This window comes from Symphalangus syndactylus, chromosome X, assembly GCF_028878055.3.
Source record: "Symphalangus syndactylus isolate Jambi chromosome X, NHGRI_mSymSyn1-v2.1_pri, whole genome shotgun sequence".
NCBI lineage: Eukaryota > Metazoa > Chordata > Mammalia > Primates > Hylobatidae > Symphalangus > Symphalangus syndactylus.
The window spans coordinates 70,286,962-70,359,050 of record NC_072447.2 but is presented as its reverse complement, the minus strand read 5'-3'; the positions used below and the strand labels follow the sequence as shown (position 1 = coordinate 70,359,050).

At 38.8% G+C, this 72,089-nt stretch overlaps 1 protein-coding gene across 1 annotated transcript; it reads right to left on the bottom strand.

The window, feature by feature from the left end:
* Positions 1-45,271: 45,271 nt before the first annotated feature.
* On the bottom strand, positions 45,272-51,937 carry LOC129476443 (zinc finger X-linked protein ZXDB). Its single transcript, XM_055269425.2, has one exon. It carries the CDS (start codon positions 50,663-50,665, stop codon positions 48,266-48,268), a length of 2,400 nt encoding a protein of 799 aa, XP_055125400.1. The 5' UTR covers positions 50,666-51,937; the 3' UTR covers positions 45,272-48,265.
* Between the last annotated feature and the right edge of the window lie 20,152 nt (positions 51,938-72,089).

Genomic DNA, 72,089 nt, shown 5'->3' with positions numbered 1-72,089 from the left:
GCTCATAGTAGCCACTAATGATTCTTCAAAGTATCAGTCGTAATGTCTCCTTTTTCATCTCTAATTTGGTTTATTTGGTCTTTTTCTATTTTTCTTAGTCTAGCTAAAGTTCTGTCAATTTTTAATTTTTTTCAAAAAATCAACTTTTCAATACATTGATTTTTGTACAGCTTTTAAATTTCAATTTTTATTTATTCTGGTCTGATCTTTATTATTTCTTTTCTCCTACTAATTTTTGGTATGGTTTGTTCTTACTGTTTTACTTTTTAAAGATGCATCATTATGTTGTTTATTTGAACTTGTTGTTGTTGTTTTTATGTAGGAACATATAGCTATAAACTTGCCTCTTAGGAATGTTTTTCCTGTGTCACATAGATTTGGGTATGCTGTGTTTCTATTATATATTTCACAAAATTTTTCAATTTCCTTCTTAATTTTCTCATTGACTCACTGGTAATTCAGGAGCACCTTGTGTAATTTCCTTGTGTTCACACAATTTCCAAAATTTCTCTCATATTTGATTTCTAGTTTTATTCCACTGTGGTCAGAGAAAATGCTTGATGTTATTTAAATTTTTTAAATGTTTTAAGACTTAAATGTTTTGTGACCTAACTTGTGTTTTAAATGTTTTGTGACCTCACCTGTGATCTATGCTTGAGAATGATACATGTACTGAGGAAAAGAATGTGTACTTTGCAGTCTTCAGATAAAATGTTCTGTAAATATCTATTAGGTCCATTTGTTCTATAGCGCAGACTAAATCTGGTGTTTCATTGCTGACTTTCTGTCCAGAAGATGTGCTCAATGCTGAAAGTGGAGTGTTGAAATCTCCAACTATTACTGTGTTAAGATCTGGCTCTCTCTTTAGATCTAACAATATTTGCTTTATATAACTATGTGCTCCAGTGTTGGGTGCATATATATTTTAAATTGTTATATATTTTAAATAGATCCTCTTATTATTATATAGTAAACTTCTTTTTATCTTCTTATAGTTTTGTCTTGAAATCTATTTTTTTCTGATGTAAGTATAGCTACTCCTGCTTTTTTTGTTTCTTTTTATTGGCATGGAGTATCTTTTTCCATCCCTTTATATTTAGTTTATGTGTCTATTTACAGATGAAGTGCATATTTTATGAGCAACAAATCATTAAGTCTTATATTTTAATTATTCAGCCACTCTATGTCTTTTGGTTGAAAATTTTAGTCTAATTACATTCAAAGATTTTATTGATAAGTAAGGACTTACTCCTGCCATTTTGTTATCTTTTTTCTTGTTGTTTTGTGGTTTCTCTTTATTCTTTCCTCCCTTCCTGTCTTCCTCTTAGTGATGGTAATTTACTCTGGTGGTGTAATTTAATTTCTTACTTTTAGTTTTTGTTTATCTGTTGTATGCTTTTGATTTGAGATTATCATGAGACTCAGAGATACTATCTTATAATCTTTTTAAAAATTTTTATAATCTATTATTTTAAGCTGATATCAACTTAATACTTTTTGCAAAAACAAAATAAACCAGCAAAAAGAAAACTAATAAAAACTCTATATCTTTAACTACATTTCCCTGATGTAAAACTTTCTGTTGTTTTTATTTACATCTCATTGTACTATCTCTTGAAAAGTTGTTGTAGTTATTATTTTTGTTTGATTCATCTTCTAGCCTTTCTACTAAAGAGTAGTTTACACACCACAGATACAGTGTTATAACAAATTGTTTTTCTGTATACTTACTATTATCAGTGAGTTTTTTACCTTCAAATTATTTCTTATTGCTCACTAATGTGCGTTTCTTTCTGATTGAAGTACTCTAGCATTTTTTAAGGACAGGACTGGTATTGATGAAATTCCTCAGCTTTTGTTTGCCTGGGAAAGTTTTATTTCTTGCTCATATTTAAAGGGTATTCTTTTGTAAGATATACTATTATAGAGTAAAAGTTTTGTTTGTTTGTTTGTTTTGAAAAACGGCCTCACTCCAATTTCCCAGGCTGGAGTGCAATGGTACAATCATGGCTCACTACAGCCTCAATCTCCCAGGCTCAGGTGATTCTCCATCTCAGCTACCTGAGTAGGTGAAACTACAGGCACATGCCACCACCCCTGGCTACTTTTTAATATTTTCTGTAGGGATGAGGTTTAGCCATCTTGCTCAGGGTGGTCTTGAACTCCTGAAATCAAGCAATCTGCCCACTTCAGCCTCCCAAATGTTGGGATTACAGACATTAGCCACCACACCTGGCAGGGTAAAAACTGTTTTTTGTTTGTTTGTTTTGTTTTGTTTTTTCCTTCAGCACATTAAATATGACACGCCACTCTCTCCATGCCTATAAGATTTCCAGTGAAAACTTTGCTGCCAGATATATTAGAGATCCCTTTTATGTTATTTCTTTTCTCTTTCTATTTTTCGTATTTTTTTCTTTATCCTTGACCTTTGGGAGTGCGACTATTAAAATCTTTGAGCTAGACTTCTTTGGGTTAAATCTGCTTGAGATTCTATGATCTTCTTGTACTTAGATATTGATAGGTTTCTCTATGTTTAGGAGAAGTTCTCTGATATTATTCCTTTTGAATAAACTTTTTACACCTATCTCTTTCTACCTCCTCTTCAAGGTCAATATCTCTTAGATTTGTCCTTTTGGGAATATTTTCTAGATTTTGTAGGTGTGCTTCATGGTTTTATATTCTTTGTCTTCTCTGATAGTGTATTTTCAAATCACCCTTATTCAAGGTCAATTCTTTTTTCTGCTTGATCGGTTCTGCTATTGAGAGACTCTGACGCATTCTTCAGGATGTCAATCATATTTTTCAACTGTAGGATTTATTTTTGATTCTGTTTATTTCAATACCTTTGTTAAATTTATCTGATAGAATTCTAAATTTGTTTTCTGTGTTATCTTAAATTTCTTTGAGTTCCCTTAAAACAGCCATTTTGAATTATCTGTCTGAAAAATCACATATATCTATTCCTCCATGATTGGTTTCTGTTGCCTTATTTAGTTCATTTGAGAAATCATATTTTCCTGGATGGTCTTAATATTTGTGGATGTTCGTCTTTGTCTGGACATTGAAGAGTTAGGTATTTATCATAGTCTTTGCAGTCTGAGCTTGTTTGTACATGTCCTTATTGCAAAGAGTTTCCAGGTATTCAAAAAGACCTGGATTTTTTTTTAAATCTAGGTTGTATCTTCATTAAGGAGCACCTGAAGCCCAGTATTGATCTGGTTTTTGCATACTCATAGAGGTACTGTTCTGATGGTCTTGAATGATATCTGGAAGAATTCTCTGGGTTACCAGGGATAGACTCTGTATTAGTCCATTTTCACACTCCTGATAAAGACATGCCTGAGACTGGGCAACTTAAAAAAGAAAGAGGTTTAATTTGACTTATAATTCCATGTGGCTGGGGAAGCCTCACAATCATGGCAGAAGGCAAGGAGGAGCAAGTCCCATCTTACATGGATGGCAGCAGGCAAAGGGAAAATGAGGAGGATGCAAAAGCAGAAACCCCTGATAAAACCATGAGCTCTCATGAGACTTATTCACCACCACAAGAACAGTATGGGGGAGACTGCCCCATGATTCAATTACCTCCCATGGGGTCCTGCCCACAACATGTGGTAATTATGGGGGTACAATTCAAAATGAGATTTAGGTGGAGACACAGAGCCAAACCATATCATTCCACCCCTGGCCCCTGCCAAATCTCATGTCCTCACATTTCAAAACAAATCATATCTTCTCAACAGTCCCAGAAAGTCTTAACTCATTTCAGCATTAGCTCAAAAGTCCACAGTCCAAAGTCTCATCTGACACGAGGCAAATCCCTTCCACTTATGAGTCTGTAAAATCAAAAGCAAACAAGTTATTTCACAGATACAACGGGGGTAATGACATTAAGTAAATAAAACCATTCCAAATGGGAGAAATAGGCCAAAACAAAGGGGCTACAGGGCCCATGCAAGTTTGAAGTCTAGCGGGGCAGTCAAATCTTAAAGCTCCAAAATGATGTCCTTTGACTCCAGTCTCACACGCAGGTCACAGAGATGGGTTCCCATGGTCTTGGGCAGCTCCATCTCTGTGGCTTTGCAGGGTATAGCCTCCCTTCTGGCTGCTTTCATGGGCTGGTGTGGAGTGTCTGTGGCTTTTCCAGGCACACAGTGCAAACTGTTGGTGGATCTACCATCCTGGGGTCTGGAGGATGGCGGCCTCTTCTGACAGATCCACTAGGTGGTGCCCCAGTAAGAATTCTGTGTGGGGGCTCTGACCCCACATTTCCCTTCTGTACTTCCCTAGCAGAGATTCACCATGAGATCCCTGCCCCTGCTGCAAACTTCTGCCTGGGCGTTTCCATACATCTTCTGAAGTCTAGGCAGAGGTTACCAAATTTCAATTCTTGACTTCTGTGGACACACAGACTAAACACCACTTGGAAGTTGCCAAGGCTTGGGGCTTGCATCATCTGAAGCCATGGCCCAAGCTCCACATTGGCCGCTTTCAGCCACAGCTGGAGCAGCTGAGAGGAAGGGCAACAAGTCCCTAGGCTCTGCACAGCTCAGGCACTGTGGGTTTAGCCCACAAAATTATTTTTTCCTCCTAGGCATTTTGGCCTGTGATGGGAGAGGCTGCTGTGAAGACCTCTGACATGCCCTGGAGACATTTTACCTGTTGTCTTGGGGATTAACATTTGGCTCTTTGTTACTTATGCAAATTTCTATAGCTGGCTTGAATTTCTCCTCAAAAATGGGATTTTCTGTTCTATTGCATTGTCAGGCTGCAAATTTTTCAAACTTTTATGCTGTTTCCTTTTTAAAACTGAATGCTTTTAACAGCACACAAGTCAACTCTTGAATGCTTTGCTGCTTAGAAATTTTTTCTGCCAGATACCCTAAATCATCTCTCTGAAGTTCAAAGTTCCACAAATCTTTAGGGCAGGGGCAAAATCCCACCAGTCTTTTTGCTAAAACATAACAAGAGTTACCTTTGCCTCAGTTCCCAACAAGTTCCTCATCTCTATCTGAGACTACCTCATTCTGGACCTTATTGTCCATATCGCGATCAGCATTTTGGGCAAAGCCATTCAAAAAGTCTTAGGAAGTCCCAAACTTTCCCAAATCTTTCAGTCTTCTGATCCCTCCAAACTTTTCCAGTCTCTGCCTGTTTCCCAATTCCAAAGTTGCTTCCACGTTTTTGGGTAACTTTTCAGCAACACCTCATTCTACTGGTATTAATTTAGTGTATTAGTCCATTTTCACACTGCTGATAGAGACATACCAAGACTGTGCAATTTACGAAATAAAGAGGCTTAATTTGACTTACAGTTCCACATGTCTGGGGAAGCCTCACAATCATGGCAGAAGGCAAAGAGGAGTAAATCCTGTCTTACATGGATGGCAGCAGGCAAAGAGAGAATCAGGAAGATGCAAAAGCAGAAACCCCTGATAAAACTATCAGATATCATGAGTCTTATTCACTATCATAAGAACAGTATGGGGAAACTGCCCCTATGATTTAATTATCTCCCACTGGGTCCCTCCCACAACACGTGGGAATTATAGGACTAAGAGTCAAAATGAGATTTGGGTGGGGACACAGAGGCAAAACATATCAGACTCTTTTTTTCTTTTCTACTTTATTTCAGGCAGAGTCTCTGTCTCTATTCTGAGCTGTCTGGAGCTGAGCATGAGGTGACAAAGCAGTTTTGTGGTACTGTGCTTAGTCAGTCATAAAGCCAGCAAGGCACTCGCTCTCATTCAAGGCCCACTGTGACCACTACCTGGCTATCACCATTGTTTGTTTAAGGCTTTAGGCCTCTACAATGAGCAAGTGGTAAAATAAACCAGGCTTGTGTCTTGATTGGTTGGGAAAAAGTGTCTTCTCTAACAAGGAGCAAAGTCATATGGTTTTTGAAAGATCTGAATTATCACTGTGGCTATATGCAAAATTATTATTTTACAATGACCTGTGATCCTACTTTAATAAAGTGTTTTACACCTTTCATATTTGACATGCTTCTCAAAATTAAATTTCAAATTCTAAAATTCAGCCTTTTGAATCATGGAAGTTCAAGAGAGGCATATTAGGCTTATTTGGTATGTGAAAATTATGTAGGCAGCATTGTCAAATAAGAAACAGTGTTTAACTCTCTGAGTTATATCTGTATAAATGTGTTATCAACATGTATTCCAAAAGTTTACAAGATTTCTAAAATTCTGATAGCTTAGTGTATGTTATTACCAATAATTATGAGTTTTATGTTTTTTTTTAACTTTAAGTTCTGAGATATATGTGCAGAACATGCAGGTTTGTTACACAGGTATACATGTGCCATGGTGGTTTGCTGCAGCGATCAACTCATCATCTAGGTTATAAGCCTTGCATGCATTAGGTATTTGTCTGAATGCTCTTGCTCCCATTGCCCCCATCCCCAAAAAAGCCCCAGTGTGTGATGATCCCCTCCCTGTGTCCATGTGTTCTCATTGTTCAACTTCCAGTTATGAGTGAGAACATGCTGTGTTTGGTTTTCTGTTCCTGTGTTAGTTTGCTGAGAATTATGGTTTCCAGATTCATCCATGTCCCTGCAAAGGACATGAACTCATTATTTTTTATGACTGCATAGTATTCCACAGTGTATATGTGTTACATTTTCTTTATCCAGTCTAACATTGATGGACATTTGGGTTGGTTCCAAGTCTTTGCTATTTTAAATAGTGCTGCAATAAACATATGTGAGCATGTGTCTTTTTAGTTGAATGACTTATAATTCTTTGGGTATATACCCAGTAATGGGATTGCTGGGTCAAATGGTATTTCTTGTTTTAGATCCTTGAGAAATTTCCACACAGTCTTACACAATGGTTGAACCAATTGACACTCCCACAAACAGTGTAAAAGTTTTCCTATTTCTCCACAGCCTCATCAGCATCTACTTTTTCCGGACTTTTTAATGATCGCCATTCTAAATGGTGTGAGAAGATATCACATTGTGGTTTTCATTTGCATTTTTCTAATGACCAATGATTATGAGCTTTTTTTCAAATGTTTGTTGGCCACATACATGTCTTCTTTTGAGAAACGTCTGTTCATATCCTTTGCCCACTTTTTGATGGGGTTCTTTGTTTTTTTCGTGTAAATTTGTTTAAGTTCCTTATAGATTCTGGATATTCGCTCTTTGTCAGATGGATAAATTGCAAAACTTTTCTCCCATTCTGTAGGTTGCCTGCTCACTCTGATGATAGTTTCTTTTCCTGTGCAGAAGCTCTTTAGTTTAATTAGATCCTATTTATCAATTTCAGCTTTTGTTGCAGTTGCTTTTGGTGTTCTAGTCATGAAGTCTTTGCCCATGCCTATGTCCTGCATGGTATTGCCTGTGTTTTCTTCTAGAGTTTTTAGGGTTTTAGGTTTTATATTTAAGTCTTTAATCCATCTTGAGCTAATTTTTGTATAAGATGTAAGAAAAGGGTCCAGTTTCTGTTTTCTGCATATGGCTAGCCAATTTCCCCAGCACCATTTTTTAAATAAGGAATTATTTACTCATTGCTTGTTTTTGTCAGGTTGGTGGAAGATCAGATGATTGTAGATGTGTGGTGTTATTTCTGAGGCCTCTGTTCTATTCCCTTGGTCTATATATCTGTTTTGGTATCAGTACCATGCTGTCTTGGTTACTGTAACCTTATAGTATAGTTTGAAGTCAGGTAACGTGTTGTCTCCAGCTTTGTTCTATTGCTTAGGATTGTCTTGGCTATATGGGCTCTTCTTTGGTTCCATATAAAATTTAAAGTACATTTTTCTAATTCTGTGAAGAAAGTCAATGGTAGCCTGATGGGAATAGCATTGAATCTGTAAATTACTTTGGGCAGTATGACCATTTTCATGATATTGATTCTTCCTATCCATGAGCATGAAATTTATTTCCATTTGTTTGTGTCTTCTCTTATTTGCTTGAACAGTGATTTGTAGTTCTCCTTGAAGAGGTCCTTCATGTCCTTTGTAAGTTGTATTCCTAGATATTTTATTCTCTTTGTAGCAATTGTGAATGGGTATTCACTCATGGTTTGGTTCTCTGTTTGTCTGTTATTGGCATATAGGAATGCTTGTGATTTTTGCACATTGATTTTGTATGCTGAGACTTTGCTGAAGTTGCTTATCAGTTTAATGAGTTTTGGGGAAGAGACAATGGGGTTTTCTAAATATAAAATTACATCATCTACAAACAGAGACAATTTGACTTCCTCTCTTCCTATTCGAATACCCTTTATTTCCTGCTCTTGCCTCATTGCCCTGGCCAGAACTTCCAATACTATGTTGAATAGGAGTGGTGAGAGAGGGCATCCCTGTCTTGTGCCAGTTTTCAAAGAGAATGTTTCCAGCTTTTGCCCATTCAATATGATATTGGCTATGGGATTGTCATAAATACCTCATTATTTTGAGTTGTGTTCCATCAATACCTAGTTTATTGAGAGTTTTTCGCATGAAGGGGAGTTGAATTTTATCGAAGGTCTTTTCTGTATCTGTTGAGATAATCATTTTTTTTGTCTTTGGTTCTGTTTATGTGGTGGATTATGTTTATTGATTTGTGTATGTTGAACAAGCATTGCATCCCAGTGATGAAGCTCACTTGATCATGGTGGATAAGCTTTTGGATGTGCTGCTGGATTTGGTCTGCCAGTGTTTTATTGAGGATTTTTGCATTGATGTTCAACAGAGTAATTGGCCTGAAATTTTCTTGTTTTGTTGTGTCTCTGATAGGTTTTTGTATCAGGTTGATGGTGGCCTCACAAAATGAGTTAGGGAAGAGTCCCTCCTATTTGATTCTTTGGAGTAGTTTCAGAAGAAATGGTACCAGCTTCTCTTGGTACCTCTGGTCAAATTCAGCTGTGAATCCATCTGGTCCCAGCCTTTTTCTTTTGGTTGGTAGGCTATTAATTACTGCCTCAATTTCAGAACATGTTACTGTTATTTCAGAACTTGTTATTCTAGGATTGGACTTCTTCCTGGTTTAGTCTTGGAAGGGTCTATGTGTCCAGGAGTGTACTCATTTCTTCTAGATTTTCTAGTTTATTTGTGTAGAGGTGTTTATAATATTCTCTAGTTTGTATTTTTGGGGGATCAATGGTGATATCTCTATCATTTTTTATTCTGTCTATTTAATTCTTCTATCTTTTCTTCTTTATTAATATGCCTAGTGGTCTATCTATTGTTAATTTGTTAATCTTTTCAAAAAACCAGCTCCTCAATTCATTGATTTTTTTAACGGTTTTCTGTGTCTCTATCTCCTTCAGTTATGATCTGATCTTAGTTATTTCTTGTCTTCTGCTAGCTTTTGAATTTCTTTGCTCTTGCTTCTCTAGTTTTTTTTTTTAATTATTATATTAGGGTGTTGATGTTAGATATTTCCCACTTTCTGATGTGGGTATTTAGTGCTATAAATTTCTCTCTTAACACTGCTTTGTGTCTCAGAGATTCTAATATGTTGTCTCTTTGTTGTCCTTGGTTTCCAAAAACTTCTTTATTACTGTCTTAATTTCAGTATTTACCCAGTAGTCATTCAGGAGCAAGTTGTTCAATTTCCATGTTGTTGTGCAGTTTGAGTGTGTTTTTTAATTCTGAGTTCTAATTTGATTATGCTGTTGTCTGAGAGACTGTTTGTTATGATTTCCATTCTTTTGCATTTGCTGAGGGGTGTTTTACTGCAAATTATGTAGTCAATTTTAGAATATGTTCTATGCAGTGCTGAGAAGGATGTATATTCTACTGATTTGGGGTGGAGAGTTTTGTAGATGTCTGTTAGGTTCACTTGGTCCAGAGCCCAAATCAAGTACTAAATATTCTTGTTAATTTTCTGTCTCTTTGATCTGTCTATTATTGACAGTGGGGTGTTAAGTCTCCCACTATTATTGTGTGGGAGCCTACATCTCTCTGTAGGTCTCTAAGAATTTGTTTTATGAATCTGGGTGCTCCTGTATTGGATGCATATATATTTAGCATAGTTAGCTCTTCTTGCTGCATTGATTCCTTTACTATTTTGTAGTGCCCTACTTTGTCTTTTTAATCTTTCTTGGTTTAATGTCTGTTTTATCATAGACTAGTATTGCAAACCCTGCTTTTCTTTGCTTTCCATTTGTTTGGTAAATATTCCTCCCTTCCTTTACTTTGAGCCATTGTGTGTCTTTGCACATGAGATGGGTCTCCTGAATACAGCACACTATGGGTCTTGCCTATTTATCCAATTTGCCAGTCTGTGTCTTTTAATTAGGGCATTTAGCACATTTACACTTAAAGTTAATATTGGGCATTTAGCCCCTTTACATTTAAGGTTAATATTGTTATGTGTGAGTTTGATCTTGTCATCATGATGCTAGCTGGTCATTTTTCACATTAGTTGATGCAGTTTCTATATAGTGTCATTGGTCTTTATATTTTGGTGTGTTTTTGCAGTGGCTGATACTGCTTTTTCATTTCCATATTTAGTGCTACCTTCAGGAGCTCTTGTAAGGCAGGCCTGGTGGTGAGAATATCCCTCAGCATTTGTTTGTCTGTAAATAATTTTATTTCTCCTTTGCTTATGAAGCTTAGTTTGGCTGGATATGAAATTCTGGGCTGAAAATTCTTTTCTTTAAGAATGTTGAATATTGGCCCCCACTCTCTTCTGGCTTGTAGGGTTTCTGCAGACAGATCTGCTGTTAGTCTTGGAGAATCTGATGATTGTGTATCTTGAGGTTTCTCTTCTCAAGGAGTGTCTTAGTGGTGTTCTCTGCATTTTCTGAATTTGAGTGTTGGTCTGTCTTGCTAGTTTGGGAAAGCTCTCCTGGGTAATATCCTGAAGTGTGTTTTCCAATTTGGTTCTACTCTCCCCGTCACTTTCAGGTACACCAATCATTCATAAGACTGGTCTTTTTACATAGTCCCATATTTCTTGGAGACTTTGTTCATTCCTTTTCATTCTTTTTTCTCTAATCTGGTCTTCACACCTTATTTCAGTAAGTTCTTATTCAATCTCTGATATCCTTTCTTCCATGTGATTGATTCGGCTATTGATACATGTGTATGCTTCATGAAGTTCTCATGCTGTGTTTTTTTAGATCCATCAGCTCATTTATGTTCTTCTCTAAACTGTGTATTCTAGTTAGCAGTTCCTGTAAACTTTAATCAAGGTTCTTAGCTTCTTTGCACTGAGTTAGATCATGCTCCTTTAGCTCAGAGGAGTTTGTTATTACCCATCTTCTGAAGCCTACTTCTCTCAATTTATCAAACTCAGTCTCCATCCAGTTCAGTGCCCTTGGTGGAAAGCAGTTGTGATCATTTGGAGGAGGAGGCATTCCAGTTTTTCAAATTTTCAGCACTTTTGCACTGGTTTTATCTCATCTTTGTGGATATATCTCCATTTGATCTTTGAGGCTGATGACTTTTGGATGGGTTTTTTGGTATGGGAATCCTTTTTGTTGAAGTTGATGTTATTGCTTTCTGTTTGTTACTTTTTCTTCTAACAGTCAGGCTCCTCTTCTGTATGACTGCTGGAGTTTGCTGGAAGTCCACTCTGGGCCCTGTTTGCCTGAGTATCACCAGTGGAGGCTGCAGAACAGCAAAGATTTCTGCCTGCTCCTTCTTCTGGAAGCTTTATCCCAGAGGGGAACCCACCTGATGCCAGCCAGAGGTCTCTTGTGTGAAGTGTCTGTCAAAACCTTGCTGGGAACTCTCTCCCAGTTAGGAGGCACAGGGGTCAGGGACCCACTTGAGGAGGCAGTCTGTCCCTTAGCAGAGCTCAAGCACTGTGCTGGGAAAAACCACCTTGTCAGAATCCACTGCTCACTTCAGAGCTAGCAGGCAGGAATGTTTAAGTCTGCTGAAGCTGTGCCCACAGCCACCCATTCCCCCAGGTGCTTTGTCCCAGGGAGATGGGAGTTTTTTTTAATAACCCCCTGGCTGGGGCTACTGCCTTTCTTTTAGAGATGTCCTGCACAGTGAGGAGGAATCTAGAGAGGCAGTCTGGCCACAGCTGCTTTGTCACACTGTGGTGAGATCTGCTCATTCTGAACTTCTCAGCCTCCTTAGCACTATCGGGGAAAACTACCTACTTAAGCCTCAGTAATGGCAGATGCCCCACCCCCAACCAAGCTGGATCATCGCAGGTCAACTTCAGACTGCTGTGCTGACAGCAAGAATTTCAAGCCATTGGTTCTTAGCTTTCTGGGCTCTGTGGGAGTGGGACCCGCTGAGCAAGACCCTTGGCTCCCTGGCTTCAGCCCCCTTTCCAGGGGAGTGAATGGTTTTGTCTCACTGAGGTTCTAGGCACCACTCAGTTTGAAATGCAGAAATCACCCACCTTCTGCGTTGGTTTTGCTGAGAGCTGTAGACCCAAGCCTTTCCTGTTCAGCCATTTTGCCAGATCCCTCAGCAATTTTTTTCCAGCTTCTAGAGCTGCCTGCCATTCCTTGGCTCATGGCTCTGCACACTCTAACCTTGGCTTCTGTTGTCCATCCCCTCTTGATTTTTATGTTAAACTGCTGTATTCCACAGAAATAATCAAATTTCCTTGTTAAGTGCATTTTTATTCATGGCTATTCTCAGCCTTTTGTCATCCACAGATTATTATTTTACCTTCATTCCTCTCAAGAAGTGGTTTATAATCACCTACAGCCCCAAATTTGCTGCTTCTTCAAGGGAAATTCATGAAAAGGACCTTTACAAGCACTCTTGAATACAGGTTTTCCTGATAATGTTGAAGATCATACTACTGGACTAAGTAAAATATTCCAAAACTCTAATTTAAAAGCTTATATATTCATGCAGATTGCTAACTCAACAAGTGGAAAAAAAGTTAATTACCTGGAACCACACTAATAGAGGGTTAAATTTATATGACATATTTGTTTAGAACATTGCCAATTCTTTTTATGTTTTATTTTCCAGAGTCAAGAAAAGTTTTTCTTTCTTTGGAGCTATTTATAGCTTAAATAAATAAGTTAAAACTAATACATAAAAACATAAAAAACATAACTTAAATATCCCCAAAGAGCAATATTTTATATTCTGTTTATTATATATAGTTTGTATTTTATATATTATATATATTTTATTTCTTCTAAAAACACGGGATACATGTGCAGAACGTAAATGTTTGTAACACAGGTATACATGTGCCATGGTGGTTTGCTGCACCTATCAGCCCATCCTCTAAGTTCTCTCCTCTCATCCCCATGCCCCAACAGGCCCTGGTGTGTGTTGTTCCCTTCTCTGTGTTCATGTGTTCTCATTGTTCAACTCCCACTTATGAGTGAGAACGTGGTATTTCTTTTTCTGTTCTGTGCTTGTTTGCTGAGGATAATGGCTGTAAGCTTCATCCATGTCCCTGCAAAGAACATGATCTCATTTCTTTTTATGGCTGCATAATATTCCATGTTGTATATGTACCACATTTTCCTTATTCAGTCTATCATAGATGAACATTTGGGCTGGTCCTATGTCTTTGCTGTTGTAAATAGTGCCGCAATAAAAATATGTGGGCCTGTGTCTTTATAGTAGAATGATTTATATTTCTTTCAGAATATACCCAGTAATGGGATTTCTGGATCAAATGGTATTTCTGGTTCTAGATCCTGGAGGAATGGCCATACTGTCCTCCACAATGTTTGAATTAATTTACATTCCTACCAACAGTATAAAAGCATTCCTATTTCTCCCCAGCTTCGCCAGCATCTATTCTTTCCTGACTCTTTAATAATTGCCATTCTGACTGGCATGAGATGATATCTCATCGTGGTTTTGATTTGCATTGCTCTGATGGCCAGTGATGTTTAGCTTTTCTTCATATGTTTCTTGGCCACATAAATGTCTTCTTTTGAGAAGTGTCTGTTCATATCCTTCTCCCAGTTTTTAGTGTTTTTTTTTTCTTTTAAATTTCTGTATGTTCCTTGTAAATTCTGGATATGAGACATTTGCCAGATGGGTAGACTGCAAAAATTTTCTCCCATTCTGTAGGTTGCCTGTTCACTGTGATGATAGTTTCTTTTACTGTGCAGAAGCTCTTTAATTAAATCCCATTTGTCAATTTGGCTTTTGTTGCAATTGCTTTTGGCATTTATGGCAGAAAGTCTTTGCCCATGCCTATGTCCTGAATGGTATTGCCTAGGTTTTTCTTCTGGGGTTTTTATGGTTTTGGGTTTTACATTTAAATCTTTAATCTATCTTGAGTTAATTTTTGTAGAAGGTGTAAGGAAGGGGTCCAGTTTTAATTTTCTGCATATGATAGCCATCTATTCCCAGCAACATTTACTGAATAGGAGATCATTTCCCCATTGCTTGTTTTTGTCAGGTTTGTCAAAGATCAGATGGTTGTAGATATGTGATGTTATATCTGAGGTCTCCTTTTTGCTCCATCGGTCTATACATCTGTTTTGGTACCAGTACTATGTTGTTTTGGTTACTGTAGTCTTTTAGTATAGTTCAAAGTCAGGTAGTGTGATGCCTCCAAGTTTGTTCTTTTTACTTAGGATTGTCTTTTCTATACGGGGTCTTGTTTGACTCCATATAAAATTTAAAATAGTTTTGTTTTTCTAATTCTGTGAAGAACGTCAGTGGTAGTTTGATGGGATTAGTATTGAATCTATAAATTACTTTGGGCAGTATGGCCATTTTCACAATATTGATTATTCCTATCCATGAGGATTGAATGTTTTTCCATTTTTTTGTGTCCTCTTTTATTTCCTTGAGGCATGGTTTGTGGTTCTTCTTGAAGAGGTTCTTCTTGAAGAGGTTCTTCACATCCCTTCTTAGCTGTATTCCTAGGTATTTTGTTCTCTGTGTAGTGATTTTGAATGGGAGTTCATACATGACTTGTCTCTCTCATTGTGTATTATTGGTGTGAAGGGATGATTGTGATTTTTGCAATTGATTTAGTATCCTGAGAATTTGCTGAAGTTGCTTACCAGTTTAACAAGTTTTGGGCTGACATGTGAGGGTTTTCTAAATATAAAATCATGTCATCTGCAAACAGAGAAAATTTGACTTTTTCTTTTCCTATTTGAATACCTTTTATTTCTTTCTCTTGCCTGATTGCCCTGGCCAGAACTTCCAATACTATGTTGAATAGGAGTGGCGGGAGAGGGCATCCTTGTCTTGTACCAGTTCTCAAAAGGAATGCTTCCAGCTTTTACCCATTCAGTATGATATTCTTGTGGGTTTGTCATTAATAGCTCTTATTATTTTAGATATGTTCCATCAATACCTAATTTACTGAGATTTTTTAACCTGAAGTGATGTTGAATTTTATCAAAGGCCTTTTCTGCGTTTGTTGAGATAATCATGTGGTTTTTGTCTTTGGTTCTGTTTATGTGACAGATTATGTTTATTGATTTGCATATATTGAGCCAGTCTTGCATCCCAAGGATGAAGGTGACTTCATGGTGGTGGATTAGTTTTTTGATATGTTTCTGGATTCAGTTTACCAATATTCAATTGAAGATTTTCACATTGATGTTCATCAGGGATATTGGCCTGAAGTTTTCTTTGTTTGTTGTGTTTCTTCCCATTTTTGGTATCGAGATGATGCTGACTTCATAAAATGAGTTAGGGAGGAGTCCCTCCTTTTCAATTGTTTGGAATCATTTCAGAAAAAAAGTGGTACTAGTTCCTCTCTGTATTTCTGGTAGAATTCAGCTGTCACTCTGTCTGGTCTTGGGCTTTTTTTTTTTTTTGGTTGGTAGGCTATTAATTACTGCCTCAATTTCAGAACTTGTTATTGGTCTACTCAGGGATTTGACTTCTTCTTGGTTTAGTCTTGAGAGGCTGTATGTATCCAGGAATTTATCCATTTCTTCTAGATTTTCTAGTTTATTTGTGTAAAGGTGTTTATAGTATTCTCTTATGGTAGATTGTATTTTTGTGGGGTCAGTGGTGATCTCTCCTTTGTCATTTTCTATTGTGTCTATTTGACTCTTCTCCCTTTTCTTCTTAATAGTCTAGCTAGCAGTCTAATTATTTTGTTAATTTTTTCAAAAACCCAGCTCCTGGATTCACTGATTTTTTGGAGGGTTTTTTGTGTCTCTATCTCCTTCAGTTCTGCTCTGATCTTAGTTATTTCTTGTCTTCTGCTAGCTTTTGGATTAGTTTGTTTTTGCCCCTCTAGCTCTTTTAACTGTGATGTTTGGGTGTCAATTTGAGGTATTTCAAGCTTTCTGATGTGGGCATTTAGTGCTGTAAATTTCCCTCTACACACTGCTTTATCTGTGTCCCAGGGATTCTGGTACATTGTCTTTCTGTTTTTTTTGGTTTCAAAGAAATTCTTCATTTCTGCCTTAATTTCATTATTTACCCAGGAGTCATTCAGGAGCAGGTTGTTCAATTTCCATGTAATTGTGTGGTTTTGAGTGAGTTTCTTAATCCTGATTTTTAATTTGATTGCACTGTGGTCTGAGAGACTGTTTGTTATTATTTCAGTATTTTTGCATTTGCTGAGGAGTGTTTTTCTCCCAATTATGTGGTTGACTTTAGAATAAGTGCCGTGTAGCACTGAGAAGAATGTATATTCTGTTGATTTTGGGTAGAGAGTTCTGTAGATGTCTACTGGGTCAAACTTGATCCAGAGCTGAGTTCAACTCCTGAATATCCTTGTTAATTTTCTGTCTTATAGATGTGTCTAATACTGACAGTTGGGTGTTAAAGTCTCCCACTATTACTGTGTGGGAGTCTAAATCTATTTGTAGGTCTCTAAAAACTTGTTTTATAAATCTGAGTCCTCCTGTATTGGGTGCATATATATTTAGAATAGTTAGCTCTTCTTGATGAATTGTTCTCTTTACTATTATGTAATGCCGTTCTTTGTCTTTTTTGATCTTTGTTGGTTTAAAGTCTGTTTTGTCAGAGACTAAAATTGCAACTCTTGCTCTTTTGTTTGTTTCTTTGTTGTTGTTGTGTTTTTTTCTTTTTTGCTTTCTATTTGCTTGGTAAATTTTTCTTCATCCCTTTATTTTGAACCCATGTGTGTCTTGGCACATGAGAAGGGTCTCCTGAATACAGCACATTGATTGGTCTCGACTCTTTAACCAATTTGCTAGTCTCTGTGTTTTAATTGGGGCATTTAGCCCATTTACATTTAAGGTTAGTATTGTTATGTGTGAATTTGATTCTGTCATCTTGCTGCCATTAGGTTATTTTGCACACCAGTTGATGCAGTTTCTTCATTGTTTCATTGTTACCTATATTTTGGTGTGTTTTTGCAGTGGCTGCCGCTGGATTTTCCTTTCCATATTTAGTGCTTCTTGCAGGAGCTCTTGCGAGGCAGGCCTGGTGGTAACGGTATCCCTCAGCATTTGCTTTTCTGGAAAGAATTTTATTTCTTCTTCAATTAGGAAGTTTAGTTTGGCTGGATATGAAATTATTGGTTGAAAAAAATTTTAATAATGTTGAATATTGACCCCAAATCTCTTTTGTCTTATAGTGTTGCTGCTGAGAGGCCCACTGTTTGTTAGTCTAATGATCTTCCTTTTGTAGGTGACCTGGCCTTTCTCTCTGACTGCCCTCACAATTTTTCCTTCATTTTGACCTTAGAGAATCTGATGATTATGTGTCTTTTGTATAAGGAATCTCAGATTTGATTTTTAAAAGCTTTGAGTGTAGGAAGCCAAGCCAAACATTTGCAACCAAAGTGTCTATAACACCTGTGTAAATTGGGTGAATTGCTCCCTTTTAAAGTCCCAAAATATCTTGGAATTCATAAGACTGTCAAAAAAGGGACATTTTTTACTTAACACAAGGCCAAAAACCTTGTAAGGGAACCATGTAGGCAAAGTATTAGGCCAGTTTTTCCAAAGAGCCTTTTATCAGCTCTATAAAGTAAACCTTAATTCTTCAAAACAGTGTGGTCATATCTTAAAACATGCCTTTCCAATAAAAGTCTTTGTAAATAACTGGTGAAAAAAGGAAAAGAGATTCTTATTGAACTTATATGAATTATTATTTTCCCAAGTTAAAAATAATTTTTAAATTTTGGAGAAATCAAATTAAGAGAAAAATAGAGGTTTCAATTTTGCTCACAAATGTAAAAAGTATAAAATATGAAAAGCATATAATAAATATAAAATACAAAAATATATGAAATATAAAAAATAGCATTTCAGGGCTATTTAAGTTACAATCTTTTATATTATATTATTTTTAACTTACTTATTTAAGTTATAAAGAGCTCCAAAGAAAGACTTTTCTTGACTCTGGAAAATAGAACATAAAAAGAATCAGCAATAATGCAAACAAAAATGTCATAAAAATTTGGTCCTCTATTAGCTTAGTTCCATGTAATTAACTTTTGTTTCACTTTACGTTGGATTAGCAATCTGCATGAATACATAAGCTTTCAAATGAGAGTTTTGGAAGATTTTACTTAGTCCAATGGTATCATCTCCAAAGTTATCAGAAAAACTTGTATTCAAGAGTACTTGTCAAGGACTTTTCCATGAATTTTCCTTGAAGAAGCAGCAAATTTTGGACTGTAGCTGATTATAAACCACTTCTTGAGAGAAGTCAAGGTAAAGTAATAATCTATGAATGACAAAAGGCTTAGAATAGCCATGATTAAAACTGCAATTGACTAGAAAATTTGATTACTTTTGTGCCATACAGCAGTTTAACATAAATATCACAATTATTGGTAATAACATAGACTAAGATATCAGAACTTACGAACCTCATACACTTTTGGAACACATGTTAATAACACATTTATACAAATATCACTCAGAGAGTTAAACATATTGAAAGGAAAACAAACAAAGCAACAACAACAGCATCAGTAACAAAAAATGTCCCCACAAAAACCCCATCTAAGGGTCAGCAGCCTCAAAGATCAAAACTAGACAAACTCATGAAGATGAGAAGGAATCAATGAAAAAAATGCTGAAAACCCAAAAGGCCAGAGTGCCTCTTCTCCTCCAAATGATTTCAAGGACTATCCAACAAGGGTGCAGAAGTAGAGAGAGGATGAGATGCATGATTTGACAGAAGTTGACTTCAGAAGATGGGTAATAAAAGAACTCCACTGAGTTTAAAAAAAATATGTTCTAACCCAACGCAAAGAAGCTAAGAACCTTGATAAAAGGTTAGAGTAATTGCTAACTAGAATATCCAGTTTGGAGAGGAACATAAATAACTTAATGGAGCTGAAAAACAGAGCATGAGAACTTCGTGAAGCATTACGCAAATATCAATAGCAGAATCAACCAAGTGGAAGAAAGGATATCAGAGTTTAAAGACCACCTTGCTGAAAAAAGGCATGCAGACAAGAATAGAGAAATAAGAATAAAAAGAAATGAACAAAGCCTCTAAGAAATATGGGACTTCATAAACAGACTGAACCTAAGATTGATTGGAGTACCAGAAGGAGATAGGGAAAATGGAAACTAGCATAAAAACACATTTCAGGATATTATCCAGAAGTTCCCCAACCTAGAAAGACAGGCCAATATTCAAATTCTGGATATACAGATAACACCATTGAGATAATCCATAAGGAAGTCAACCCCAAGACACATAATCATCAGATTCTCTAAGGTCAAAATGAAGGAAAAATTGTGACAGCAGCCAGAGAGAAAGGCCAGGTCACCTACAAAAGGAAGATCATTAGACTAACAGTGGACCTCTCAGCAGCAACACTATAAGACAAAAGAGATTTGGGGTCAATATTCAACATTATTAAAATTTTTTTCAACCAATAATTTCATATCCAGCCAAACTAAACTTCCTAATTGAAGAAGAAATAAAATTCTTTCCAGAAAAGCAAATGCTGAGGGATACCGTTACCACCAGGCCTGCCTCGCAAGAGCTCCTGCAAGAAGCACTAAATATGGAAAGGAAAATCCAGCGGCAGCCACTGCAAAAACACATCAAAATATAGGTAACAATGAAACAATGAAGAAACTGCATCAACTGGTGTGCAAAATAACCTAATGGCAGCAAGATGACAGAATCAAATTCACACATAATAATACTAACCTTAAATGTAAATGGGCTAAATGCCCCAATTAAAACAGAGACTAGCAAATTGGTTAAAGAGTCGAGACCAATCAATGTGCTGTATTCAAAAGACCCTTCTCATGTGCCAAGACACACATGGGTTCAAAATAAAGGGATGAAGAAAAATTTACCAAGCAAATGGAAAGCAAAAAAAAAAAAAAAAAAAAAAAACACAACAACAACAAAGAAACAAACAAAAGAGCAAGAGTTGCAATTTTAGTCTCTGACAAAACAGACTTTAAACCAACAAAGATCAAAAAAGACAAAGAACGGCATTACATAATAGTAAAGAGAACAATTCATCAAGAAGAGCTAACTATTCTAAATATATATGCACCCAATACAGGAGGACTCAGATTTATAAAACAAGTTTTTAGAGACCTACAAATAGATTTAGACTCCCACACAGTAATAGTGGGAGACTTTAACACCCAACTGTCAGTATTAGACACATCTATAAGACAGAAAATTAACAAGGATATTCAGGAGTTGAACTCAGCTCTGGATCAAGTTTGACCCAGTAGACATCTACAGAACTCTCTACCCAAAATCAACAGAATATACATTCTTCTCAGTGCTACACGGCACTTATTCTAAAGTCAACCACATAATTGGGAGAAAAACACTCCTCAGCAAATGCAAAAATACTGAAATAATAACAAACAGTCTCTCAGACCACAGTGCAATCAAATTAAAAATCAGGATTAAGAAACTCACTCAAAACCACACAATTACATGGAAATTGAACAACCTGCTCCTGAATGACTCCTGGGTAAAAAATGAAAGCCAACTTTAAAACAGCCTACATGGCCATTCACTGCTCTTGTTGCACTTTATACAAATAATCATGCCAAGTATGATACTAAAACTTGTTTTACAAATATGTTGGTCCTGCTAAGATTTATCTTTGGTAGAAATGGAGAATTGGAGAGAAAAAAAGGTACATACATATTTTATTAGATTCCAGCTTTGTCCTTTTCTTGAGTTTTTTTTTATTTTTTTCTTATAATTTATACTAAATCCTTAATTATTTTCAGGCTACAAGTCTCTCAAAAAAGACTAGATTTTAATTTTCTTTATAATTTTTTAGTTTACACCTCAGTGATATATGTTTTATTTTTATACTGGCATATACATCTTCTTTTTAAATATTATAATTATGTTCATAGTATTTCTACTACTTATCTCTTGTTTTACTTCTCCTGAAATAACTAAGTTAATGGTACCCTGAAGACTAGAGATGATCCAGCAAGCAACAGCAGCTATAGATCAACGGCTTTGACAGTACTTCCTGGGAATTAGCTTTCTTGACAATGATGTACAGGTTGGCACTCAGGTTCTGCTCATCAGTATATTCAGAAGAAAGAATTTTTATAAAAATGGGTGATTAAAAAAATAACTTTTCTCTGAGCAATTGAGTCCTTTTAAATTATGAGGCCCAGAGAAACATTAAAATAAGACAGCAATCATGTTTCACCTTCCCCCTTGAGCTATGTATTTATCTATTGAAGCTGCTTGTTATTGTGATAAGTGGCTATAAATTTAGGTAACAATGCCACATAGACTCTAACCCATATCCTATAGCTTAACAATGTACAGCCAATCACTAATCAATGTTATTCCTGTAAATCAGTTAGAATTCCTGACAAACAACTTTGTATCAGCCCTGTGGCCATTTTTTTTTTGCCTTTAAAAACTTGCTTTTCTTTGTATTTTTTAAAAAAGTCCAAACAGAGCTCACATCCAAAGCTGCTTGATTCTGAGACTTCAAGGCAGCTATTGTCACTTTGGCCCAAGTGAACTCTTTAAAAAACACATTGAAAAATGCGACATAAAAATTGCCAACTGATATATGATAATGTGCACAATATAACTAATCACCAATGAAATGCAAATCAAAGCTATAGTATCACCTCACATCTGTTAGAATGGCTATTATTTTTAAAAACCAAACAAGGGATAACAGGTGTTGATGTAGGAGTGGAGGAAAGGCAACACTTGTATATTGTAGATGGCAATGTAAGTTGGCACAGGCATTATGGAAAACAATATAAAGATTCCTCAAAAAAGTAAAAATAGAACTACCACATGACCCAGCAATCCCACTTCTGGGTATATGGAAATAAAATCAGTATTTTGAAGAGGTATCTCTACTCCCATGTTCATTGCAGCATTATTTACAATAGCCAAAATATAGAAACAACCTAAGTGGTTGTCAAGGAATGAATGAAAAAGAAAAACGTTATATATTTATAAAATTATATATATATAGCTATATATATGTGTGTGTGTGTATAAATATATATATGTAGAGAGAGAGAGAGTTATATTATATGTAAATCAGCCACAAAAAGGGAAATCCTGTAATTTGCAAAAACATGCATGAACCTTGAGGACATTTTGCTAAATGAAATTCACCAGACACGGAAAGATGAATGTTGTATTGAAACCGCCAGGTGGGAAAAGCTCCCTGGCAAAGACTCTGACCAACCTGTGCACTGGGAGGAATGCACTGTTGGGTGGAGTCACAGAAGTTCACACCATTTGCAGTGGGGAGGAGCCTGGCCCCTCCTCTTCGTGTGCGGAACCTGAAATTCAACCTGCAAGTTGGAAAGCACACCAGTGGGGACTCGGTCTGTGCGGAGAGTCCTTGTTTCCACTTTTCTTCCTTTTTACCCAATAAAACCCTGCCCTACTCACTCTTCAAATCATCTGTGAGCCTAAATTTTCACGGCTGTGAGACAAGGACTCCATCTTTAGCTGAACCGAGAAAAAGTTCTGCAACATTTTTGGCATGCAATGTAGGGGCTGGAGAAGCGGTGAGTGAAATGCAAACCAAGAAATCTTTTTCCCTCTTGTTTCTAAGCCTTTTCATCCTTGGACTTCTGAGGCTAGGAGAAACTGTGCCACCACTCCCATTGCTCCTAGGGGTCAGGAAGATCAACCTCAGTCTCCATGGCCTGTTTTTTTTTTCTTTTTCTGGACAGATCACCATGGGATTCCCCCTCCCCTTGCTACCCTCCCTTCTCTGGTGAAGCTGGCATGCATGGCCCAAGGGCCCTGCACTGCCATTCCCCATCACGTGCTGCCAGAACCTTCCCCTTCCCTTCACCAGCCAAGGATTTCAACTGCATTGGACAGTAATTAAGCTTTCCTGCTGGTGGAAGAACCACTTGCATAAGAATAAGAGTTTTTTCCCCAAGCATTTTAAAACTTTTATTCTTTCCTCTTCTCCACACCGTCAGCAGTTAACTTTTAAGCAAGTTTTGGTTGTGAAAAGGAGTCTTGTGGGGAATCAGTTTTCTTCTGCCTGTCTGTGTATGTATTGTGTATAATGTCTGTAAAAAGAGCTCTAATTAATTTGGCCTAAAGGAAGACAAGCACTTGGATCTAATATTTTTTAAAGGGAAGACAAAAGCTGTGGTATCTTTCAGTTCATTAGAATAATCTTTGAGAAATAAAAACAGCTTTAAAGATTATTGGTAAAATGCAAGTGTAATTAAAATGTAAATAGGTGAACTAAATTGTGCAGGTTAGATGCAAGGTTTGCAAAGTGTTTTGAGGTTACAAACTGCTTTTTGGGTTTTGAGAATGGTTTGACTTGCTGGCTTCAGATCTGGTAAGGCCTGGAGACATGAGGAATTAACTGTGCGCTTAATTATTCACCTAGCAACCAATTAAAGCAACTTACCAGGTTTTACATCAAAGTTAAAAATTGCTAGGAGTTACCATTATAACATGTAATTGAGACTATTGGAAATAGATTTACATGCAAGGTGTGTAAGAAGAGTAAATTTTTTTTTTTTTAGAAGGTTGTAAGAAGGCATGAACATGTAAGTTAGGCCTAGGGTTAATGGATGTTTTAAATTAGATAAGATAAAGCTGAAGGTTCAAACAAGTGGTGGAAAGATTGTGGACATTAATCTTGCAAAGGAACCCCGCACGTTCTCCATGTGAACATACTGACTAAATTCAAAAAGGGTATTATATGGTATTTCCGTAAATTGAGCATTGAAATAAAAACACACAAGGTTTTCTTAAGGTACCAATCTGCTCTTTGGCAGAATTTATAAACGGTGATAAAAGGTTTTTGCTTCTTTAAAATTTCCGAGTCATCATTCTGGCAAAATAAATAGTTTATGGTAATCTGGAATTCTATTTCGCTTCCCAAAATCAAACTTCAATTTCAAAATTATCTTTCCTGACACTTGGCTTTTCAGATTCCCCAGAGGGCCCCTGGAATGTTGAAAAACAGAGGTAAAAAGGATTATTTGACATGTTTAGGTACATGGGATTGCCAAAATGATGTTCAATCTTCTTTAGGTTATATTTTGGTGAATAATATTGATATATGTTCCAAAATTGTGTGGGATTTCTAAAATTCTAATGTTCAAGTATATGCTATCAATCATAATTAAGGTTGTTATGTTAAGTTATTGTAAACCATGGAGATAATCAAACTTGTCAATCCTGTTTCTGACTGTAACTACCCTGGATATTTTGCTATTCACAGACAATTATTGTCTTGTTTTTTTTTAAATTTATTATTATACTTTAAGTTTTAGGGTGCATATGCACAATGTGCAGGTTTGTTACATATGTATACATGTGCCATGTTGGTGTGTTGCACCCATTAACTCGTCATTTAGCATTAGGTATATCTCCTCATGCTATCCCTCGCCCCTCCCCCCACCCCACAACAGTCCCCGGTGTGTGACGTTCCCCTTCCTGTGTCCATGTGTTCTCATTGTTCAATTCCCACCTATGAGTGAGAACATGTGGTGTTTGGTATTTTGTCCTTGCGATAGTTCGCTGAGAATGATGGTTTCCAGCTTCATCCATGTCCCTACCAAGGACATGAACTCATCATTTTTTTATGGCTGCATAGTATTCCATGGTGTATATGTGCCACATTTTCTTAATCCAGTCTATCATTGTTGGACATTTGGGTGGGTTCCAAGTCTTTGCTATTGTGAATAGTGCCACAATAAACATACGTGTGCATGTGTCTTTATAGCAGCATGATTTATAATCCTTTGGGTATATACCCAGTAATGAGATGGCTGGGTCAAATGGTATTTCTAGTTCTAGATCCCTGAGGAATCTTGCCTTGTTTTAATGCTTTTCAAAAGATGGTTTATAATAAACTATAGAACTGTAACAGGTGCTTGCAAATACAGGCTTCTAATAACTTTGGAGATTGTAACATTGAAATAAAGAAATGTACGGAAATCATAAAGAGCTGAAGGGTTCAAGAATATCAAACACAACAAGAACTAAATGGACTGAACTCAGAAAGCTGAGACCATCTTTTTTATTTTTGCTTGGGATATTCTTTATCCATGTTTTGTTTTTCAGAGTCAATGAAACATTTTAAACTATTTACATCCTTTAATAATTGAGGGAGCTATACTCCTGTGATTAAGATTTGGAGCATGTTTGTTTCTCTCTGCCTGGTTCTTCTAGAATTTAAAAACTATCTGTGAGTATTCCTAACTTATGGCAATATAGATGTTTGTATCAGTGCAATAAAAATCCATTTTCTTTTGAAACAGAACACAATTGGAAAAACTGGTTATTTTACCAAGGCTTTGACTGGAAAGTTATACTTGCCTTTAAGGAGCAAATCTCAACTTGCAGAGCCGATAAAATCCCCATGGAAGAAACTGGCCTTATACCCTTGCCTACACAGTCCCTGTACATGGTTCCTGTCCTGTAGTCAGTAAGAATATCACTTTCTAACAGGTCCAAAAGATCCAAGTTTATCTTGGGACCTTAAGAGGAAAGGATCGCCCAATTCACAGATATTTGCGGATACAAACCTATGGCTGGGCTTGACTTTAAAAGGTCTTATCTGAGATTCCTTGTGGAACAGAGTTCCATTAAAGCCAATCCAAAAGGCCTGTGTAGAACTAGGTACTCTTGCTGCACTTTATGCAAATAATGAGGCCAAGTATAAAACTAAAGTCTATTTTGCAAACCACTCAGTCTTATGATAATTTTTTTTTTAACAAAAATGAGGAATGGAGAGAGAAATTATGTTCCAAAAACTTATACATTTGTCATTAAATTCTAAACTTATTAGTGGTTTTTAAATTTTTGCTTACATTTTTAGACTAACTATGCTTGTTCCTGTGAACCAACCAGTAATCTCCAGCTGCAGTTCAGAAAGAACAAAAGGGATGGGTATTGCAGAAATCTGGATCAATATTCTAGTTCTGAGCAAAAGGTGATGGGAATAAATAAGATGCCTATCACTCAGAAGTATTTTTTTTTTTTTTTTGGAAAAGTAAGACTAAGGGAGCTAACTAAAGCCAAGCACCATGCATCTAAATCCTAGCAAGCTTAACTATAGCCACCAGTTATCTGGGTTTGTCACAAGACATACTTTTCTCTCCATTGTTGGAAGAGGACTCAGTTCCACAGTTTCACCTTAGCATCCCAAACTCAATTCCAAGCTTTGGATCAAAGCCATAGGAAAGAAAACTGGATCTGAGGGATTCAGAAGCAGATAATAACTGAAGTTGAAAGGCACAGTGCAGGTGAGCATGGCTGATTCCTGCTGATTAACCCAAGCTTCCTGTTTCATGGATAAAGGCCACCCACATTAGTATCCATGGCATAAATGAGGTCTAGGAAATACGAGACTACTAACAGTAGGTGGAAAAAAGACATAGATGAGAGCAGATAATTCCTATTCTTTAGTACCTACCCCCGTCCCCGCTTAATGGGTGCAAGCCACTTTAGCACTTATGGTGGCACCTGCCAAGGTTGCCAGAACTCAGGGATGCAAGGACAGAAGAAGGAAAGAGGATGCTCTTCCTTCTCTCCCTCGTGTACCCTGGGTATCTGCTAGGAAGAGAAGGGAACAAGGGACACCTGTTCCCTTCTTTCTAGCTGGGTAGCCATTTATCTTCAGTCTGTACCCCTTTCAAATACATCCTAAACTTCCGGGACTTTTTTGAAAACAGTGTTCTTTTTTCCTTTCTCCTCCTTGGTTCTCTCTTCACAGATAGGTAATTGTGTCTTTGTACTATGGGACACTTTCCTCAGATGCATCCTACAAACTGGAAAAAGTTAATTTCCTAAACTTTAAACTGCTAGGCTTAGGGTTGGGCTAACAGGAAGGGAATCCAGAAGCCCAACATGCCAGCAAAAGGGTAAAGTTTTTTTTACCAGTCAGGCTTTTGGCCTCCCCTTCCCTGTGCAAACTGGAAAAAGGCCTCAGAATTTTTGAGCTGTCCTTACCCCTCCCCTTGTTTCATCTTAATACATGTTTTCTAAAAACTTGGTTTGTCTCTTCTTTCCTTCAGGCCATCAAACTCCAAGTGGTGATGCAACCAGAGCCTCTGATGATATAGCCCCTTCTGCCGGGAACCTTTAAATAGGCCTCTGAGGGAGCTCTGACTGCCAATTCCCCCAAAACAGTCCCCTTTGTCAGCAGGAAGCAGTTAAGATGGGTCTTTATCCTTATCCTTATTCTAACAGCAGTTAGATGTACTTCTTAAGGGGGGGAATGAGATAGCCAGGTTGTGAGGGTTCCCTGGCAGAGCCTCCAACCAACCTGCACACTGGGAGGAATGCACACTGGAATAGAGCCACAGAAGTTCATGCTGTTTGCAGTGGGGAGGAGCCCAGCCCCTCCTCTTCCTGTGTGAAGTTGGAATTCAAATGGCAAGGCAGGAGGAGCACCAGCAGGGACTCAGGCTTTGCAGAGAGTCTCTGTTTCCCCTTTTCTTCCTTTTCATCCAATAAAGCCCTGTCCTACTAACTTTTCAAATAGTCTTCAAGCTTAAATTTTCATGGCTATGGAACAAGAACCCCATCTTTAGCTGAACTAAGGAAAAGTCTTGCAACAGTATGATCTTACTTATATGTGGAATCTTAAATCAGACTCATGGAAGCATAGGTAGAACAGTGGTTGCCAGGGCCTATGGCATGGGAGCATAGAGAAAGGTTGGTCAAAGGGTACAAAATTTCAATTACAAGATGAATAAGTTCTGGTGATCTGATGTACATCTTGGAGGCTATAATTAATAATAGTGCATTTTATATTTGAAATTTGCTAAAAGAGTAAATCTTAAGTGTCTTTGCCTACCCTCCCAACCCCTACACATAATGGTAACAATGAGTGGCCATGGATGTGTCAATTAATTTGATTGTGGTAATCATTTTACAGTGTATCATATATTGAATAATCAATTTAATATATACACTTGTTATTTGTCAATTATACCTCAATAAAGCTGGGGGAAAAGCAAAGAAAAAGGAATTGATGAAAACGATATTTAATGTGAGGTTTCATGATAATCTGGCCAGTAGTTGAGGTTCTTTAATGTCTGCTTTCGTTATGTGCCAAAGGTTTTAAACTCTAATAGTTGTTCTTTTGTCTCTCCTGTTGAATTTGAGAGTCTCTGATAACTTCTCCTTTGATAGTCTACATAATAAATTATTTGGGCTGTAATCTTCTGTTATTATACTAGAGACAAGTTGATATTGTTGGTAAAGTATAAAAGGGGATTGTATAATCTTATAATTAAATATCAGCCTTTTGGTGTGTCTGTGTCCCTGAACTGTGACATTTTCAAGTATTTCTTAGAATCCTCCACCCTTAGGTAAGGCAGAATGCTTAACAGGCACTGGAGTTAGTTAATGTCTCCCCCGTAAGTGGGATTTGTCTCTGGTAGTCTTTTCCCTAGGAGGTTAGGCCTTTGTTATGAAGAATGCCCTGTGCATATTTCAAAACGGTTACTCTTCCCTTTTCTGTTCCATAGGTGTGAGGGGAATTTTCTTAGTTCTTTATTGTGAGAACCTGGTGGGATTCTTGTATAGAAAAAACTACAAAAATGTTGGGCCTCATTAAGAATGAAACCACCAGGAATTTCTTACTCTCAAACTAGTCTACACTCAGCCTCCAGCAATTTGTTGTAATTACAATTTAAGTCTTCCTATTCATGTTTTGCTCCAATAGCTTCTGTCTCAGGTAGGCAGAGTTTGACTGTGATTTTCTGTATTCACATCTTTCTTTACATTTTAGGGAGGCAAGTTTGCCCTGTGAACCCAATTCACTGATGGTTCCAAGAAAAATAATTGATACTGAGTTTCTTCATGTTTTTTGTGCCATAAGGTTGGTTGGGATAATGACTTCCAAGTTATTTGCATGTTGGAGCTAAAATTAAAAGTCTAATGTTTTCTTTGAAGGTTGGTGAACTTAACTTCTGATTTATGAGGAGGGGAAATAAATAATTATTAAACATTTATCCTAGATACACAAATGTATTTGCCTTTGAAATAAAGGAAATGGAAGGAACTCAAATATTAAGACTTTTTCTCTTTTCCTCAATATATCTTATGAAATTTCCTCCACACTGTGCTTTTCATTTTAAGTACTGCATGAATCATTCACACATATACACACACAAAAAAAGCACACACACAGTTCCATATATTTATTTCTAACTTTCTTACTCCTCTCATAAAAGTGAAGTGCTGGGAATTTTTCAAGAAAAGAATTGTGTATTATAGATGACAAAGGCCCATTATATTTCTTCATTTTATTTTACAGCATTCTCTGACAGACTCCAAAGTCTGGACTTAAGATTCATCTTGCTTTTGTAAAATTTTCATATTTCTTTCTATTTAACATATTTTATTAAAATGTTACAGAACATTTGGTGTTCATGGAACATTTTAATGAAAGGAATGCAACTGTTTGACTTAAAAAGTGTCTTAATTTAGGAGAATTAAATAATCAATTATGTTTTAGAAAGAGTAGTCTAGTTGTCAAGGGAGTAGGTATGGTAGTAATATGTTGCCTGAAGGTAAAATGTATTCAATGACAGGAACTGTCTTAGTTACTTGGTTTCTAGTTGTGAAAAAGAATAGCATAATCCTTCCTCTTAGGGAGCTTGTGCTTTAGTAAGAAAGAAAGATAATTATAAGATATAGTGTGATGACAGCTATGGTATGGTGGTATATTAGGGTTCTCCAGAGAAACAGACCAACAGTATACACACACACACACACACACACACACACACACACACCACACACAGAGTCATGTCACTTAACAATGTGGATACATTCTGGGAAATGTGTCATTAGGCAATATTGTCCTTGTGCAAACAGCATAGAGTGTATTTACACACACCTAGATGGTATAGCTTACTACACACCTAGGCTGCATAGTGTAGCCTATTGCTCTTAGGCTACAAACTTGTACAGCATATTACTGTACTGAATATTGTAAGCAATTGTAGCACAATGGCAAGTATTTGTGACTCTTACCATATCTAAATATAGAAAAAGCATAGTAAAAATATTGTATTCTAATCTCATGGGATCACCATCATGTATGTAGCCTATCATTGACTGAAATGTTACATGGCACATGACTGTATATACACGTATATATCTAGAGAGAGACAGAGACAGGTGGGTAGAGACACAGAAATAGAGACAGAGAAAGAGACAGAGATTTATTGTAAGGAATTGGCTCACACAACTATGGAGGCTGGGAAGCCCAAATTTCTTCAGTGTGGACAAGCAAGCTCAAGACCTAGGAGAGCCACTGGTGCAGTTCCAGTCTGAAGGCTGGCAGCCCAGAGACCCAGGAAAGCTGATGGTGCAGTTCAAATCCAAAGTCTGGCAAGCAGAGATCCAGGAGAGCTGATGATGTAGATGAAACTCTGAAGGCCATCTACTGAAGAATTTCTTCTTGCTTGGGGATGTTGGTCTTTTTCTTTTATCTAGACCTTCAAGTTATTAGATGAGGCCCATCTGCCTTATGGAGGGCAATTGCTTATTCTGAGTTCAATGATTTAAATGTTAGTCTCATCCAAATAAAATCAGCTATCACAGATGGAGACACCAAATACAGACTTGCTAAGCATTGGCCAGCAAAAGCTTTTCCTGGATGAAGATTATTCTTAGATGAGATGAAAAAAACCGATTAGAAGTTGGCCAAGGAATATTGGAGGCATGGGAACAATGTGTCTCAAGGGTCAGAAATAAAAGAAGTTCATTTCAAGAAATAAAATAAGTTCAGTGTTATATATTCATGGGTAAAGGGAGAAGCTGGTGACATAAGAAATGTAAGCTTTACTCCAAACTAACAGAAAAAAATATGTCATTCTGGAGTTAATGACAATCATGGAGAAGTATGGACACTTTCCAGGGATAGTTATGATGTTTAAGTGACAGAAGATGATGATGACTAATTGTGAGGGTAAATGCAGAGGGAGTCAGGCAATGGTGATGTCGAGTTTTGGCTTGATCAATGGAGAGACAATGAATATACCATTAAATGAGATTAAAAACATACGTTTACTTTGCCCATATTCAGTCTGAGGTATCTGTGAATAACTTGAACTTAGATAAAAGACACTGAAAAGGCAAAACAATATCTATAATTTCAAATAGCTCATTATTATAGAAAAAATAAGTTGATAAAAAGGGAAATGAATTACAGAAAAATTGGGGAAAATTGCATACAGATATCCTCAATATATTTTATAGAGTAATTCCTTTATTTCATTATTGTTATTTGTTCAAGCTCATTTAAAAGGAGCCTAGAAACTTTTTCAGTTAGTCTGACAAGGTAGAATTAAATACACGTTGACTGTATATTTGTGTTCTTTTATTCTTTATGTTTGTACATATCATCATACTTGTGTAACACTGCAGGACACAAAGTAAAAACTATTGAGTTCATTTACTCCTCTCTGAAATTTGTGTATTACAGGTGACAGTAATTAGGCCTATTCTAAAGCATTAATGTGTGTCACAATGGTAATTTTTGAAAAGCAGAAAATGTGAGGCAAATATAATAGATTTTTAACCTGTAAAAAGAATATACAAAAAAGAATGTATTAGACATTAGTGGATAATAATTCAATGACTATAAGTTTAGTAGATACTGAGCTTTTATGTAAATAGAATCTAATTAATTCACGGACATTTATTCATGCCTAAAATTTCAGACACTAAACATTTCCACTTTATTCATTTTTAACTAGGCTCTAAGAGCTGGGAAAGCCCATAATGCTAAAATCTTCTAACACAAATGGAGTAGATAACTATTAATCTGAATCCTTAAAACAGGAAAGCAGTGATATTTATTTGGTTCATTTCTATAACAAACATCTTAAAATATTCTTTAAGATTAATGTAGAGGTATAAGAACAAGGTGTCCTGACCACAGGCACCAAGATTAAATAGAGTGACACAAAAAAACCCACATTGTTTATTGAACATATTTTAGTTAATAATGTTTTACATAACAAATTTATTTGAGTCTACCATTTGGTACACATTTGTAAGAAATGTTCTTCTCATTGCATCCCAATAGGATGCACTAATATGCTTGGATATTAAAAACTTCACAATAAAAATAAAGTCTTCTCATTTTAAGAAATTGTTAGAGAGACAATTTTGCCAAAATATTTGCTCATACTTTCAAGATCATGTTTTCCTTCATGTAGCATATAAAAATTTCAAGTGAAAAGGAATTAAAATGTCTTATTTAATATCATCTACAAATTTAGAGAACTTACTTTGTCCAGCATTATATTCCATAGAAAAGAAAAATAAGTATTAGAAATATTTATTAAAAGTATCAATATTATATCAAAATAATTTTCACAAAATATCTGAGTTGGATACACAAATACATTAACTGTTAAGATATATCCAGAAAAATAAGCAAAGTGTTTATTGTTATTCAACATTTAACCAAAACATTAGAAATAATCTAATGTATAACCAAAACACCAGTAAGCACCATTTCACAAATTGTCTTGAAGGTCAAGAACTTGAATTAAAGAACAACAAAAAAAGAAAGAATGAAAAGAGTCTATAGTGACATGTGTCAGGGCTAAACATTATACTGTAGTATGAGAACAAAGGTTTTAAAATGATTCAGATTTGTGCAAATTTCCACAGATAAAACTATATATATACATATATATATAACTATATATGTATATAAACTATATATACACATATATAAACTATATATATACATATATACACATATATATAAACTATATATACACATATATACACACATATATAAACTATATATATATACACATATATACACATATATATAAACTATATATATACATATATATATATACACACACACACATTGAGGAAAATGAAGAAATACCTAAATGGAGGGAATATACTATGTTCATAGATTAGAAGAATCAATACTGACTCTCAAATAAAATTCAAGTAGTTTTGTCATTGAAATGAGTAAGTTTATTCTAATTGTATATGAAAAAAGAAAGGGTCAATAATGGTCAAGAAGATCTTATAGAAGAGAGTTAGGGAATTTATACTACCAAATATCAAAATTATTATAAAACTAATGTATTTAAGACTGTGTGGTACTGGTGCAAGGACAGAGAACAAAATAGAGAGCAATGAAGCAGACTTAAACATATATTGACAGTTGATTTATAATAGAATGATCATGGCAGAACAATCAGGCCAGAGCAGTGTTTTTTAATAAATGGGGCTGGGTAAGCCAGATATATAAATGGTGAAAAAATGGTGTAACAGCCTACCTCATGCCATTTATGAAAATTAATTCCAGGTGGATTATGAATAGAAATGAAAAAAGAAAAACAAGTTTCTAAAAAGCAGTGACAGGAAAATATCTGTATAGCCTTTGGATTAGCAACATTGTTTTTAAAGGCACAAAAAGCACAAACCAAAAAAGAAAACGCTGTAAAACTGGAATACATTAAAATTAAAACTTTTTATCAAAAGCCACCATTTGACAAGAGTAAAAGTAGGATAGAGGGAGGGAACAAGATGGCCGAGTAGAAACACCTCTGGTCTGCAGCTCCTACCTAGATGATTGTAAACAGTGAATGAATTCTGCATTTCCAACTGAGGTAGCCAGATCCTCTCATTGGGACTGACTAGGCAGTTGGTGCGACCCATAAAGAGCAAGGAAAAGCAGGGTGGGGTGATGGTTCACCTAGGAACTGCATGGGGCAAAGGGGCTTCCCTCCCTTAGCCAAGGGAGGTGGGGGAGGGATTGTGCTACCCGCCCGAAGAACGCCTTTCCCACAGATTTTTGCAACCTGCAGATCAGGATATTCTCCTGTGAGCCCACAGCACCAAGGCCTTGGGTCCCAAGCACAAAGCTGTGCAGACCCATGGCAGCTACAGGGGCTGGCAGCTGCTCGGGTAGGCTCTGAGCTGCAGGAGTTTTTGCATACCCCAGTGGCTCCTGGAACTTCAGTGAGGCAGGAGATCCATCCACTCCCGCGGAAAGAGAGCTGAAGCCAGGGAGCCAAGCAGCCTTGCTCAGTGTGTCCCAATAACACAGAACCCCGCAAACGAAGATCCACTAGCTTGGAATCCCCGCTGCCCAGCACAGCAGGCTGGAGTCTGCCTAAGATGACCAAGTTCCCGAGGGGAGGGGCGACCACCATTACTGTGGCTCTAGTCAGCAGTTTTTTCCCTGCTACTACTAGGAAGACTGGGCAGAATTCCCCACAGCGCATCACAGCTGCTGTGGCAGATCATGGCCAGACTGTTTCTTTAAGTGGGACCCAGATGTATCCCTCCTCACTGGGCAGGGCCACCCAGCAGGAATTTTAGCAACTCCAACCAGGGGTTTACAGACAGAACTCTAATCTCCCCAGGACAGAGCACTTGGGAGGAGGGGTGGCTGTGGTCTCAGTTTCAGTGGACTTATTCCTTCCTGCCTGCTGGCTCTGAAGAGTCTGCAAGATCCGATGGAGAGGTATTCCTGTACACCAGCTCCACTAAGGGTCAGATTGCTTCCTTAAGTGGGCCCCTAATCCTGTGCCTCCTGACTGGTGAAACCTCCCAACCGGGGTCATGAGACAGCTCATAAAGGAGAGTTCTGACTGGCATCAGGTTGGCACCCTTCTGGGATGAAGCTTCCAGAGGAAGGAGCAGGCAGCAATCTTTGTTGTTCTGCAGCCTCCACTGGTGATAACCAGGTGAACAGGGTCTAGAGTGGACCCCCAGCAAACTGCAGCAGACCTGCAGAAGAGGGACCTGACTGGTAACAGGAAAACAAACAGAAAACAACAACAACAACAACAACAAAAAAGACCCCACAAAAACCCCATCCAAAGGTAAATAGCCTCAAAGATCAAAGGCAGATAAATCCACAAATATGAGGAAAAACCAATGCAACAATGCTGAAAATTCCAAAAGCCAGAATGCCTCTTCTCCTCCAAATGATGACAACACCTCTCCAGCAAGGGCACAGAACTGGGCTGAAGTTGAGATGGATGAACTGACAGAAGTAGGCTTCAGAAAGTGGGTAATAATGAACTTCACTGAACCAAAGGATTATGTTCTAACCCAATGCAAAGAAGCTAAGAACAATGATAAAAGATTATAGGATTGGTTAACTAGAATAACCAGTTTACAGAGGAGCATAAATGACCTGATGGAGCTGGAAAACACAAGAACTTTATGATGCATACACATGAAAAATAGCTGAAATGACCAAGCAGAAGAAAGACTATCAGAGCTTGAAGACTGCCTTGCTGAATTAAGGCAGGCAGGCAAGATTAAAGAAAAAAGAATGAAACAGTACAAACAAAAACTCTGAGAACTATGGGACTACATAAAAAGACTGAATCTATGACTAATTGGAGTACCTGAAAAAGATGGGGAGAATAGAACCAAGTTGGAAAACACGCTTCAGGATATCATGCAGGATAACATCCCCAACCTAGCAAGACAGGCCAACATTCAAATTCAGGAAATCTAGAGGACCCCAATAATATACTCCATGAGAAGATTAACCCCAGGACACAAAATAATCAGATTCTCCAAGGTCAAAATAAGGGAAAAATGTTAAGGGCAACCAGAGAGAAAGGCCAGGTAACCTACAAAGGGAAGCCCATCAGACTATCAGCGGGAATCTTGGTGGAAACCCTACAAGCAAGAAGAGATTGAGGCCAATATTCAAGATTCTTAAATAAAAGAATTGTCAACCCAGAATTTCATATCCGGCCAAGTGATATTTCTTTTTTTGCTTCATAATTTATTTCTCTTTTCGCTTAATAAGTGAAAGAGAAATAAAATCCTTTTTGTACAAGCAAATGCTGAGGGAATTCATCACTATCAGGTCTGCCTTACAAGAGCTCCTGAAGGAAGCACTAAACATGGAAAGGAAAAACCATTACCAGCCACCACAAAAACACAATGAAGTGCTCAGACCAAAAACATTATGAAGCAACTATATTAACAAGTCTGCAAAATTAACCAGCCAACATCATGATGAGATGATCAAATTCACACATTACAGTATTAATCTTAAATGTAAATGGGTTAAATGCCACAATTTAAAAACACAGGATGGCCAGCTGGATTAAAAAACAAGACCCATCAGTGTGTTGTATTCAAAAGAAACATGTCAGCTACAAAGACACATAGGCTCAAAATAAAGGGATAAAGAAAAATTTATTAAGCAAATGGAAAGCGGAAAAAAGCAGGGGTTGCAATCCTGGTTTCTGACAAAATAGGCTTTAAATCAACAAAGGTCAAAAAAGATAAAGAAGGGCATTACACAGTGGTAAAGGGTTCAATTCAACAAGAAGAGCTAACTATCCTACATATATATGCACTCAATACAGGAGCACCAAGATTCATAAAACAAGTTCTTAAAGGCATATAAAGAGACTTAGACTCCCACACAATAAGAGTGGGAGATTTTAATACCCCACTGTCAATATTAGATCATTGAGACAGAAAATTGACAAAGATATTTAGGACTTGAACTCAGCTCTAGATCAAGTGGACCTGTTAAATCTCTACAGAACTCTCCACCCAAAAACAACAGAATATACATTTTTCTCAGTGCCAGAGGGCACTTACTCCAAAAATGATCACATAATTGGAAGTAAAACACTCCTCAGCAAATGCAAAAGAAATGAAATCATAACAAAAAGTCTCCCAAACCACAGGGCAATCAAATTAGAATTCAAGATTAAGAAACTCATTCAAAACCACACAACTACATGGAAATTGAACAACCTAGTCCTGAATGACTTCTGGGTAAAGAATGAAATTAAGGCAGAAATCAAGAAATTCTTTGAAACGAATGAGAACAAAGATGCAACATACCAGAATCTCTGGGACTCAGCTAAAGCACTGTTAAGAGAGAAATTTATAGCACTAAATACCCACATCAAAAAGCAAGAAAGATCTCAAACTGACACCCTAACATTACAACTAAAAGAACTAGAGAACCACAAGCAAACACACCATAAAGCTAGCAGAAGACAAGAAATAACCAAGCTCAAGTGGAACGGAAGGAGACAGAGACACAAAAAGTCTTTAAAAAATCAACAAATCCAGGAGGTGTCTTTTTTTTTTTTTTTTCAAAAAATCAATAAAATAGACAACTAGCGAGATTAATAAAGAAAAAAAGAGAGAAGATTCAAATAAACACAATCAGAAATGATAAGGGGGATATCACCAGTGACTCCACAGAAATACAAACAACCATCAGAGAATACTATAAACGCCTCTGTGCAAATAAACTAGAAAATGTAAAAGAAATGGATAAATTCTTGGACACATACACCCTTTGAAGACTGAACCAGGAAGAAGGTAAATCCCTGAATAGACCAATAATGAGTTCTGAAACTGAGATAGTAATAAATAGCCTATGAATAAAAACAAACAAAAAACAAAACAAAACAAGAAAAACAGCCAGATCCAGAAGGATTTACGGTTGAATTCTAGCAGAGGTACAAAGAGAAGCTGTTACCATTTCTTCTGAAACTATTCCAAAAAATCAAAAAGGAGGGACTCCTCCCTAACTCATTTTATGAGGCCAGCATCATCCTGATACCCAAACCTGGCAGAGATACAACAACAAAAAAAAAACCTTCAGGCCAATATCCCTGACGAACACTGATGCAAAACTTCTCAATAAAATACTGACAAACTGAATCCAGCAGCACATCAAAAGGTTTATCCACCATGATAAAGTCAGCTTCATCCCTGGGATGCAAGGCTGGTACAACATAGGCAAATCAATTAATGTAATTTATCACATAAACATAACTAAAGAAAATAACCATATGATTATCTCAATAGATGCAGAAAAGTTCTTCAATAAAATTCAACATCCCTTCATGTTAAAAACACTCAATAAACTAGGTATTGAAAGAACATAACTCAAAATAATAAGAAATATTTATGACAAACCCACAGCCAATATCATACTGAATGGGCAAAAGCTGAAAGCATTTTCCCTTGAAAACTGGCAAAAGACAAGGATGCCCACTCTCATCACACTTATTCAACATAGCATTGGAAGTTCTAGGCAGGGCAATCAGGCAAGAGAAGGAAATAAAAGGTATTCAGATAGGAAAAGAGGAAGTGAAATTGTCTTTGTTTGCAGATGACAGGAGCCTATATCTAGAAAACCTCAACAACTCATCCAAAAAGTTTCATATGCTGATCAGCAACTTAAGTAAAGTTTCAGTATACAAAATCAATGTGCAGAAATCACAAGTATTCCTATACACCAACAGACAAGCAGAGAGCCAAATCATGAATGAACTGCCATTCACAATTGCCACAAAAAGAATAAAATATATAGGAATATAGCTAACAAGGAAAGTGAAGGACCTCTTCCAGGAGAACTACAAACCATTGCTCAAGGAAATAAGAGAGGAAATAACCAAATGGAAAAACATTCCATGCTCATTGATAGGAAGAATCAATATTGTGAAAATGGCCATACTGCCCAAAGTAATTTATAGATTCAATGCTATTCCCACCAAGCTACCATTGACATTCTTCACAGAATTAGAAAAAACTAATTTAAAATTCATACAGAACCAAAAAAGGACTCATATACCCAGGACAATCCCAAGCAAAAAGAACAAAGCTGGAGGCATCACGCTACCTGACCTCAAACTATACTACTAGGCTACAGTAACCAAAACAGCATAGTACTGGTACAAAGAAAAAAAGGCACATACACTAATGGAACAAAATGGAGATCTTATAAATAAGACCACACATATACAACCATCTGATCTTCAACAAACCTGACAAAAACAAGCAATGGGGAAAAATTCACTATTTAATAAATGGAGAGAACTGGCTAGCCATATGCAGAAAATTGAATCTGGAACCGTCCTTACACGTTATGCAAAAATTAACTCAAGATGGATTAAATACTTAAATGTAAAACATAAAACTATAAAAACCCTAGAACAAAATCTAGGCATTACCATTCAGGATGTAAGTACAGCCAAATATTTCATGACAAAATCACCAAAAGCAATAGCACCAAAAGCAAAAATTGACAATTGGGATCTAGTTAAACTAATGAGCACAGCAAAAGAAATTATCATCAGAAAAGGAAAACTATCATCGGAATGAACAGACAACGTACAGAATGGGAGAAAATTTTTGCAATCTATCCATCTGATAAAGGTCTAATATCCTGAGTCTACAAGGAACTTAAGCAAATTTACATGAAAAAAAATGAACCCATTAAAAACTGGGCAAAGGACATAAACAGACACTTCTCAAAAGGAGACATACATGTGGCCAAAAAACATATGAAAAAAAGCCCAATATCAGTGATCCTTAGAGGTCCATAAATATGTGGCTAAGTGGGAACCAAAAACTGCAGACATGAGACTGCCTTTCCCAACAAATAATAATAATAACAACAATAAAGAGGACAGGCAGAAATTTTAAGAGAGTGAATTAACAATTTTCATTATCTGAATCTTTAAAATACTTTAAAGAGTATTTCTTTGTGGAAAGCACCATCTACTCTCAGTGTCAAATAAAATAACATTTAATTTGACCACTTTTGACATTTCATATGCAGGATGTCAATTAAGGAAATTTCTCTCTTCACTGGGTATTATGTACCCTGGATGATTCTTCATGTAGTTGGTATTAGACAATCATTAAATATTGCAATAATGTTTATTTCATGTCTTTATATTGCTCAGTATAATTGGAAAATACTGGAGAATATTGAATATGTGCCTCTCATCTTTGTTTCCAGATGCTGTTGATCAAAGGCTTTCGAGAAAGTAAAAAGTATGTGGCTCTATTGTAAAATCCTTCTTATATTTTTTAGCCACGGTATATCCTGTTTTCTATCTTTGAGAAGAATTCTCAATGCCTTTTACTATTGTCTTATTATGAATAGGCGAGTGGAAAGTAAATGTAATATTGGCTGTGGATGCACGTAACATTTTACCTTTGTAAAATATTTTTGTTGTTGTTGCAAAAGAATCTATTATGAATCATAGTCAGAACCACCTTACAAATATTATGAAATGTTATATTTAAGGACTGTATATATTTTGTATTCAAATTTCAAAGTCTAAATGCTATCAGATGCCCTTTGTAAAAATAAAATATAATATCAGTTAGCCTATTTTTTAAAGTATCAATTAATGACATAATACTTTAACAGAGTTTTAAAAATAGGCTTCTATAAGTTTATATAAGATTATACTCAGCAGCAAACTTGATAAATATAAATGAATAAGTTTAAACAACAGAATCAAATAGCTTTTTTCTTATGAATTTGATCTTAACTCTAAGACCTACTTAATGTTTCACTCCCCAAATTTTTTCCAGGGACTTAATCACTGATCTATGAACGTGGGGGATGCTTGCCTTTCTCCATTTTCAAAGTAGCCAACATTCTAAGGCTATAATTCTAAACATTTATCTAAATAAATGTTAACAGAGCTCTAAATTGTATTGCTTCCAAAATACAGAGATGATTGAGACATATTCAAATAGTGTAGAAAAATGTACCCCTATCTCAAGCAAAATTTTATTTAGTCAAAACAATTTTTAAATGAAGATAAAATATTAAAGTGTAATTATTATCATAAGACATGCCAACTGATTAAATTATTGTTAAAATTATAATGAGATAATTAATATTTAGCATCAGGAAGCCCACAATCATATGTGAATTGAAGGAGAAAATGCTAAATTTTCTTACACATACCAAGTACTAAAAGTTGACTGTAGTTGGTGTTAACTAGCTAATGTTAGCACTTTGGACAGGAAAGGACTCACTAAGGCAGCACTAAAGTTGAAACTAGCTTGGGATGAACTGCTGCTGCTCTTTCAATGGTATTTCCACTAGGGTTCTCTGTTCTGGAAAATTTCTAAGCAGACAAGTGGACTGTTTCCTTCTGTCATTTGAAGAGAGAAAATTCTGAAGTTAGCTTCTATGCTGTACTGTAAACAGAAGAGAGAGGTTAGTCTTGTTTAAAATAAGTCACTTTCTTTTGCTATTATGCTATAAGGAAAATGTTTGTTTTTTACCCTTTGTGAGTGTTTTACATCTTGAAGATTAAAAAATTCTTAGCATTAAAGAAAGCTTTATTTTGCTATTTTGAAACAGAATTTTCCCTAATTTTCAAAAATGTTAAGCTACTATTTTTTACCAGAAATCAAAACACTTACTTGTTTACCAGAACCCCCACCCCTGAGCACTGGTGAACTTTTAGGTTCCTCCATATTTAACACTAACTTTCAGTCCCAAATGTTACATGAAATTAATTACTAGTTCATTCCTTCCACCTAGTGTGTCAATATAATACATTTATCTTCAAAATAATGTTATTATTTTTCCACAGAATTATATTTTGCAATAATGTCTTATAATAAAGAAGAAAAGAAATTTACACACAAAGTGTAGGCTTAATACCTTTCCTCATTCATAAAATGAGGGAGATAAGTACACAATCCCCAGGATCACTTATAGGTATAAGATTCATCAAGCCAAAAGTTGCAATCTAAAAATAAATAAAAAACAAAGTCTATTTCATAACTGATTTTCCTATTTTGCTATAGTTTATCAAATCTACTTCTCAGAAACCTGTCAAAGTTTTAGCTTAGAATACTTTTGTTGCAATATTTATACTTTAAACAAAATTTTAGTTTCTGATGAAATACAGTATTTCATGAGATTGTGTATATTGGTTTCCCATCATCAAAATTTATGCTCACTTACAGAAAATGGTACTTCTTATTCTGATAAATCTATAATGTACCTCTTAAAGCTCTGTTATACACCGGTTTTAATAGTTTCCCACATAGATCCTATCTTTAAACATAAAGACAATACCTGTTACATAATTGATACTCAAAAAAATTTGGAATGGATTAATGAGTCATACTTTAGGTGTAATAATTCACAATACCTCATATATTAGGTACTCAATACATAAGTGCTGATTGATAGCTTAGTAAACAAACAGAATGGATGGTCTTAAGGGATTCAGAAATTGTTGGTGCTGCTAGGTATCTCTGAGTGCTTTGTTTTAAAATACCGAATTAGGATATTGTCTTTAGAAAAATGAAAAGTTAAAAGAGTTCCGTATGTCTTTAAATGTCAGTAATTAACAAGAAGGAGAAATTATCCTAGGTTACAATGTGGGACTCCTATCAAATTCACCATCAAATACAGTGTAATTCCTGGAGAGTTATTTACAGTCCTTTAATGTTTTACCCTTTATTTTTGTTCCATTCCTTCTAGAGTTCTCTCTTTTAGTGGACAGGGAAACTACAAAATGGAAAGACTGTTGTAGGGGTTCTCACGCTATCACTTGGCTCATGATTCTCTTTAGTGACAGAAGAGATTATGAGTAAGATGCCTCAATGAGGCAATCTCACACAGACGTGGGAATATTGGATTTTTCACCATCTTACTCTTCCCAGCTCCAACTGAGACAGATGCAGGTAAAACTCACTTCTACTTTCATAGTGAACTGCTGAAATTCATGACAAAATACTGAATTCCTGAAATTATGGTGCAGTCCTTTATAATACATAGACTATTATACCCTAATCAGTTAGTATACAGCACAGAAGGCATAGCTCATTTTCATACAGAATAGTCTCAGGAAGTGATGTAATGTCCAGATTGGCATTGTCCAATAGAAATATAATGAGATCTTATATGTAATTTTATTTTTTAAAAGAGCCATATGTTTAATTTTAAATGTTCTTTACTTTTCTTCTTTTTTAAAGAGATAGGGTCTCACTCTGTCACCCAGGCTGGAGTGCAGCGGTGGGATCATAGCTCACTGAAGCCTCAAATTCCTGGTCACAGTGATCCTTCCACCTTGGCCTCCTAATGTGTTGGGATTACAGGCATGAACCACTGTGTCCTGCCTTTATTTCAGATTTTTTTAGTAGCCACATTTAAAAAGTAAGAAGAAACTGATAAAATTAATTTGAATATTTTCTTTGACCGAATCTATTGAAAACATTATTCAACATGTAATCAATATTAAAATACTAATCAGATATTTAAATTTTTTGTATTAAGCTTCTGAAAACTTTTTGTATTAAGGTTTATATTTTACATTCATAGCACATCTCAATTTGGATACTAAATTTTCAATGGCTAAAGTGAAATTTAGTCCTGCCAAAACAATAGAGTTGTGTCTAACAGAAAAATGTTTATACTGCTTCAGTTTTAAAACTTAAATTTAAATTAAATTAAGAATTCAGTTCCTCGGTTGCACTAGACACATTTCAAGTGCTGAATAGGCACATATGACTAGTAGCTGCCATATTGGCCAATGCAGATCTGGATCATTCAAGACAAGCTGGGGAGGTCTCTTGTAATTCAAAAGGAGGTAAGAGGATCATAACTGTGTAGGTAGTTCTGAGAATGCCTAAGGGAACCCCCTGCCAAAAAAAGAAAAAAAAAAAAAAAAGGTAGCCTTTTGCTGTCTTCTAGAAAGTGGATAAACCACAATGTATCCACATTATAATGTATCCTCATGCAGGATAACAATGCTTTAACAATTATTGTTTAACTAAATACACCATCTTTATACACAGATTCTCAGAAAGAACTCTTCCTTACTTCCCTCATTGTGTTAGTAAAAATATGATTATTATAGTCCCCAAGGAAACCTGAGTTACCATTCTTGGTTTCTATGATGATCTCTCTCTCTCTCTCTCTCTCTCTCCCTCCCTCCCTCCTTTCTTCCATTCCCCTGCCAATGAGCTACTAATAAGTAATATTCCCTCTTCTCTTCAGTATTTGAAAAGATATTTGAAATTATCTAATATTTGAAATCTGTCTTCAAATACTGGAAATATTTGAAAATATTTCCAATACCTCTTTCTTCCTTTTGATTTCCACTGACACTATCCTAGTCCTGGCTTCATCCTTCATATCACACCTTGATTGCTGCAAAAGCTTTCTCACTGATTTTCCTATTCCGGTCTTTCCCATCTAATCCACATTGTACACTTCCATGACATTAACTTTTCTAAAACATAATTTTCATTATCTGACTCCTCTATTAAAACATATTTGCTGGCTCTTCTCTGTGTCCAGAATAAATGTCTCATTATTCTTACTTTTTTTTTTAACCTCTTAACATTTTCATTTTGGTGCCAAAGTAAACATTTTTCCATTTTTGTTCTTCAATAGTTTAATATATTATTTTTCTATCTCCTCCCATCAACGGCGATCTCTGTAAAGGTCAGAGTCATATAGTACTCCTCTCACAGACCCCTCAGTATGTTATGGTGTAATCTTCACAATGATGCTCAGTAAATATTTGTTAATTTGGAATATATACAGTATAATCTCCAGCTTACAAATTGCTTTCTTATATGTTTCCTGGATATATACATGAACAATGTAGGTCACAGAGACAAACTTCATAGTCTATCCATGTTTCTCAACTACTACTCAAGCATTTTGTTGTATTAATTATACTAATTGGTAAAAAATACAAATGTCAGTGTATTTTTAGCTTATGACCAACATGATCAATGATGGAGCCCCTAGAAACATAATTCTTTTTAAGCCATTATGTTACTGTGTTTTCAATTGACAAGAAGTTTTAATAAGTCAATGCCTGAGGAGAAGCAGAAAGGAAACAGGATGAAATTAAAACAAGTACCATTATTTAAAAGGAGTGATGGCAACTTTTTTCAGACTAGTTAAGTGCAGCTTGTCACCACCAACAGAATTATACCTATTACCTTGAAAGCGTAAAGCTGTTCTCCATGATTTTGCTAGAAAATGATGTTAAAAGAGAAATCATTTGAACAAATTTGTTCAGTGAAACTTTGTGAGCCCATGGACAAATAAAAGCTGTTCCCTTTGAGAACGTAACATTTGTCCTTTGAAAATTCCAGGAGTAAGTAGGAAAAGATATAGTTTACAATTTTTTATTGGGAGAAAGTTGGTTTAAAGAATTTAAAAAATGAAGTCACAGCATTACATTCTATTTATGTTTGTAAATTTATTTAATTTCCAAGACTTATGTGTTCATCTCAATCCTTGACATACTCATCTGCCAGACACAAAAAATAGTGGTCTATTTAAGAGGTCTTAATGAATGACAACATTTTTGAAATATGCTATATGAGTACAAATATTTCCAGAGCAAAGAGGGAAAACTGTTGATTGGGTAGACACAATCAAATTCCAAGCATTTATCTGATTTACAAAAGTACATCTACTTTTTGTTTTTCACTAAATGAATACAACCACTTTTAATATATATGTGGGTGTGGCTGTGTGCGTATTTGAACACACATACACACACACACAATACAGAAACATTTCATAGTGGCAAAATTTTAGTGCACTGCCAAAGTGCTACAATAACTGTCATCCACAGACATCCACATGCAAACACTACTGGACTAGTACACTAGAGCAAATAAGAGAGTATTAGCAAAACTCTCTGGCAAAAACTTTTAAAATGGAAGTAATGAAACAGAAATCCACTTCTAATTTGAAGGGTATAGAAAATAATCTTCATCATTTTAATCACATATACACATAGTATTATCTAAGCTCAGAAAATAACTTCTTCCTGTATGCACAGAATTCCAATGTACACTCAGTAAATGTTAGCATTTGAAGAAAATGTGCCATGAGGAGAATGTCTGAGGGATAATGGCAGGAAAAAGATATATCCATTATAAAAGAGGACATGGCAAGGACGGGAATGTGCAGGAAAAGGAGGGGAGAGGGAAGAAAGTAAACTGACCATAAAAGAAACCAATTCAAATGGAAAACAGCAACTAACCTTGACACAAGAATGAATCATGAAGGCTGGATAGGTAGACTGGGAGGGGTGAAAAGAATGTATATTCTTTGTTTTAAGCTATATATAAAATTGTCGGATTTAGCCAAAGCCTAGTTGGAATGGGAGTTGGCTAAATTACATGAAATGTAACACAGACATTGACAAAACTACTCACAGGGTTGTTCTGAACAACGAGACACAAGTTGTGAAGATGTTCCCCAAATTGCAAAATGCTACACTAATGTAAGACAGATAGTTTACACAATATTCCAGTTCAATCTTTCCTTTCAACTCTGGGAAATTACAAGTGCAAACAATGAGATCTACAGAGCACAGAAAGAAAGAAACCTCCACTGCTCCATTATCAGATTTTCAGGGAACAGCAGGCTTCACAGTCACAGAGAAGCCTGACTTTCAAAACAGAGCAAAGATGGTGACAAATTGATCGAATGGAGAGATACGCTGTTATGCATGTGGGCAATGTCTCCACTCCTGGTATTACCCACAGCAATTCTTAGAGGGAAAATTATTCAGTAGAGGGAAGAGGGAATAAACAGATTCCCTTGCCTACTTCACCCTAAACTTCATAAAGCTCTTTTATCTGCACATGAATAAGATTAAAATACTCCAATTATTGTCTTATAAAAGGAAGGACTGAGAGGATAAAAATGGTACAAATTCACCAAAATATGCCAAAACACACAGTATCTTTCCTTAACATAAGAAACAGGAAGAGAAGAAAATTTAAGTGTGTCAGGTATGTGTGTGCATTGCTATAATCAGTTAAAAGCTAGAAAACTGAAGCTTAATAACTAGTTTATTCAAGGCCACTTATCCAACACCACAGAGCCAAAATTTAGCCCTGGGTCTGTTTCATGTCAAAGTCCTGGCTGGCAATTTCCACAAAACTGCCTTCCATCACCAAAAGAAGTTAGGAAGATAAACAGTGAGAACAGCCAACACATTTTTTTGCTATCTATTTTTTCTTGTTAGTTCTATGACTATTTAAGAAAATATTTTGTCATTGAATAATATTTCTATTACACAGCATTTCCTCCTTTGCTAATGATTAGTAACTCTACAAAGATGACTCATCGTATCAGAAGCATCATGAATTAATGCATTTATCTGCAGCAGCTGCTAATACCACAAAAAGAGAGAAAACCACAGATTATGCGCCACCTACTAAATGAACACAACATAACCTATGAAACATTCATGCCAAAAGCCTTGTTTCAATCTCATCAAGTCTCTAGACATAACTAGCAAATTAAAGAAACAGGATAGAGGAAAGCAAACATTACCATAGGGATGTAATTAGCAAAACTTAAATTGTGGCAAATGCTACATGTGAAACAACCTCATTTCATAAACAAAATCGCAAGGAAAAAAAGAAAGATGAAGGGGAAACATACGGATTAAGAAGACACTTAGGAGATTTACGGGATTCTACTAATTAAAAATAATAAAACAAGTAGCATTTATGAGGCAATTGGAAGTTTGAACCCTCACTGGATATTTACTGATATTAAAGAATTACTGTAAATATCACTTGTGATAATGGAATTATCATTTTTTTCCATATCAGCCCATAGCTTTCAGAGATATATAAAGAATATTTATGGATAAAATGATCAGATGTCTGCTATTTGTTACAAAATAATACTAGAACATGGGGAGTGAGTGAGGTTAAGTTAAAAAAGATTGTTCATGGATTCATAATTGCTGAAGTTGAGTGAAAAGTACATGGATATTCATCATAATACGATGTAACGTTATGTATGTTTGCCAAAAAAAGAACATGTCGGGGTGGGAGGGCAGTTAAAAAAAAAAAAACACATGCCACATCACTGAAGAACGTCCTCATATTTTTCAAGGAAAGAAATGTATATCAAGGAATCACAGAGCAGAAAGACCTTAAAAGCAATCTATTCAAACCACCTCACTTTATAAATAAGGAAATTAAGGCTCAGGTTAACTGACTTGCTCAGGGTCACACAACTTGTCAGTTCCAAACTCAAGATCAGAATTTAAATCTCCAAACTTGTAGTCCAGGGCTGTGCTCTTTTTGCAAACCAAAAAGAAATGACTGCACTTAAATATTTAGTCCAGAATATCCTCAAAATTGACTGTAATAAAAGTAAGCCACATGATGAGGAATGAATAGAGTTGGTTCATACCAAAAAAGAGCTGCCAGTCACAGTGATAAGATCTGTTTCTTTCTGAGAGCCATGGTTTCCTGCTGCATTGGGGAATCCAAACTGAGTTTCTCCCTCCTGTCCAAAGAAGTCAGAGTCAGGATGTACGTTCCACTCCGCTTTGCTTGGTGTCAGTAGTTCTGAGACACTGTTTTCACAAAGGGTGCTTGAAGGAGTAAGAGCATCTGTGTCCACTGTCAGCTTACTGCTGGGTGTCAAAGCCTGAGGCTCTGGACTGGAGTTTTTCATGGCCAAAGAGCCCAGAGATCCCAATGGCCCCACACTTACACTTGAGACCTCATCCATATTTAAGGAGCTCTGCTGAAAACCAGTGGCTGCCGTTCCGAAAAAGAGAGAGGTATCCAGACTTTGAGGAGGGTCGCTGATGGCCATCAAGGCTGGAGGGTCCACAGCCTGCCCTACAGAATTATTATTAGCAGGGAGGTGCCCTGCCAGAGTCGAGCTCACGGAAGCCACATCAATAGTCAAGATTCCAGAGTTCACCAATGCTGTGTCCAGCAATGCAGCAGAAGTACTGTCAGGTACATCAGAGAAGAGAGACACTATCTCTGCATCACTGAGATCATTCTGTCTCTGGCTGGTAAGTTCACTGCTGGGTGTAAGAGAATTTGCTGCTTCTAGCTGAGCTAAGAGATCCTGGCCCACCTTATGCCTTTTAACCATGTGAGTCTTCATGCTGTGCTTGGATGTGAAGAGTTTATTACAAGTGGAGATCGGGCAACGGCTTTTCCAAGTGTCCACATCCTGCAGGTGTTTCTTGGAGTGAATGTAGAGGCTACTGCGAGCAGAGAACCTGGCACAGCAGCCTTCAACAGGACACACAAAAGGCTTTGTGCCCAGGTGGGTTATGCTGTGGCCTTTCAGATGTTCGGCCCTCGTGAAAGATTTCCCACAGCCTTCCACAGGGCACATGAACCTCCGGTCATCATCGTGCTTTCTTTTGTGCCTTAAGAGTTTGGACATGCTAGTGAAGTTCCAACCACAGCCATCAAAGTCACAAAGGAAAGGTCTCTCACCGGTGTGACTCCGCAGGTGAATTTTCAGCCTACAAGCCTTGTCATACTGTTTACTGCAGCCAGGAAAAGAGCAGGAGAACAGTTCCTGTTCCCTGAAATGGGCGCGGTTATGGGAAAACAGAGCACTCACTGTGATAAATGTCTTCTTGCAGCCAGAAAACGCGCACTGGTAAGGCCTCTCGGGTTCGAAGTGGCTGCGCTGGTGGGCGCTGAGTTTGGCCTGCGTGGGGAAGCTCTCCTCGCACACCTCACATTTGAAGGAGTTCTCCTGCTCATGGCCCTTCATGTGCGCCTTGAGGTTGTACACGGTGGTGAAGCTCTTGCCACAGCCCTCCGCAGGGCAGCCAAAGGGCCGCAGTTTGTCGTGCGACTGCAGGTGCCTCTTGAGCTTGTAAGAGGTGGTGAAGGTCCAGCCGCAGCCACCCAGGGGGCATTTGAAGGGCCTCTGGCCCTGGCTGCTGCTGTGCGTCAGCAGGTGCACCTTCAGCTGGTGCTTCTTGGCGAAGGTTTGCCCGCACTGCGCCTCGGGACACAGGTACAGCACCACGCCTGGGCCAGAGCCCAGCGGTCCGCGGGGGCCCAGGGCGGCGGCCGGGCCCTCCGCCTCCTCCTCGGGCGCCGGAGCTGGCGCGGGTTCGGCCGGCTCAGCTAGCAGGAGGTCTGGCGGCAGCTCTGGGCAGTCACCTGGCTGCGCGGCATGCGGGAACCCAGCTTGCGGGGCGATCAGACACCCGGGCTGCTGGGCAGCAGCGGCCCCTGGCTCCCAGGCGTGTGGTGGGGGCGTGGCCAGGGTGAGGACGCCGTTCTCAAAGCGCAACAGCAGGTCCTGGTTGTGGATAGTGACTGTGCCCGCGAAGGCCGCGGCGGGGCCGGGGGCGGAAATCGGAGCCGGAGTGGGAACCGCGGACAGGCAGCGGGGGCCCTGCGCAGTGGGCCCCGCGGGATTCGCGCCGCTCTCGCCTCCCTGGAGCCCCGGGCCCTCCTCGGCCTCCTCCCTCAACACAGGCCCTGCGGCCTGACCGGAGCCCGCGGTCTCCACGTCGCCACCCACCGGGTCAAGCAGCACCAGGAAGAAGTCGTCGCCGCCGCCGCCGCTAGGTTGATTGGGCCTCGGCGCCAACAGGCTTGGGCCAGGGCCCCGTGATGCCGTGCGAGCCTCCTCGCGCCGCCGCCCGGGCCCGCCATCTTGGGGGCCCCGGAGCAGCAGGAGGCGGCGCGTGGAGACCTGACCAGCTGGCGGGTCAGGGCCTCGGTGGACTCGGCCGCCACCCGCGGGGATACCGCCGCCGCCGCCGCCCTGTAGTGTCCCGCGAGCCGGGAGCAGCTTTGGGATTTCCATCTCTGCGTCCGAGAGGCTCGGCTGGAACCAGAGCCGAGGAGGAGGCGCGATCCCGCCCCCTGCCGCGGGCCTGAACACGTTCCTGAAAGGGGAAAAAAAAATGTGCAATGCGCAGAAACTGGCCCTATCAGATATTAAAACGTATTTAACGCCACAGTGATTTAAATATTCTGGTACTGGGTCTCTGGAACAGAATAGAAAGCCCAGAGGTAGAGCCTGGTATGTATAAATACGTTCTACAGTTAATGTAAGTAAGTAGTTAAGGAGGTCTTCTGAGGTAATGGGGAAATGACGACAGCTTGTTCAGTAATGCTGTGGAACACCTAGGTATCTATCCGCTGAAAGCAATTTTAATCCGTGACTCATTGTATATACCCAAATAAACACACTCCAGCCCCTCCCGGTGTTAGATATGTTGCTTCGTACTTTTTGTGTATTAAAATTTGCTGGCTGGCTGGCTGGCTGGACTGATGGATGAAAGACAATTCCTGAGAGAATAAACTGTCTCTGTGTCAGCATTAAACCACCATAGTGCTGGCATTTCTGCTGAAAATGTCCTTCCCCTTCCCACCTCCCCGCGGGACAACTTCCATATTCACAATTATCTTGAGCAAAGTCTTCGGTACAATTTGCCGCATAGTTCAAATTTTGTCTTGCTGATACAGAGATTAGAATGAGTGAGAGATGCGGCCAAAACAGGTTAGCACTCTTCAGCCTAGAAATTCAAAGTCTGGAGGATGAAACAATTTACACTGAAATCTGGAAAAAACCCAACCTTCTTCTGGCTTCTCCCTATACAGTGCACAACCTAAACCAACTCTTTGCCCTTCCACCATCGGTTGTACCAATGATAAATTTCATGTCCGCTCTCACAGCACAACGAGCGCATTCATTCCTCAGTTTACTCCGCCTTCTCCAGCACATGGAGGTCTCTGGGCAGGAGTTTCAGTTAAATGTGTTTAGGTTAAATCCCGAGTCACTGCAATGGATTCTGCCAAGGAAAAGTCACAGATGATCTTGTCCAATCAACCTGGTGTACCTGCTCACATTTAAGTGTGGTGGCCCAGTCTTGCTGGGCCTGTGGTGCCTAATGATCTTATTAATGATGATGACAATCCTCCAATTTGTCTGTCACAACCGAGTTGGGAATTGACACAAATATAGGGTGAAATATCTGAGATGAGAAAGCTTAATGACTAGATTGGTGGTGGGGAGGGGGTGTGTGTAACCTGTTGTTTAAATACTCCCAGCTCTCTCGCCCTCGTGTAATGACAGTGGACACTTGGTCTCTCGAAAATCAAGTTATTCATCCATAACTATTTGAACCTCATCAACATGTCTACTCCACATACTTTTCTTTCTATTACTTTTTCTGAAGGAAGCATTTTTCAAATCTGAGGTATAGAAGAGTGCATAAAACATATTTGTATGGTTTAGATTATTTTACAAAAGCAGACACCTATGTAACCAGGACCAAGGTCAAGCAATAGACCACTGCCAGCCTTCCAGAATACAGCCGCTGTACTCCTCCTAATCACAACCCACACTCTCCTATATGAATATAGTCATTGCCCTGACTTTGTAATCATTTCACTGCTGCTTTCCTTTATAGCTTTATCACTTTTGTACGCATCCCTAAACAATAGAGTTGATACGAAGTTGTATAAATGGAATCATACGGCAAGTTTCCTTTTATAACTTGTTTCTTTCACTCTGTATTATACTTAAGAGACTCATCCATGTTGTTCATAACAGCTGTAATTACGTCCTTTGTCTCCATCGACTGTCACTCCAGCATATGCTTATAGCAAAGTGATTATGATATGATTATACCACTCCATTCTACAGCAGATGGACATTAGGATTGCTTCCACTTTTCAGTGATTATTATGAACATTCTTGCATATTTCTCATGAGACACATGTGTAAAAATCTCTCTAGGGTATATATCCAAGAATAGAATCACAGGGCCATAGGGTATGGATATCCTGAGCTTTACTAGATGATGCCAAATTGTTCTCTGTAGTGATTGGGCAAGCTGCCAATCCCACCAGCAGCACAGAAAGCCCCTACTGCTCCACATCTTCACCCACACCAAGTATTGCCAGAATTTAAATTTTGCCAGTCTACTGGTGGGCAATACCCAAATTACTAGTAAGCTTTAGCACATTTTCGTGTTTATGAGCCTTTTGGAGTATCTACTCCGAAGGAGGCCTATTCAAATTTACCTCTTTTAGCCCATGTTTCTATTCTATTGTTCGTCTAGTACTTACTGACTTAATGAGCCTGTTAAATATTTTAAATACTATTCCATACCTGTGACCAAAATATTCCCTTGTTCTGTTTGTATTTCCCATTGCTTTGTGCTGTGTTTTGTGAACAGAAGATAGTCAAATTCATCATTCTTTTCCTGATGGTTAGTGTGTTTTTGTTTTAAGAAATCTGTTTTAAGAAATCTTTTCTGTTTTAAGAAACCCTGGGCCATGAAAGCATTTTCTATATTTTCTTCCAAAATATGTATGCTATTGCCCTTCACAGTCAGGTCTTAATCCACCTGCAATTGATGTTTGTGTATTGTGTTGAGTGGGGTTCCATTTATTTATTTATTTATTTGAATATCCAGTTTTCTCAGTGAACCACTTATTGAAAAGTCTGCCTTTTGCCAACTGATTTACAGTGCCATAAATCAAGTATCTACCCATATGTGGGCTAGTTCCTATACTCGCTATTAAGTGCTCAGCCCTATTTGTCTGTTTGAAATACCACACTGTCTTAATCACTACAGATCCGTAGTCAATTCTGATATTTGGATAAGGCAGTAAATTCTACATTGTTCTTCAAAAGCGTCTTGGCTACTTTTGGCCCATTTCAATTCTACTTAAATTATAAACTCATCATAAAAACTTCAACCAACAGCTAGCTTGGGGTTCTAATTCGTATTGTGCTGATATTTTAGATTTGACTTCTCAATATCGAAAGTTTGGTTCATGGTTTTGGTCTGTCCTTTTAATAAGACCTCCTTTAATGTGCCCAAGTAATACTTTATATTTTTCCCATAAGGCAACTTTTTTGTCCTAGGCACTTCGTATTGTGCAAATCGTATGTTTGGAATTTTTACTGTCTAAATTTGTTTCTGGTAAATAAATAGGATGCAATTGGCTTTTGTTCATTAAGATTTTATCCTACAAGCGTATAAACTCTTCTATTGATTCTAATAGTTTGTCTGTAATACTTTGTGGAATTTTATATACACTGTCATATCATCTGTAAATAGTGCCAGTCTTTCTTCTTCCTTTCCAAATATCTTATTTCTTTTTCTTGCTATACTGCTCTGTCTGGGACCCCATCACCACCCCCAGTAAACTATTGAATAGAAGTGGTGATAGTGGACATCCTTACTTGATGCAGCTCTCAAAGAGAAAGCTTTCAGTGATTCTCCGTTAAGAATGATGCTTGCTGTAGATGTTGTGTTCGGCAGCAATATGGATTCAATCCGGAGATAGAAAGCACACAGTGATCTAGAAAGAGAAGGTTTAACATAAAGAATCATTAAACTATGATAAAATATCTTATGTAGAATACAAGACAACTCTATATTGGGTTTTCTGGGACTGGGGGAGAGTACCCAAGAAAAGACAAACTTAGAATGAAAGCTTCTCCCCAAGGCTGGATTTCATCCCTAATTGGAGAAGAACCCACTGGATGGCAGAGAAGTTCCACTGGTTTGCCAGTACCTGAGCTGGTCTGCAGAGCTAGAACTGGTCTACGGTCACAGAGGAAGCAAGAAGGCACCCTTTGGAGCACGGTAGTGTGGACAAGCAATAGCCAGTGGCTAGTAAGTGGGTGTGAAGTAGGGGTTGGGGGGCCTGGCTCAGTTGGAGGCCTGGAGTAAACAATGCCCCATGCACAGGATTAGGGTGGGGTCTCAGTGTTGAGATGGCTGCAGTATTGACAGGACTACATGAACCTGGTCGTGTGTGTGTGTGTGTGTGTGTGTGTGTGGCTGTGGAGCAAGTGAGCAGAGAGAAGCAGTGGGCAGATGACTTGGAGAACAGCATGTCCCTATCAAGAGGGCCACAAGAAGCTGATCATTAGGGCACACCAGGACTGCAGGTTTGCTGAGAGACAGTTGTTCTGGGCCCGGGCCTGAGACAAAGATTCTTGAATGTCCTCCCCTCCACAACTCTGAGAACCAGAAATCATAGAAGTACCACTTTCTTTTTCAATGTCTGTCCCTACAGAGCCCTCTATTAAGTAAGTGTAACGTCGTGCTCTTTGATGTTACTTTAAAGGAGAGATGCTTAAAGAATCCCTCTATTATCAAAGAATATATATTGAAGGGTGAATTTGGAGCTGAGAGATAATAAATTGATAACTGGCTTCATATCCTGTATCAGGTTAGAGGAGTCCACACTCTCTGTAGTCAGTATCAACAGTAGGCACCCTACCTGCCAGGGTTATAGTTGTTGATTGCACAAGGGAGATTATCTACCACCCTGTTTTTGCTCTGGTAAGCCTGGACTTCACCACTGGGTAACATATCCATGTAACAACAAGTACATGGTACATATCCATATACTTGTACCCCCTGAAGATATACAAATGATTAAAGTAACAGGCCTGGCTATTTCAGGGGTTTTAGTTGACTATTTAGGATTCTTGGTGGGCTCAGTGTTCCCAGGCCTGAACTGAGTTTGCTGCAAAACCCAGCCTCTGGCACAAAGGGGCGTCAGTAGCTTAGGGCATAGAGCCTGTGAGCCTTGTGGTCCAGCCCTACCCAGGACTTCCTGCTCCACTCACAAGGAGAGCTTTGTTGTGTTGTGAGATTGCTTCTTCTACCATAAATGTGAGTAGCAAATGTTCTCTTCAGGAGTAGACTAATTTCGTTTATACCTTAAATGCTACTCTGTTCCCCTGCACCAGAGTTAAACAGATAGATAAAAGGTGCTTGGAATTCATTTAAAGTCATGCCTTACAGAGCCCTATCCTTGCAGAAGCAAGGCAGTAGATTCCCGAGTTAGTCTCACAAAGTGTATATCTCTAACTATATTGGCAGTTTGAGTGTTTTAGTCACGCTTTTCTCAATTTGATTTAGGGCCCAAAATAGGCAAAAATTCATGGGAGAGAATAGCCCATGGTTTTGCCCTTCTTGTGTGAAATCTGAAATTCGTTCACTACCAGGAGGAGTCACTATTTAAGCCAGCCCCATGGGTAGCTGTCACCACTAGGGTTCCAATCAGTCACTCTCACTTGCTAGAAATGGCTTAGAACTAGGTTTTGTGGAAAAACAGACCTCCAATCTGCAGTCTCTGAAGGAGAGTGACACAGCTGTGGTGTCTTTCCTTGCAGGAGAAAGGGGAATTGGGAGCCTCCCATGTTGAGCTGTCTGGGAGGAACCCACCAGGGCTCACATCCTCCCACTGACACCCTTAGGGACCCCTGCCTGGTAACCTCTGACCCCACACACAAGAGCAAAAGGGGGAAAGAGGAAGTGCGAGCAGCTCGAGGAAGCAGTTTTTGTTCATCGTGTCCCTCACCCCAACCTTCCATGCTCTGGCCAAGGATGTTTCTCTCTCGTCCAGGTGGAGGATGAGAGTAGGGTTTTGGAGTAATTCTGTGTTTCTACCAAGGGTAATTCCGTGATTTTGTCGCACTTTTGGTGAGCTTGACAATTACTGCACTACGGAAACCAGCCCAGACACAGAACCCTGCGACCCCTCCAGAGAATGTAATAAAATTTCCTAGCACAATGGGTTTCTGTTACATTAAGCTGCAATATTCCCTCAAAGTTTGTATGGGTGTAGGGTTTTTCTTTCTCCCACTGTTTTGTCTTAGTGAAAACACTCTGAACCACACACAGGGATAGCTCGGCCACTCTAGGACATTGCCCAGGTTCTGATTCCCTTCCATCTGCAAGCTTGTCTTCTTCTGACTGGCTTAGAAGAATTTCTAAAAAGGGAATCACTTGTGCAATGCTCTCCCTGTGGAGGGTGTCCCATCAGCATCTCCGTGGGGCCAGAAGATGGACCAGGGACTGATGGCCTGAGCCTTCTCCAGGAAAATTTCACACTGTTTGCCAGCAGAATGCATCACTGGGAAGTACTATCTCAGTTATTTGCTCAGTGGGGGATTTTACAGGTCCTGAGCCCCTGCCTTCCACATCTGTAGAATAATCAGCCATCTTTGTGTCCTGACTATCAGCTTTAACTTCTCAAAAATGTATGTGCTACTTTTCTCTTGCCTTTCATGCATGTGACCTAATGAAGATAGAATATTCACATGTATCTTTACCTTCTGGCCATTTCACTGTCATCCTCACCTCTGCCCTCCTGACTCCAGGGGTGTGGTCCCTAGGCCCTCAAGCAGCAGTCAGACAGCCTCACTTGGGCCTGGGCTTTGACACTGAGTTCTCCATCAGGTGAACTGTGGACTCAGGCTCAGCTCATCAATCAGCACCTGGTGCAAAATGAGGTCCACCAGCCAGATGGTCACCTTAATCAGAGGAAAAGCTTTTCCTTGCAGCTGGATCAGCAGCAGAGTTAATGGTTTTCACATCATTTATCCCACATGTACAGATGCAAGACCACTGCTTCAAAGCCCAGTGGACTCAGATGGTTGGCTTTTCTTCCTGAGCTTCTCCCAAACTCTCAAGGCCCAGGTGGAGGAGAGGTCTTTAGGTCCTGATCACTGGCTGCATTTTGCCTCACTCTGCCCTTCACATGACTTAACTTTTAATTAAAAAAAAAAAAGCACTTCCCCCAAAGGTCTGACAAGCTATGAGACCTTTCAGTGGGACCTTGAAGGATGACGAGGCACTGGGAATGACAGTTTACAAACTGTCCACAGGAATTGATTGGAATATTTTGGTAATAGAATAGTCTAAATCCAGTTAGCATGTTTGAGTACTTGATTCATCACGTGGTATTTGGAAAAAGTGCTCATCACTTTTTTATTTTCTCACCAGTGGGAAACTAATCCAGGGTGTCCCTTAAATATCAGGTTTCTCACCCATAACTCTGTCCACAAGTGGTTCATATCTGAGTCAAACATGCTCCTATACCATCAAAGTAGAAAGCAGGACCTTGCTTGAGATGCTCTTTACTAATAGTGAAAAAAAACATACATTTACACAATGTGAAATAATACTTTGAAAATATGACCCAGAATGTGAAAAAGCAATAGCACACTAAAATAAACAAATAGAAACAAATAAGTCCTGACTATTTTTATTATTGATGTTTAAAGATAACTGGCAAATACATCGTCAAAAACTTTGCAGTACTTAAGGTGTTGTTTTGAGGGTTCTTTGATGCAAGACATGTTGCTATTCCTTAAATTTAAAACTAAAAGAAATTATATGTAATTTATATAATGTATAAAATACAAATTATTTATATTTTATAAGCATAACTCCTTACCAATAATCATAAGCCCTTATCACATTCAAAATGATGATCATTTTCATCACCTCCTAAGGCTTTCTCATGCCCCTTTATGTTGCTTCCCTCCCTACCCATCCCCATCCCATCCCTGTCCCTAGGCAACCACTGATCTACTTTCTCTCACTATAGATTAGTTTGTGCTTTATAGAATTTCATATAAATAGAATTATACACTGTATACTCTTTTTTGTCTTCTTAAAATCAGCATAGTTATTTTCAGATTCACCCATGCTGTTATTTCTATCAATAGTTCATTAGTATTTGTCATAGTATAGTATTTCATTGTATGGTAATTTGGATTGTTTCCAGTTTTTCACTAGTACAAATGAAGCTGCTATAAACATTCACGTACAAGTCTTTATGTGGACCTATGCTTTCATTTCTCTTAGATAAAAACTCAGGAGCAGTAGTATTGTACGTGTGCACTTAACGTTTTAAGTTCTGGTTAACGTTGCAGATTGATCTCACCTTGCTGCTTAGAGTCCTGTTGATAGTACAGATTGAATGGATTTGATCTCAGACCAGTCAGATTAATCAGAGTGGCTAAGTGGCATGTTATTATATCAGTGGGTTAAAGATGACCTCCATATATTGGCCTCTATATTGCCATTATACTTTCTCACGGCAGGCTGAAAGCCTGCCAATGCCAAACTCGAATTTTTTACATATGCAATTGCTTTAAATATAGCTCAAGTAAGCATATGTGTAGCCATTTAGGGGTTGCCTGCCTTGCATGCCCCACAAAACTGCACCGACATCTGCTAGCCACAGTTAAGGCAAACACAGGGGCTATAAAATACCCCATGCCACTGCTTGCCTCCAGAGCCCTCTGACCCAGAGACTCCCTCTCCTGCTGCTGAGTCATATTGCCCAGATACATAAGGCCCTCTCCTATTCTCCTCTACCCCAGGAGTTACCTTGCCCTCTTCCCCTTCTGGGCAGTGGCCCTCTGCTGCGGCCTCTGGAAGGTCTGATGTGAGAGACTTCCCCTCTCTGGCAACCTGTCAAAGCACTGCCAAAATAAAAAGCTTCTTGGCTGGGCGCGGTGGCTCATGCCTGTAATCCCAGCACTTTGGGAGGCTGAGGCGGTGGATCACCCGAGGTCAGGTGTTCCAGACCAGCCTGGCCAACAGGGTGAAACCTTGTCTCTACTAAAAAATACAAAAATTAGCCCGCCATTGTGGCGGGCACCTGTAATCTCAGCTACTTGGGAGGCTGAGGCTGGAGAATCACTTGAACCCGGGAGGCGGAGGTAGCAGTGAGCCGAGGTTGCGCCACTGCATTCTAGCTTGGGCAACAGAGACTCCTTCTCACAAAAAAAACAAAACAAAACAAACAAACAAACAACAAAAAAAAACACACCAAAACAAAACAAAACAAAAACGGTTCTTGGGCGCTACTGCCGTCTCGTGGTCATGTCTTCTTCCTTGATCAGCCCAGAAATCTTGGAACTCGCAGCAAGTGGTGAGGAGGATGGGATTTTCATGAACAAGAAGTTGTCATAGCGTCTACCCAGTCAGTAGGACAATCAATTGAAAAATCAGTCCTAGGCAGCCTTAAGTGCTCAGACTCTACATTTAGAATGCCTCTGTAGCAGTTTTGCGTAGCATCACTCATTGCTGTACTGCAACAATATACTTTTTGCAGTCTCCTTCTATACCTCATTGACCTGGCCTAGAGGTAGTACCAGTAGTTGAGTGAACCCACACCCTTAGAACTGACTTTTGGGGTCTTAGATGCCAAGGTACTGGGGAAGGAGGTCAGCCCACTTACCTGGGTCCCCCCTTCAGTTGACATTGGACATTGTGCACCTGTGCACCTGAATAGAAAAAGAGAGAGAGTGCATGCCTCTGGAACAAGGGTGAGCCACCCTGGACTGCATAACAGGCTATGGTGGGAAGTGCTCCCTGTGGCTGGGTTGAGGATTTGGTGTAGTCTGAGATGTGAGGATTTCCTCCTCCCCGGAGACAGCTAGGCAAGTAAATGAATCAATAAGGCAAAGACATCAGGCCAAGGCTGGTCTCCTAAGGGCAGCTGGTGGAAAGGCCTTTGCAAGCAGGTAGCATGCCTCTGATGTTGCAGTTGTCATCACGCTATCCCCTCTCCAGAGGGATATTAATATCTCAACCTTTGGACTGAGCTAGCTAGAGTGGTACTGAAAGTGACTGAAGGCAAAAAAGTTTATATTCCTACCCCTCCCGAACTCTACAGTAGGTTGCTATCAGGTCGAACAGGCATTCCTAACCATGAGTCATGTGCTGACCTTGCTGGCAGCAATTTATCACCAGGATGCCACCTGGAGAAGAGGTAAGAGCCCAAACTCTTGGGAGAGACAGTTTGGACAAGAGGTCCCTGGAGAGGAGAATAGGTGCTCTCCAGAAGATAAGGCAGCACAGTGTCACCACGGTAGGGACTGGGATAACTTACCCTCTGCTTTGCCTGTAGCCACCCAGAAAGTAATAAAAATGGAAAAGACAAAAAGGGAGAGCCAAGAAGGAAGGGTCTGTTCCTGCTCCGAGGAGGAGTCCCATCCTCTCTCTTACCTGAGCCCCAGTCTCTCCTTAAGTATCCAGGCCAAGAACCAAATAAACAAGGGGCTGCTTGGCTCTATAGAATACATCTGGCAGGGAATAAATTCCACCTAATGGGGAATGAAATTAAACAATTGGGAGCGATAGTACATGATGGAAAAATTGTGTCCCCACTAATGGATACTGTAGAGTAGAATTTGAGAAGAAGCCACACAGAGGCATTGGACCTCTGTTCACATCTTTATTGCCGATGTGTATTTTTGTGGATTAGAAGGCTGCCCACCCTACATTAGACCTCATAATGGCCTGGGAAGACTGTCCAGGGAAAAGGTTAGCCAAGGCCAAACATCTCCTCCACCAGTTGGACATGTTGGAGTGGAGGCAACAAATGAGGTGGGGCAGGATGACTTGACAAGACTGGAGGAGTCTGAATCGAGTCCTGAGTCCATTCAATTGTTTCTCGGGGGGCGGAGCTCCTGGGAAAATCTTCTTTACTGGGCGTGGTGGTTACTGCTAAAACAATTCAAGAGCCCATAGCTGCACTGGATGTAATAGAAACTCATGAAAGACAAACTCAGAGTCAGGTGCTGCCTGCTAACACTATAATACCCTACCTGGCCTAAACCAAAGTTACTATCAACACTCAGGCTGCCCCCTCCTGGTCCAAACAAACCACCTATGGCCAGGCTCCCATGTATGCATCAACCATGAGATAAAGAAATGAGGTTATGTTGGACCCTAAGGCACAAGAAGGTCCCAAGTTTGATGATCTCTGGTGAATCATTGGAGTAATTGCAATACTTACTAGGCTTAGATTACGGCCCCCCATTCCACAACTGTCTCTGATCACAGCCAAGTGGCTAAGAATCTTCTCCCACACAGCGATCCTGCAGTGTCAGAAGGCCCCTTCTGACAGACAGTTGCCCTTTTACCATATTAACTGTGGCTTGGGCTCCGACAAACAACACTGACTAACTCAGTCAGAAAGAGTTACTTGATGCAGCTTGAACCTGCCCCTTCTGGTTCAGGTGGTTCATACACCACAGCAGAAGCTTAAGCAGGACACTGAAGGATTATGGCCTGTCACAGGTGACATAGATAAACAAGGAACACTAATTCCTACTACCTCGCCTATCAATTCCCCATATGGCCTACACTAAGAGACACTACTGAGTGGAGACTATAGACCTTAGAGAGTTCAACGGGGCTGTTCCCTTTATTAGAGCACCTCTATAGGACATTATGGCCTTAATGGGTGTCACTCAAAACATCAGAGGTAAGTTTCTATTAATCCAGGGCATCTAAGGCCCCCTGAATTTGAATCTGCAGTTATAGACTTGGCTAACATGTTCTATTCAGTAAAAATTTCACAGTGGAGTCAAACACATTTCACCTCTACCTTTGAGAGTCAATAGTACACCTTTACCCACTTGCTTTTGGGGTATTTATTTTGTTTCCCCTCATCTTCATTGTGATGCTACCTTTTTTGGGGGGGTACTTAAATAGCCCTTCAATCGCACAGTCTTTGCCAACAGGACATAGACACCTGCCCCACAATTTCACCAGAATCTATGCTTTGGCATTATATTGGTGACATCCTCCTCGCAGAACCTAACCAAGACTCTGTTTCACAGTTCATCACAACCCTTAGTAAACCACCTCTCACTGAGAGTGGATGGGCAATTACACCATATAAGGTATGAGTCTGTAAAATTTGGGAGGCTACACTAGGCACCCAGAAGGGTGAACTATTTCCAATCTGATAAAAGACAAGTTCCTCGTGCTTAAACTGCTCACATCAGAAAAGAAGCCCCAACATTCATTAGGAATGATAGCACAATGCATTCCTCACCTCTAGTGTTTGCTGACCCTTGCTGAATTGTAAATCGAGACACCTGTAAAGCTTTCCTTTTCCAGTGGGGACCTAAGCAACAACAGACACTGGGGGAGCTAAAAGAGGCTAATACTTTGGCTCTCCCTCTAGTGCTCCCAAGGACAAGACTTGCAATTACAAGTTTCCACTGCTCCCAAATTTGCTTCCTGGGGCCTCTGGACCAAATGGACAGGTAAATGCCTACCCATGGGCTTTTGGTGTAAGTAGCTCTCAGCCTCGGCCTAAAGTATTCACTAGACAGACACCCACTGGCAGCATATGGGGCACTTATCAAAACTGAAGCCGTGGTGGGGCAGAGAAAATTACCCTATGGACTGAGATTCCTATTATGCCCTGCGTAATGGACAGAGCTGCCCGTAAAATTGAATCAGCAACAGGAGCTTCTTTATTAAAATGAAAATGGTATCTACAGGATTGAACTACACCTGGCCCTCCTGGAGTATCACTACTGTGTGAGGAAACGGCCACATACTCTGTCAGTGAGGTTAACTTGCCAAAACCCCTGGAAATGCCCCTGGCTCTTGCTCACTGGGGAATGGAAGGAGAATAACCAGCACTCTCATAACAAGAAAATTAATGTTTTTCTTTACTAATGGAGTGAGCACAGGGTATAAGGGAGTCAGATAAAGGGTAGCCACAGCCTATCACCCTTATTCAAATACTCCAACTTCTATATGGAGATGGGCCAAAGTGCCCAATGGGCCAGGCTGTGTGCAACACCCCTAGAAACAGAGAAAGCCTTTGACAAACATTTTACTAAGCTTCACATTTTTGATAACTCCTTGTCAGTGGCTAATGGGCTATTGGGTTGGGACTTGGGCAAAATCAGGGCTGGAACATACAAGGCTGAAACATTTGGGGTAAGGAGATGTGGGGAAAAATATCAGCACATTGGCCTCCACTCTGCGCATCTTTGTACACCATACCTCAGCTCACGGCAAACAATACAACCTGGAAGCTGACAAACTAGCTAAACTACCAAAGTAGTTAATCCTTTTGAAAAGAGGGGAGACAGCGGAACTTTGGTAAGAGCTACCCTACACCCTACACAGGAGAGGTCAGGGCATTTGGGCATCATGAGACCATGAAAATCAACTGTTAATGAGAAATAGACCCAGCAGAGAGACATTTACATGCAGCTGTTAGGGACTGTACCACAGACCAGAAATCTAAAGACTTGGACCCACTGCATGGGAGGAGAAGGGTCATATCAGAGCTGGCAAATCCAATCAATTTCATTGAGCCTCTCTCTGAAGTAGCAGGAACTATTACATATGCCACAACAATGTAGTAATTCCTACACAGGCTTACTCTTGGCTTACCCACGAAAGGCACCAAGCTCTGCTAATGTTATTGAGGAGCTGATAAAATAGTTTGTATGGCCTTTGGGAGTACAAAGGTTACACAAAGTTATCCAGTCAGATCAAGACTCTCGCTTCTCTGCAAAGAAGATTCAACCGTAGGCATTACCAAAGAACCCTGCTTGGATTTCTCATTTATTCTCTGGTCCTACAGTAGCAGGTATCACAGAATGACACAATGGGCTTTTTAAAACAAGGGACATTGAAAGAACACGCAGGACAATAGCATTCCCAGTGGCCAAAAATACTGCCCATAGTCATGCTTACATTAAATCCATCCCTCTCTGGCATAACTGCACTATATTTTAATTCACAGCAAATGAGGAGACCACCAACAGAGATGCTGCAACCTCTGCTGATGTATGTACCCACTGGACACAACATGATTTACCAGTATTCACGAACATGGGGGCCCTGAAGTGACCGCCCACAGCAAAGGAACTTGGCTCTTTCACCTCTTCCTTCTCCCTCATAGAAAATCCAGAGCCTGGACATTTTTTCCCCCCTCAATCCTGACAAGGATCTGGCATGGACCGCTCACTCTGGGTGCATTCTCAGTCTTAGTCTGTTCATTACCCAGCATAAAACTAGCAAACCACCCACCACTATGTGGGGAGGGAAGCATCCTCATTTTCTGCCCATGTACTTTGCTCCACTAAGGGCACTATGGAACAAACTTTGACCTGCTCCGGACACCCAGGAGATTGAACCAACAACCCTTTTATGTGGTAACACCATTCGGGTGACTCCCAGAGGGCAGATTCCCTACTGCTGGCTGCAAATGACCTCCAACATTTATGCCTATGCTGTTGTTCTGCCCTTTCCTTATCTGAGAAATTTCCTACCTTCACCAATGTCAATTATACCTCAATTGGTGGATCGCCCTATCCCTGGTGATCCACACCCTACTGCTGGCAAAGTATGTATGCAAACACATACACACCACAGGGAGACCCAACATAGGTCAGACTGGGAACAAAGGGAACCATGCTTCCATTTCACTGGTTCAGTCCACAGACATCAGCACTGAGGTTAGCACTTCCCCTCCTCTCTCTACTACCACTTAGTAACATCCTTCCAGCTAAGTCAGATTGTACAATTTCACTTGTGACTCATAGATGCCTTCTAAGCTCTGTGGGCCACCTTTTCCTTCACATCAGATGAAACCCCCTATTACTAACTCACGTGCCATTAAACAAATGGAGTAATGGGCCACTATCTACGGAGCCCAGAGATAGTATGCACCAAATATTACAACCAGGATGCTTGTGATTGGCACTAATGTTATTAATGCTAATGTTTTATAGCATTAAAAATGCCATAATCCAGATCCAATACCCACAAGCCCTACGGGATTGCATAGATAAAAATGATAGCTTTTTCTGATCCCTGGAATGATAATAAATGCAATCGCCGCCCACAGTGTGTATATTTACAACTATTGGCTTCTTTTCCTATCAATTATAATGATCTTTCTCTCCCTCCATTGTATCAGTCAAGCAGGCAAGTGAACCTTACCATGGACCTCCTCACTAGTTGCTAATCAATGCATACCAGGAAGGTAATGCATACTACACATTACCTGGGCCAAGACATTTCTTAAAACACACATACACACACACACATATACAGTACAACCAGCTTGGGAATTCTTCCCTAACCTAATCTCAATATAACAACTGCAAGTTTTACATAAAACTCAAAGGAAGAGACCTTTACAGCGATTGCAATGCTGGCTGCCCACGGTGAACAAATCATAGCTCGTGGGTATCACAGCAAAGACAATTCTTACAAAAAACATATTTGATCCCATGGAGAAATTTAACTACTCTTTGCATGGGAGTTTCTCCACCCAAATTGATAGCTATTTGCTTATAGCTATTATGAAATTTGACAGGCCTACAAAAGCCACAATCATTAAAACTTAGAAAATATTTGAGGGAAGTTGTTGCTCAATGTTACTTTCCTGGGGGCTCCTTAAAAATCCATACACACTCCAAACCTACAGAAGATAGAAACAATACTGAGAAGACCTGTAGTGAAACTAACTTGGGAGGAAAGTTTTTCATCTTTATTAAAACATTTGTATGTCTTTTCATTTCTTTTTCAACTTTCATTTTAGATTCATTGGGCACATGTGCAGATGATCCCATCACCCAGGTATTGAGCATAGTACCCAACAGTTTGTTTTTCAACCCTTGCTCCCCTCCCACATCCCCCTCTAGTAGTCTCCAGTGTCCCAGTAGACACTTTATGTCCATGAGTACTTGGGAGGAAATTTATTGGTGTAGTCACACTGCCACCTCCCAAGGGGCCACTCCTGAGGTTATTAAAGGTATACAAACCTCTTCCCTATGAAAGTTTCCACTAAAATGGAGTCCATAAAGCATTTCGTCCCCCACTGAAACACAATAATGTTGCAATACAAGGGAACATAAATGGGACCTATGCCTTGATACAATTGATATCTTTTTTTTTCTTTTTTGAGACAGAGTCTTGATCTGTCACCCAGGCTGGAGTGCAGTGGCACAATCTCTGCTCACAGAAACCTCTGCTTCCTGGGTTCAAGTGATTCTCCTGCCTCAGCCTCCCAAGTAGCTGGGACTACAGGAGCGTGCCACCACTCCTGGCTAATTTTTTTTTTTTTTTTGTATTTTTAATAGAGACAGGGTTTCACAATATTGGCCAGGCTGGTCTGGAACTCCTGACCTCATCATCTGCCTGCCTCGACCTCCCAAAGTGCTGGGATTACAGGGGTGAGCCACCACGCCTGGCCAATGTCTATTTTTTAAAAAATACTTGGTTCACCTGTTTTGTTCACTCATATGCGAGTGCCACATAATTCAGGATCTAATTTGTTGTGTGGCTAGACTAACAACTTTCTTCTTGGACTGCCAAGAGCACCTACAAAACCTGTCCCACACTCATGGGAACACATCAATGCTATTTACTATTTGCAATCAGCAGGAAACAAGCACAACACACAACAGTCACAGCAAGGAGGAACATACAATTGCTGACTACACCAAACGTGCCTATAGCCTTAGCCACAGCAACATATAAGATGGTAAATCTAACCTAATGCAGGATTTGCTTCTGCCAACCTGATTTTAGAAAATATAGTGTAATACTTCTTCCCTGGCCATGCTGCATCACATACCTCACTTATCTAGATGAGCCTATTCCCCTAACCATTGACATTCAACAACCTTATCCAGAGGCTTATCTCACATAAATGTATAGACAATGGTGGGCTGAGTCCACAACAAATTTAGTTAACCCAGGTGCTGAATGCAAGGTGGATAACACAAGCTTGTTTGACTATACCATTTTCTGCTTCTATTAACACAACCTGGAACTTCTGGAACTTCATGAAGCCACATGAACTTCCCTTCAGTGGAACACAGAGAATACAGGCAGCCGGGGGAGCCTGGTGGTCTTGTAAAGGAATCAAATGGCTTCCCTATCACCATCTTCTCCTCATCCAACCCTGAAGAATATTTCCTGCACTTGGGATTGGTGCAAAATTCCAGTAGAATTTTATTCAACAGTGGAACCCCCTCCCCCCAAGTACTTGCGGCCACCAAACCACATTAGCTTCGACTCCCCAATGTCACAAATGAGCTTTCCAAATAGTTCCTCATGGTACTAACTTCCCTAGCATCACTAATTTTGGAGGCAGTGGGAACAGCATGTGTGTGGAATAGCACACCACGATTAAGAGAAACACACAGCCATGTTGCAGGAATTACCCACGGAAATTAGACAAACAGCGCAAGGACCGAAACTCTTTGCTGAATCTCATTGTACTTTAGTGGCCATGGTGTGAGATAACTGCATAGCCCTAGGTCAGGTATTTGGCTGCTGGAGGGGTTGGAGGGCACGAGGGCTGTGTGCTTGCTAAAATTATCTTGCTGCGTGTGTGTAGATAATACCAAGTTTTACAGACAGCTGGGGTCATGTACGAAAGGGGATATAAATGCCACTCTGTTGACTAAACGGATTGGTCAAATCAAAATTGTCTCCTTTTCTAATCTATTCTACTGGCTGCCCAAGTGGGCAGACTGGCTGAGAATTGGCTTTAAACTCCTAACTTGTAGCCTTATAACATTCTGGGTCTTGAGGACGCTTCATCGCTGGCTCCCAACTCAAACACTGTGAAATAGCATACAACTTAGATTGTAGAACAACATGGGGTCAAGGCATGGACTGTTATATAAGTGGGTTTAATATCTTTAGATGGTGCCATGTATCTAGTCACCTATATTGAGAGATGGCTAAGACCATTAGCTCAAAGCTCATTGGAACTAAAATCAAATGTTTACACATCCAATTGCTTTAAATATGTCCCTCAATAAGCACATTTTTAGCTATTTAGAACCCATCCACATTGCACCCTCTGTAAAACTAGACACAGCATCTGCTAGCCATAGATAGGACATACTCTGGGGCTGGAAAAAAGCCTCAAGCCTCTGATGCCCATGGGAGCGTTCTGACCCAGAGACTCCACACCAGGCTGCTGAGTAACATCCCATAGACACGTTAAGTCTTCTGTCCAATTCTTCTCTTCATTGGAAGTTGCCTTGAACTCTTCCTCTTCTGGGTGGTGGCCTCTTGCTGCTGCCTCTCTCTGGAAGGTCTCCTGCTTTGAGGGAAGTTCCCCTCTCCTAAAACCTTTCAAAGGGCCACCCAAATAAAGCACGTTGTGTTGCTACTGCCATCTCGTGGTCATGACTTTTTCCTTGCTCAGCCCTGACATCCAGAAAATCACTTCACATACTTAATGGCAAAATTTGTCAGAAGCCTTGTTCTTTTTGCTTAGGATTGTCTTGGATATAAGGGCTCTTTTTTGTTTCCATACAAAATTTAAAGTGATTGTTTCTAATTCTGTGAAGAAAGTCAATGGTAACTTGATGAGGATAGCATTGAATCTATAAATTACTCTGGGAGGCAGTACGGACATTTTCACCATATTGATTCTTCCTATCCATGACCATGGAATGTTTTTCCATTTGTTTGTGTCCTCTCTTATTTCATTGAGCAGTGGTTGGTAGTTCTCCTCCAAGAGGTCCTTCACATCCCTTGTAAGTTGTATTTCTAGGTATTTTATTCTCTTTGTAGCCATTGTGAATGGGAGTTCACTCATGATTTGGCTCTCTTTGTCTGTTATTGGTGTATAAGAATGCTTGTGATTTTTGCACATTGATTTTGTATCCTGAGACTTTGCTGAAGTTGCTTATCAGCTTAAGGAAATTTTGGGCTGAGATGATGGGGTTTTCTAAATATACAATCATGTCATCTACAAACAGAGACAATTTGACTTCCTCTCTTCCTATTTGAATACCTTTTATTTCTTTCTCTTGCCTGAATGCCCTGGCCAGAACTTCCAATATTATGTTGAATAGGAGTGGTGAGAGAGGGCATACTTGTCTCGTACCCGTTTTCAAAGGGAATGCTTCCAGTTTTTGCCCATTCAGTATGATATTGGCTGTGGGTTTGTCATAAATAGCTCTTATTATTTTGAGATATGGTCCATCAATACCTAATTTATTTAGAGTTTTTAGCATGAAGGGGAGTTGAATTTTATCCCAGGCCTTTTTTGCATCTATTGAAGTAATCATGTGGTTTTTGTTATTGGTTCTGTTCATGTGATGGATTATGTTTATTGATTTGCATATGTTGAACCAGCTTTGCATCCCAGGGATGAAGCCAACTTGTTCGTGGTGGATAAGCTTTCTGATGTGCTGCTAGATTTGGTCTGCCAGTATTTTACTGAGGATTTTCGCATCGATGTTCATCAGGGATATTGGCCTAAAATTTTGTTTTGTTGTGTCTCTGCCAGGTTTTGGTATCTGGATGATGCTGGCCTCATAAAATGAGTTAGAGAAGAGTCCTTCTTTTTCTATTGTTTGGAATAGTTTCAAAAGGAATGGTATCTGGTCCTGGGCTTTTTTTGGTTGGTAGGCTATTAATTACTGCCTAAATTTCAGAACTTGTTATTGGTCTATTCAGAGATTCAACTTTTTCCTAGTTTAGTCTTGGGAGGGTGTATGTGTCCAGGAATTTATCAATTTCTTTTAGATTTTCTAGTTTATTTGCATAGAGGTGTTTATAGTATTCTCTGATGGTAGTTTGTCTTTCTGTGGGATCAGCAGTGATATCTACTTTATCATTTCTCATTGTGTCTATTTCATTCTTCTCTCTTTTCTTCTTTATTAGTCTGGCTAGCAATCTATCAATTTTGTTAATCTTTTCAAAAAACCAACTCCTGGATTCATTGTTTGAAGGGTTTTTCATGTCTGTATCTCCTTCAGTTCTACTCTGATCTTAGTTATTTCTTGACTACGGTTAGCTTTTGAATTTGTTTGCTCTTCCTTCTCTAAATCTTTTAATTGTGATGTTAAGGTGTTGATTTGAGATCTTTCCTGCTTTCTCCTATGGGCTTTTAGTGCTATAAATTTCCCTCTAAACACTGTTTTAGCCGTGTCCCAGAGATTCTGGCACATTGTGCCTTTGTTCTCATTGATTTCAAAGAACTTATTATTTCTGCCTTAATTTCGTTATTTACCCAGTAGTCATTCAGGAGCAGGTTGTTCAGTTTCCATGTAGTTGTGCGATTTTGAATGAGTTTCTTAATCCTGAGTTCTAATTTGATTGCACGGTGGTCTGAGAGATTGTCTGTTATAATTTCATTACTTTTGCATTTGCTGAGGAGTGTTTTACTTCCAATTCTGTGGTCAATTTTAGAATAAGTGGTATGTGGTGCTAAAAAGAATGTATATTCTGTTGATTTGTGGTGGAGAGTTCTGTAGATGTCTATTACATCGGCTTGGTCCAGAGCTGAGTTCAAGTCCTGAATATCCTTGTTATTTTTCTGTCTTGGTGATCTGTCTAATATTGACAGTAGGGTGATAAAATCTCCCACTATTACTGTGTGGGAGTCTACAACGTCTCTTTGTAGGTCTTTAAGAATTTGCTGTATGAATCTGAGTGCTCCTGTATTGGGTGCCTATATATTTAGGACAGTGAGCTCTTCTTGTTGCATTGATTCCTTTATCATTACGAAATGCACTTCTTTTTTTTTCCTTTGTTGGTTTAAAGTCTGTTTTATCAGAGAGTAGGATTGCAACCCCTGCTATTTATTTATTTATTTTGCTTTCCAATTGCTTGATAAATATTCCTCCATCCCTTTATTTTGAGCCTATGTGTGTCTTTGCACATGACATGGGTCTCCTGAATACAGTACACTGATGGATGTTGAATCTTTATTCAATTTGCCAGTCTGTGTCTTTTAATTGGGGCATTTAGCCTGTTTACATTTAAGGTTAATATTGTTATGTGTGAATTTGATCCTGTCATTATGATGCTAGCTGGTTATTTTTCCCGTTAGTTGATACAATTTCTTCATAGTGTTGATGGTCTTTACAATTTGGTATGTTTTTGCAGTGGCTGGTACCGGTTGCTCCTTTCCATGTTTAGTGCTTCCTTCAGGAGCTCTTGTAAGGCAGGCCTGCTGGTGACAAAAAGGCTCAGCATTTGCTTGTCTGTAAAGAATTTTATTTCTCCTTCGCTTATGAAGCATAGTTTGGCTGGATATGAAATTCTGGTTTGAAAATTCTTTTTTTTAAGAGTGTTGAATATTGGCCCCCACTCTCTTCTGGCTTGTAGGGTTTCTGCCGAGATAACCACTGTTAGTCTGATGGGCTTCCCTTATTGGGTAACCTGACCTTTCTCTCTGGCTGCCCTTAACAGTTTTTCCTTCATTTCAACCTTGGTGAATCTGATGATTATGTGTCTTGTGGTTGCTCTTCTTGAGGAGTATCTTTGTGGTGTTCACTGTATTTCCTGAATTTGAATGCTGTCCTGTCTGGCTAGGTTGGAGAACTTCTCCTGGATAATATCCTAAGACTGTTTTCCAACTTGGTTCCATTTTCCCCATATAGTTGACTTCAAACTATACTACAAGGCTACAGTAACCAAAAGAGAATGGCACTGGTACAAAAACAGATGTATAGACTAATGGAACAGAATAGAGGCCTCAGAAATAACGTCACACACCTACAACCATCTGATCTTTGACAAACCAGACAAAAACAAGAAATGGGGAAGGGATTCCCTATTTAATAAATATTGCTGGGAAAACTGGCTAGCCATATGTAGAAAGCTGAAGCTGGATCCCTTCCTTACACCTTATAC

Bases quoted from the DNA above. Each gene is read 5' to 3' on its own strand.
- LOC129476443 (XM_055269425.2), bottom strand. From the start codon at position 50,665: ATGGAAATCCCAAAGCTGCTCCCGGCTCGCGGGACACTACAGGGCGGC.